The 72,089-nt window shown below is 39.2% G+C and overlaps 1 protein-coding gene and 1 long non-coding RNA gene across 2 annotated transcripts; both read right to left on the bottom strand.

The window, feature by feature from the left end:
- Positions 1-27,599: 27,599 nt before the first annotated feature.
- On the bottom strand, positions 27,600-58,723 carry LOC148155286 (uncharacterized). Its single transcript, XR_015765397.1, has 4 exons — positions 58,545-58,723; positions 30,569-30,718; positions 28,380-28,509; positions 27,600-27,976 (listed from the first exon to the last, which is right to left on the bottom strand). It is a non-coding gene; the product is annotated as an uncharacterized LOC148155286 (long non-coding RNA).
- Positions 58,724-61,272: 2,549 nt separating this feature from the next.
- On the bottom strand, positions 61,273-65,712 carry LOC106927146 (ETAA1 activator of ATR kinase). Its single transcript, XM_015002499.2, has 6 exons — positions 65,207-65,712; positions 64,828-64,956; positions 64,131-64,195; positions 63,934-64,043; positions 62,555-63,828; positions 61,273-61,990 (listed from the first exon to the last, which is right to left on the bottom strand). Exons 1-6 carry the CDS (start codon positions 65,352-65,354, stop codon positions 61,878-61,880), a joined length of 1,839 nt encoding a protein of 612 aa, XP_014857985.2. The 5' UTR covers positions 65,355-65,712; the 3' UTR covers positions 61,273-61,877.
- Positions 65,713-72,089: the final 6,377 nt, after the last annotated feature.

Here is a 72,089-nt window from a genome sequence, read left to right as displayed (position 1 = left end):
GGGTTGTGGCTCCTTATGTAATTTAGTCCGCCATCAGTCCTTCTGCTGTTTATCTCAAACATCCGTCCCACCTTCGTCTCCATCATGTCTTCCATCAAGTTTCATGGATCAAACCACTCAAGTTCTTTGTGCCTTCCAGCCGATGCCCCTCCTCCCACCTCAGTCATTAATGGTAATCCCACCTTGATTGTTCAGAGCATCATTGATGTCAGTCCTCGGAGTCCTCCACTTCTTGGTGGACTCGGCAGGTTATGGTTCTGAGGACCATTCTTGGGTTCCCTGTTTGTCCATTCGTCTATTCTTGACTCTGTTCTTATTTTTGATTGTTGGAGGGTGTGGTATTATTGCATCCACAGACTTGTCTGCTGTTTTGTTGGTGTTTGTTCTCTCATCTTCCTCTTCAAGATATGATTGGTGGGTGCAGCTTCCAGCTGATTCATCAGCCCTCATTAAGGATCAGTATTTATAGAAGAGTGGATTTCCTGATCCAGATTGTTAACTTACTGCTTGTGGTAACTGCCTAGTTCTTTAGTAGTGCTCTACAAAACCTCTTTTGTTACTCTTACCCCTTGAGTCTCTTCCTTCCTTGTAGGCGGTTCCTCTCCAAGGGATTCTCCGAGGTCCTCAGTGTTGTTTCCACACAGATTCTCCTGTTTAATGGATCCCTCCTGGTATCTCGGTCTCCTTGCTGCTCCTCGACTGGTCTTTCAGGGAGAACACCTACCTGTGGCTCCCACATAGTGCTCACTCGTCTCGTCTGTCCACCCTCCAATGCTCAATCTCACCCAGTAAAGAGACAAGCAGAACAAACCCGATCGACAAACGATCAGCCAACATTTTTTAACGTAACAAACTTTTTTCAAACAGGCAATGTGGACTTAATGAAAAGTGTTATTTTCAAAGGGCACTTTTAGTTTTACAAACGAGATTTGTTGAAAAGCATATTCTATTTTATTGAAGATCACTGTCAGATGAAAAGCATTTACATTCGTTGGATTATTGGTTTCAATAGGTTGAACAGCGAGTGTGCTGTTTTGTGAGATAAAGCCACTTAAAGTGATACAGACATTTTGTTTTTGCCTCTGTAAGTCTTAACATGAAGGGTTAGAGACCAGAAATTCCACTTCCTCCCCTCTCCTTACCAAACACCCATTTATCACCCACCATCTCTAGCTCTCCCTTAACTCCTTTTCCACCCCCACACCTTCTTTTCCCTCCTGCTCCTCCCTTACTTACTTGCCGCCCACCTCCAGTAATGGAATATACGTCTCTGCTCATCCACTCACCCGTTCTGTCCTGACCGAAAATGGTGATGGAGCCAAAGTTGAACTCCAGGACATGGTGGGAACGTCATCAAACTAAGAGGAAACTCTGGATATTGGGTTTCTGTGTTTTTAGCTCCAGATGTAATAGAGCGCATGGCTGCACACTGAGGCCTTTTATTGTCCTGTACATTTATTGCCGAGCGGGGTTGATGTACAAATATGGAACGGCTCTGTTGAGAAAGCCATTAAAGAAAAGTGTGAGGACGTGATGGGGTTCCAGAAGATCATCAATAAGTTCTTACTCGAGGAGGTTTATTTGTTATGAGCTCAAATCTATCCTGATTTTGGCTAAATTTAACTTAAGAATACATAAAAAAAAAAAAATTATCTTAGCTATTTGTAGCGTCAACAGTTTCCATGATTCAAGCATAAAATGCTTTTACTTTCAAGATAGTTTAAAGACTCGGTCCACAGATGTTTCAAGGTATGCTGCAAATTACAAAATAAGGAGTATGTAGACAGTTTTCTAGTTCAAAAAACAGTTGAAAATGTCCTCTTGCTTATTTTCCTAATGTCTGAAGAACACCCTGAGGTAGAGCCGAAAAGAAGCTAACGCTGAAAGAAGAACATTGAAAAACGACCAGAAAGACAAGAGAAATATTTTTCCAGGACACGTCTCGAAGATTATAGGAAAGCCTGGTTTCTTGGAAGCGAAATATGAAGAAATATTATTGGTGTCATCTTGCTTCAGTTTAGTTTACGTACAGTATACATCTGAATGTGCATAACAGTTCAGGGCCTTAATCCGTTATGAAATGCTTTTTTTTTTTCTTTTGCAGGTTGACCATTTCAACTTAACTGCTGTCCCCTGAAGAAAAGGGGGCAGCAATGACCCCAAAATAAAACCGTTCGAGTGGACTTTGCTGACATCGAGTAAACATTAGAGTTCCAAGTAAGGTCAGGTAATGTTTTCACTTTTCCCTGTCCTGTGACTGATTGCCACGCTGACTGTCTGTACTTGTCTGGGACAAAAGGATCTTGTTGGCTTCGCTCCGCCTTTGGCTTCAGCTCCTGTTCATGTCAAACTTGGAACAAGATGGAGGGGCAGATTTGTCGGGCGGCTGTAAAATGCTATTACAGCGGAGTGAGGACAGGGCTGAAAGCATAGCATAGCCGTAGCTCATCGACTAACATCTTAACTCCCCCTTTTTCATCCCTGTAAATCAGACTAGTCAGGGGCTTAAGTGCCTGACACAGCCAAGGGACACACCATTTAGACATTGTTGAAGAGGCGGAGAGGTGAAGGGTGGCGGTGGGGCAGGAGGAGCCGAGAAGACAGAGTTGTTCCATTGCACATAATACCAGCACTAAGCTAAGGACTGTGAAATATGAACTCTTTTTAATTTACGGATGGAACGGCACTGTTTTGCTTGAACATCATCAACAACGTGGCTGGAGTCCATAACATCCAAGAGTGAGCCTGCCGCACAGCTGATTTAATATATGTAAGTGAGAGCGGGCTGCCATTTATCTTAATATTGGAAACGAACTGTGGAAAACTCACATTTTTAATATAAAGGCAGGACATATTTTTGTTGTGGCCCGTTTCTTCTATTTTATGCCTATTTTCGTGCTACACTGACCCAGTTGTTGATAAAACATTCATTTTTATAGTTATTAAAGAGAGATGAAATTTACTTTATACCAATTGTAAATTATAAAACCTAATGAACATAATGATGTGGGGTTTCTCAAGGCTGTATTCTCTGTCCACTTTTAAAACACAAATTACTGGTTTTACTCCCCAAAATGTGCCACAACTAAACTAAATAAGGCCAAAAAGATGAAGCGTGCAACAGACTTAACTGTCACTATGAACACAGACAGTTTAACATCCTTATAATGTGGACAGCATCATAAAGACTTTGCTAGAATAAAGGGTTCCCTGTCAAAAAAGGACATGGAAAAACCGGGGCATGTTTTTCCTTTCAACTGATGTCTGAAAAAAAAATGTAACTCCAGTGCTTATCCCAAATTTCACTGCCAAAGTCCCGACCAGTGGCAGGACAATGGATCATATCACACTAGTAGTTAAATCTCTGCACTGGCTCTCTAGTTTTATGTTGCTGTCCATAAAGAAATGGGGAGATTTTAAAACTATAGGACACTAAATGGTCTTGGGCTTAAATACATTTCAGAGTTACTTGTCAGGTAAGAACCATGTGGATCCATCGGGTCATCAGCACTGAGAACTTTATTACTCACTACAGCTTACTCATACATGTCAGTGATCAGTCCATTTTTATCATGTCTTATTTGTTTTAAATGTAAACTTTGATATTTTTGTTCATATGTGATGCTTACATTTCACTCTAACTCTTGTAATGTATTTCTGCTCTCTGTAATTTGCCCTGCCTCCTCTCCTTCATTACATCAATTGATAAAATCATTTTTTTTACTGACACAGAGATGTGAGATTCAGGATGATTTGGTGGCTTTAGAAAACATTTTACTAAACAAACTACTTTAACCGGATTCCAACATGGATTCTGAAGCATTCTCAATCAGACAGACTTCTGACTGAAGCGTTTTAGTCGATCAAAGAGCTACGACGGACGCCAACACGGATGCCGAGACTCAAACAAGCAGCGACAAGGATGTTGGAGGATCTTGTTGTGTTCCATCATGCTGTTTTTCATCTGATTTATTTTCATGACTTTGCCGCTCATTAATGCAGTTTTGTGCTGCGGTTGCCTTAATTACTGTGACACGCCACTCCAGAAGTAATAAATCAGTCTCTTACACACATTAAGCATTTTTCAAAGTTCACAAGCAAGCAGGACCTAATTTTGCGGCTTCGTTCGCGACGACGAACCACACCTTTTGTACCGTGATTGGAAACATGTTATATTTGTTTTTAAAGCTTTTATTGGCTCTAGTGGCCTTTATTTGATTGTGAATTAACAGGAAAGTGGGTGATGAGAGAAGGAGGTAGACATGCAGCAAAGGCCGGGAATTGAACCTGCGGTGTCCGCGCTGAGGACTAAGGCCTCCATGATACATTAGCTTGAAACATTTTCAGTGTTATATATTTAAATGTGAGCAAAAGCCTTTGGAATTATTTCAAACATTTATGTGCTATTGTTTCCTGGGAGCCTCAAGTCTTATCTTGGTGTCTGCAGAAAAGATAATCACTTCTAATATTATTTTACTACGATAATCCCCCAAACACTGAAATCTTTTAGTCAGTCTATCAGTAAAATAACACTTCAACCTAAACAACACTGATAAATCTTGCATGACTTTTTTTCTCGCCAGGGAACAACACACTGCCTAAAATAATAACCCACCACACTTCAGCTGCTGATAAAAGGTTTCTACTGCTACATGTGATATTTTGACAGCCCATAAACAACAGGGGAGTTTCTTTTCTGGTTGCCGGTGTTAAGTCACAGAATCATAATTTAAAAACTCGAGAGGCAAGTTTCTTTCAGAGTCAGATTAAAAATAATTAATTTTAATTTAATTTCTTTTTTCCTCTGGATGGTGAGAGAACAAAATGTTCTTCGTGTGAGTTTGTGACTTGTATTAGTTTTTCTTTTTGAGCTCTGAATCCAGGCACATAACCTCACAGTAGAGTTAACATGCAAATTTTAGTTTAGCTAAACTGAAAATTAGCTAAACATGTTTAACTCCACCTCACTCTGCCTGCATTCATCTTGATGAAGGCTTCCTGTTTTTCTGCTTGGATTTAGTGAAACTCAACAAATTCTAACTTCAAACAGTCAGAAATCATCTGAAGTGCCAAACTTTCTTCAACGGCGAGCCACTAATGAGCTCAGAGTTGCCATGTTCACCTCCCATCCTCCACTATTTATTACCGGTGGGACATTTGAAATAATTAGCCGACTTGTGCAGTCCAGCTATCAGGTTTTTTTATTTTTATTTTTTTTATCATGGAGCTGTGCAAAGTTGCACCACCTGATTGTAGCATGTAGCGGTGTGTGCAGTGTGAGAAGCACACACCGCTGTGGAATCATTAAAAAACAAAGCCGGTGTTATTATTTTAGACTTGAGTGTTTTTAGATGTTCTCTGGTTGTGGTGGTGTGACTTATTCAAGTATTTCGCAAACAAGTCAAAGGCCAGAAGTAGCAAAAAAGTTGAAAAAGTATTTATAAAGATTGCATTGTTTCAACCATTTATCTGCAGCAAACATGTCATATTTGCAAAGCTGTGCTTTTGGTTTTATTTTTATGTTTTGGTGAGTAGTACTATCTGCTTCGCATTAAAAACATCTCCACCAAAATCTTCACCAAGTCCAGCAGATGTGAGCAGGTTTTCGCTCCAAGTTGTAGTCGTCTCCACTTTAGCCTAAAGCAAACAGGTGCAAAATCCCAGGCTTTGTGTTTGGAGTTTGTAAAACTAACAGGCCCAATTTAAATCACATTCAGGCAACATATCTGGTCGGAGAAATCCTTTAGTGAAAACATCAGGACGGATTTTACCACCTGTGACCCCCAGCGGCTATTCTGCAGGAAAAACTTTTATTAAAACGAATTGTCTAAGTTATCGCCAAGTTTGGGCATGTAGTGTTTGTTTCAAGTAATTTCTATGTAACAAGCAGCAGTTGTGATGCTGGTTGTTTGTTATTTACAGCAATATGGCAGATTCCCCCCCGCACCCCCCAAAAAAAACATGAATTTGCACAGACTGTGTAAAAATGACCATATATATATTTGATAAAAGTAACGGACGGACGGACGGATAGATATTTATTCATGGCAATACAAGGAGTGCTTAACAAGGACAGAAGCCTGGAGGAAGAAACTTTTGTTGGAGCTACAGTATAAAACTTTCTAAGCAACATTTGAAACGATCATCACATTGAAACCTAAACGAGTGCAATAAAATGCACAATAATGAAATGTGTTCGCCGACTCTGCTTTCCTTTGCAAAGGCGCTGAGCACCTTTATGAGGGAAAGACTCCCTTTCTCTCCTTCATTTCCCAGATTAACTGGCCCTGCATATTGAAGTCTTGGCTTGAAGTCAGTGACTCTTTAAAACAAATGAAATCAGCTTAATTGAGTCGGATTTGCAACATCTGTCCTCCACATAATGAGCCAATAAAAACTCCGGGGTAAATTTTGCATTCCAACAAATTTTTCAGGGCACTCTTTTAGATTAAGAGCCTGGATCTTGGAAATGCGCTTCAAGACCTTGAATATATTTGCATGTTTCATGGCAGGAAGCATTCGTCACTCCAACCTGCGGCACGTCGAGTTTAACCGGATCGCTCTGTGGGAAAAACCTGGATTTGCTGCTATTGTTTTCTGAATCAAATTTATCCTTCGAACAATAAAAACAAATTAAAAACCAAGACACTCATGCTTTGAATGTGTGTGTCAAATTTCAGCTCCTCAGTGGAGTGGATGGTGTTCTGTAACTTCTTTTTTTTTTTTTGTGGAGATTAGACAACATGTTAAACAGATTTTATCCTGCTTAAACAGATGGATGAGCTGCAGCAGCAAATGAGCTGTTGAAAGAAAAATCCTGCATTGCTTAGCCTGGAATCTGCTCCCAGTGCCTGATGATTTCTTAGGACTGAAATCTGTTTCTGTCCGTTGTAGTCTGTGGTGTTTCCTACGAAAAATCAACTCGAAAAAAGCAAAAGCAAAATAAATCGCACAACACATTATTACTGGGCACAAAGGCATATTCTCTGAGCTTCTTAAGTCGCATAAATGCATTCTTCACCTTTGAGCTTCAGTTGCTTTTAGTTCACGTTTTGTGCAATTAGTGAATGATTGAACTTTCATTTAATTTCCTATTTAATGGAAACACCACAATTGAAAGAAATTTCGTTTTTTTTCCAACATCAGCTGTATGTGGACAAAGATTTGCACACGTTTGCAGTGGAAACTCATCTACCGAGTGAAGGTTTCCTCTTGTGGTGAGCCTGGGCCTTGGTGGTTGGGTTCTTGGGTTGTCCATGAATGTCTGTTTAGGGTCTGATAAACCTGGTCTCAACTAATTGCTCCAACGGGACATTGATCCCAAAACGATGTAAAACCTGGACAAAAGCTGGCTAAGATGAACCTTCTGGAACGGTTGCCTCAGAATCCCAACCTTAATCTCAGTGGACTAACCTTGGTAACTGGGTCTGTAACAGGAAACCTACCAATTCTGCCAAGAATAGTGGCTAAATATGCCACTAGAAATACATCAGAAACATGTTGATGGCTACAAATGGCATGCAACTGTGGCAAAGGACAAGCCTTTGTCCATAAACATTAATTATGTGTGTTCAAATGTGGAAAGAGAAAATCCACAATGAATTGAAACCTTTGTACCGAGTACAAACATTGCTGCTTTAAATCATACAAACTAAAACTTCATGAAATCATACTTGTAAAGTCAATGACAGTCAAATAAGACAAAGACAACAAAAAGTTGCTGCATTCTGTCTTGGCAGAACAAAATTATACTTCAAAACATTCAAGTTTTGACAAAGACACAATGATCCTACCCAATGTCAAAGGCTCATGCACTCGATTTAACCCATGACAGGCAACTCTGTCCAAATTCTCTCCAGGTTTGGCTAATCACAGTCTGGTCTGTCACAACGGCCTCGGCAGCCTGAGCACAACGAGACTTGACTGGCCTAATGACATCGTATATGCTCTAAACTTATTCTTGGAACGCCGTCTTCCACTACAGGGAGCCGCGCTGAAAATTTCACACAACTTTTACAAGGCCCCGGGCTGTTGCCTTTTTCTTCAACTGTTTCTCTTGGGGTGAAAATTATATTGTATTTGCTGCATGATGTCACTTTAGTTTATACGGTTGATGCAATCAAACAATCCCCCCGAGGGGGGAGGGAAAATATGAAAATGGTAAGTAGAGGTTATGATACTTTTTTTTTTTCTGTACTTTGGTCCTGGAAGAACTTTCTGCAGCTGCCATAAGGATTAGGCAACTGCATACACTGGAACGGTATTTTCTTACGATCACTTAATAAAGAGAAATTTCGCCTGTTGCACACTTCCAGCACCGTCGTATCTGCAGTGATCCTAATGACGGAGAACATGAAAACTTCATGCAAAGAATCCGAGGAAGAGTGAAAGTGACAGAGGGAAAGAAAGGAGCGCACAGGAAAATTGACCCCCCAAATAGCTGCCATTGTAGATGATGGATTCCTCCCTAATCGAAACAGTTTGCCCAGTCGCCCAGCTGGGCTTCATGTGCTTTTGATTACTCTCCGCCATTTAGTTCCACAAAATTACATGCTGCCTAATGGCCTTTTAATGGTTATAGGTTTCTGTGCTCTTTAGTGAGCCTGCACCAGTTGGCTGCTAATGCCCTATGGAAATTTGGCAAGCATCCAGTGTGGTTAAGTATATTTCCCTCCAGTTTACAGTTTACTTTGTTGTGTGAAATCGCAAACAAGGAGGCTGATGTGGAAATGCAACTTTTTTTTCCCCCTCTTCCCGTTGGCTTGTTTTGATCTTCTGTGGAGCAGGGCCATAATTGTCCTATTAGGCATATGATTGTTCACACCATCGTGTTCCCTGGGTTTGTTTGTTGGGTTTTTTTTTCCCCGAGGTGATAATGTGGTAAATATTCCGTCAATGCAAACACGAGAACATGCTCAAAAACATGGGTATATGACATTGCAATTGTATTCAACTGCAAAACAAAAAAGTTGTTTTATCATAGGAAGGCCCTCGGGAATTGGGCAAACAGCGGGTTATGAAGGTGAGTTCACCCCCAGAACTGATCATCGACGCTCATTACTGTTCAGTCTGTGCGGCTTTATCTCTGCGACCCGTCTGTTTCAGTGTCCTCGTGCATCTAAGTGTGTGTTTGTGCCTTAATAGGGAGCGCAGCAGCTGCTTTTTGATGAGTGCCTGTTTACCGGACCTAATTAGGCAGAAAACGGCCGCAGATATCCTCTCCTAAAGCAGGGCCGCAAACAGATGGCCCGAGGACCCGAGAGGATGTCTGACACCTCGCTGGACCACCACTCAGCTGCCAGTCGGAAAAGGAAAAACAGACTCGCTCACGATGTTTCTGTCAACAGTTCTCTGAAACAAAGTTAATAACCAGGTTATTGTTTTGGTATATTTGCTCTCAATGCCTCAACGATACCCTTCATTAGATTTAATTTAAATGTATGCGATAGACCGACAAAAAGTGGTGCATGATGGGGGGGAAATGTACATAGTTTTCTTGAAATTATGTGAAAAATAGAGTCTGAAAGGCATTTGTGGTGAAGTACAGCAAACATGGCCCACATGACAAATCCAAATTGTGTTGGAGAACCAACATCATCCCTTTGGTGAAGCATGGTGGTGGATGCATCATACTATGTGGATAGTTCTCTTCAGTGGGGACAAGGAAGAGACTCAGAGGTTCTCCCTCCAACAGGAAAGTTGCGCTAAATATGCAGCCAGAGCAACAACAGAATGGGCTAAATATGAGCATATCTATGTTCCAGAATGGCCCAGTAAAATTCCAGACATAAATCCAATTGAGAATTTAAGATTAGAAAATGATTGCTCACAGAGGCTCTCCACAGTCTCCCTGAACTTGAGTTATTTAAAAAAAAAATCATCAATAGAAATTGTTTACATTCACACGTGGAAATGGCTGCAAACAGATGAGCAATTATATAACCGTACACCTTTGAAAAGCAGAAGTTGAGTCTCCCGCACAACCAACAAGATTGCAGCAAGTGGTTTCTAGATGGTAAATCGACGACAAAACACTTGCCATTGTACATAAAACCAACTGGCCAAATGTGCTGGAGCTCTGCTTGGGTTGCTATGTAATGGGCTGGGTTTCGCTGGGGTTGCTATGTGAGGGGCACTGCCTGCTGATTGGTTTTTAAAACAGTTCATTTTCCAGATACTGACACAAATGAACTTAAAAAAATGGTTGGGTGTTTTTTTTAAGAACTTGTTCTGTTTTTAGACCCAAATGGAAGCACAAAAACATGCCAAATGTGAATTTTTCATAAAAGGCCCCATTTAACAAATATACAGTAGTTACTGTTGGTTCACCATATAAATCCCAATAAAACACATTTTACTAAATGCACAAAGAGCATACTTTTCCCATGCCGTTCATATAATGGAAGACGGGCAGAAATTTCCACTAAACAAAGGAGCAAGGATGAACTTCTGATGTTTGTCATTCGGCTTCTGGGGTTTATCCATCTCCATAAGTCCATCTCCAGAATCTGACAGGTCTGGAGTGAAAACACAGTGCCTCCCTGATGGCCTCAAGGAGGAACCCTGCGAAACTGCTTGTGCTTTGTTATTCTTAATATTGCCTTACCTGTCTGAAGTCTGACAGAGGCTTACCTGAGGGAATGTGGAGGAGTTCTGCTGACACTAAACGGATCACAGGAGCAGCTCGCTACATGCCTTCCTGATGGAGACATCACCGCATAGCTATGCAGAGCGAGAGACCGCAGGCACCGTCATGTTTCAAGGACTTCCAGCCAGAACAATGGAGGAATATGGAGCTACTGCTAGACTTTCGTTAACCCCTCTGAGTACTTTGGTGAAAATACAACTAGCTCCAGCAAGTCTTCATCAGGTAACAGAGGATAGGGTCTACTGTACGAAATACATTCAGAGTTGTTTTTAAAAGTTACAATTTTCACCATAACCTGTTGTCGATCCGTGTTTCAGAGCAGTAAATCCAGAACATTCAACTAAATACGTGGTTCCACAGTGGCACCACTGGTGGTAACTGTGTTCTTACCTTCAGTGGTGCTCAACAGAAATATAGGTACTGATTATTTCTAGCGTAAAGTTGAACAAATAATTCTGGTGTAGAACTAATGAACGCAACCAGCACTTGTTCCTGGTTTGCTGCTTTGCTTCATACTGGGAGTTCTCAAACTATTCTCTGTGGAGTAGTTTTTCATGAAACAAAGATCAAGCTGTTTTAACGTCTTATCTACAAATACTGCTGCTGCTGCTGCTGCTGCTGCTTTATCTGTGAAGTCAGAACTTGGACATCAGAGTGAAATCACACCCACTTTATCGGTGTTCTAGTACCAAGTCTGCAATCTCAGTGGGGACATAAAGCTTTATAAAAATATATATGTTTAACCAAAATGCTATACAATACAGAGAGATAAAAGTGAAACAAACTAGTTTCGGTTTTAGTTTATAATGTTTTCATTTTACTCCAAAATAAAAACATTGTAAGCAGAATAAGTCGTACTAAAAAAAAACTACAGAATTATAAAACAGAAAACAACAAATCAACTCGCATTGTGTCAGAAGCCACAGCGAAGGCTAACTACAGCTAGCAAAGCAAGCTAATGCTGCATTTCTCTTTATTTGGCATCTTCAAAACCAAAAACATGTTTGCTAAGTGAGTGTGAATGACTAAACAAGAAATAAACTGTCAGAAATGTAAGTAATACATTTTTTTAATCTGTCACTACATTTTATAGTCAAGGCAGCCATTTTGGATTTTGAGAATATCAGATTCTTTGACTTTCCAACTCAGAATTCCAACATTTAAGGAATGTCTGAATAAAAACAAACCACAATAATTGCATAGCTTCAATCAGCCATGCAAAATACTTTTTTAAAATTATTATTTATTTATTTTTTTATGCATGTATCTACATATTTACCTACAAAAAGAGTGTCTTTTTGGTTCAGGATTCATTGATTTGTACTTAGAAAACATTAGCATTTTATGGCCTGGTTACAAAAGGTCTGCAAACTGCTGAACTAAATTAATTCATCAAGTTCTTAAGATCCTTTTTGGCAGCACAAACAGCCTATTAATGTTTTCATATTTATGAAGAAGCATTTGATGCATGGAAACAATTCCTTCATTTAGTGCAACAGGCAAAACTTTCACAATCTAAAGATAGAAAATGATCAAAATACCCCTCAGCACTATCAATATGATTTGTACATATGCCCTGCTACAACTCTTACTATTTTTACCAACCAGGACGGTCCTGCCAGTACACACACTTGCTAACGGCCCTCAGGGTGCACAGGTGCTGCAACTGTATTTAACCTAAAACACTATTTGAGTTTAATCTGATATAACTCAGTTTAAACTTGTTCCTTTAGAATTTTGGACATCTAAAATGTGGCGAGGAATGCACATTAATCTGTGTGTTGTAATACATGTGTGTGTGTGTGTGTGTGTGTGTGTGTGTGTGTGTATGGGTGGGAGGTAAAGTGGTACTCTAGAGGGCAGCAAGAGACCATGTTCAATAATGACCGCTCATATCAACTTTTGGCACCGAGTTCGTTCAAGGAACATTTGAGTGTTTCGCTACAGAGGCAACCTTTGGTGTGAATGACATTGTTTTTTGTTGTTGTTTCTTTTTTGTTTCATCTTACCATTTCATGCAGTTGTAGATAAAAACAGGATAGACAGAGGTAAATATGTTTTGATGGTTTTCCAGTCATGTTGAGCGTTTAACTTCAGAATTTGAGTATGTGCACAGCAAGAACCCCACAATTAAAGAATGTCCTTCACAGTAAGGGTTTCATGTGGTGTTGGTTGAATAAAATAAAAAATAAAAAACCTGTGATGGAGCATCTTATTAGCTATGTGCTTAAGAACAGATGCGTCAGTGAAGTGTTGCCTGTGTGAGAGACGAGGACTTTTGCTGCATGATTGCTGATTTTTGGAAGGTCTGATGATCTAGAAAAACATATTTCAGTTAGTTTGTAGAAAAGTGAGGAACGTCTCAGGATAGTGGAGGTAGATGTATCAACTTAAAGCAATTCACTCTAAAAATGGCTGCATTTATAGGGTATAACATTATACTAGCACATAATAAACATCTCTGCTTTTACAAGAGACTGTCGGACTGGTTGGTGTTAAATTTGTTGCTATGCTAACACTGAGGTGTTCTGCTCCTCTACAGCCAGTTTTGCCGTATTTACCCCTCGTTTCTGTGCGACTTACCTTGATTTCAGCTGTTTTCTGTTTGTTGATTGTCTCCTGCCTGTATTTTAGTTGGTGCTCTGTTAGGCCCTAGTGATTCCCTGCACGGTTTGATGTACAGCTGAATTCTTGCTTTCGCCTCACCTGCTCCAGCCTGGTTCTCTTCCCTTCTTTCACAAACCATTTCCTGACAAACACCGCATTAGCAGAGGCTGCCGGCTGCATCAGTCCGCCTCATCACCTATGATGGAGTCTGCTCAAGATCCACCGACCAGCTGTATTTGTGCAGTGACATCGCAGAAGCTTACATCCATCTGCTTTCCCAGTTCCCATAGCCGTTTGTGAATTATTGCAAAATTAAGATGGAGGAACCTGGTTGGCGGCCTCTGGAACGTGGCATCACACAGAATTAGCAGACAGACTTGTAGATGTTTAGTAAATTCTAACATTGTGTTGTATCCCACAGCTGTAAACATTTTCAGCTTGAGTTGTTTCAAATGGCTAAATTTAGATCGATTCTGGTTCTCAAGTTGCTAGTCTTCCAACAATTTTGAGGATTTCTTTCCTATTTTACAATCTCATTTGCCAGGAATTTTGTCCACAATACATTGGGAAGTACTACTGATAATAACAGTAATAACAGTATTAAATGCCTCTTAAACTGATTTAAGAGGCATTTAAGTGCCTCTTAAATCTATTCTTACCTTGTATTGATTTAATAATTATTCAATAATATATTACTATGAAGTCTCCATAATATCAGAATTGTTTTATAACTGTCAGGATTTCATTTTTATCCATTTTCACCTCCAATTTCTCCATTCATTTATATAGAATAGCGGCTCAATTGCTACATCAGATTTAACGTGTAGGTCAGCGTTCCAGGCTAGTCCGTGACCATCTCCTTCATACAGTTTTACAGCATGTTGATAATAAGAGCTGAACTCTATTATGGGATTGTCCGCTGTCATCACAGTCCCAGATCGGACCGCAGGCCGTTAGAAACCCGACTCTGTCGCTTAGGAGTCCGGGGATGAACAAGAAGGAATTAGTTCAGGAATGATAAGGCCGCAGAACATTGTGAACCTTCACAAACAGTGTTCGCGTCTGTATCCCCTGCCGACAGCATGATATGTTTTTTTTTTTTAACGTCATGTTCCTGTACTGTCATTAATCATTATAACAAAGCAACACCAGGCAATGCCACTTAGCTTCCTGTGGAAGTCTTGCAGAAATATTGAAACTCCTTAAACTTTAATGCATTTACAAAAAATGTCCTCAGAGAGTGACACATCATTTTATACTAAATATACACATTTGTAGAAATTAGAAAGAAAAACTGTCTACATTAAGCACATAAATGTTTTCCATGTCTGTATGACTCGTCTGTAGTGTACAGACAACATTCATTAATTTGGGTAACTTTAGACTCAGTTCAATTTGGGACGTAAATGTAACATTTGTTCAATTTTCAACTGCTGCGGTTTGATTTCACACGAACCAAACCAACCCTCACCTATGGTGGCGCTGCACCAAAAACCTCTGAAGGAAGCTGCATGAAAACCTCTGAAGAAGACACTGAGCGCAACGTGCTTCTTCAACGGAAACAAAAATGGTGTCAGATTTTAGTGGTCGTAGGATTTCTCTTTTGTCTTTGGTTAAAGATCCCACTAGTGTTAGACTCATGCATTTGTTTTTGCTATGTACATCCAACCCAATCGAGACCTAGGTTTTCAGGCAGACCAGAGTTACATTTTTTGGTCCGCATCAGAGTTTTATTGCACAATCACAGCTCCAAAAAGAAACCAGACTTTCTAGACAAACGAACCAGAGTTTGATTAAAGCGGACTGAACAGGACTCAAGTGTACTCTGACCTCCCCTTGTGTGAACTCTACAGCTTTTGGACCAAACTTCTCATGGGTTCAAACACAGCACAGCAGCAGAGAAAAATAAAGGTCAATAACACCTGGAGATTATAGCATGGCAAATGTTCCAGTCATAAGAGGAATGGGCAATGGGTAAATGTCACCAGTGTTGGAAGCTGCACAGAGCTTTTAATTTGTTTGCTGTTACTACCCATCAGACAGACAAGCTGTGCCGAGAAATCTGCTCCCCAAGTCCAAATGGTCTTTTGATCTTTTATGATACAACTTACATTTTTGGAAATCAAATACCTACAACCAAACTACTGCATTTATATCAGAAGCTTCTTAAATGTCTGCCATGTAAAGCAGTCAGTTCTATCAAAATATGATTTTGTGAACAAAGTAAAACCACTTCTGCATACATAACGATGTAAGTATTTAGATATAGATGGAAAATCTATTTTGTTCTGTTTTTTAATGGGTTTAGTGTCGTAAAATAGATGACTTGCTGCAATATAGTAATGAATGGAAGAAATATAATCAGAGTGAGAGAAGGAACAGTTCCTATCAGGAATCTAATGAAACTGAAGTTGTGTAACGTCACGATAATGTCTGATGATTCTGCCACCAACTTATTTGTTGTTAAAAAAATACGTATATTTATGGGTGTGTGCAATACTCATATTAACAATGTTTACTTGTTAGCATATGAATTGCAGCAAAAACAAAAAGAATTGAGATTCTTATTTTATTTAATTGTTAATAAGTTTAGACAGTAATGAGCTCAATAGCATAAAGTGCCTGTTGTAGATTTTCTGTAAAACTTGAGACCACAAAGCATCTTTCTGCTCATTTTGGTGGTTCATTAAATACACATAGGTTCCAATAAATGAAGCCTCACTGACTTTATTTGTAGATGGTTCTTTATAACTATGAAAGAAACTTTTTCCACCCAATATTGCATCATGATCTGTTGATGTCTTAAAGGGGCAGTTTTGTGTTTTCCAGGCACATAGTGCCTTTTTATAGCATGCTCAAATAATTATGTTATTAAAAAAGCTATATGTCAAATATAAAAGAAAGGAAATTGTCCCTTTAAAAACTCCTGCTCTTTTTGAAAATCCACCTTCAGGAAGTCATCACATCACTCCTCAATTAATCCTTTAACAATTTCTCATTTTACTGAGGAGCAGCTCGTTTAATGAGCTCAGCAGATGCGCCGCTCCACCAGGTGTCTGCTAATTTCTGCTGGCTAGTCTGAAGGAGCCGAGTGCTGTGTGTGGCGTAAGCTTGGAGGCTGGGAAGCTGCAGCTTGGAGGAGAAGCGGAGCTAGGTCCACCCGGGCGTTTTGCACAACTGATTGGTTACCATGGAGATTTAAAGGATTTCTCAAACATGCATGAAAGAATAAAGGCAACAACTCTAGGTATGTCTTTGATGAGGAAATAACATCACAACATGAAGTCAGTTTTACATACAGTACTACCCCTTTAATTGTTCTCTATGACCTGACAATTCAAAGTGTATGTTCAAACCAAAACTTTTATTAGTTCTTTGATACAAATCAGTGAGCACATGGAAGAGCCTGATTTCACTGCATGTGTTTAAATATCCACTTCTCATCGCAGAATTACCGTGTGTTGCTTTTCAGCAAAACGGTGATAGCAGCAGGTACACAAGGCTGAAAACTGAACTGTGAGTTTTAAAGTGCGACTTTTTTTAGCAGGATGCTTTGCTCAGAGGATTTATGGTCCGAACGTTGTCTGACTGAATCACCCTTTTTAGTCGGAAGGGCCATTAACAGCTAATCGTATCCAGTGCTAAACTGTTCAGAAGGTAATGAAACTTTAAGCCCGCAGCACTTATTTCCTTCTGCAGTTACAGCTGGAAGAAAGTTCTCAACCCAGCCGAGACGAAAGGAGGAAATTAAGACAGTGCGAAATACCCGTCTCCTTTAGCTGGAGGCAGCAGGTTTAAGCAAAATCTTGTATTTAACAGGTGATAAAGTAGGAGGCGAGGTGGTGAAATCGTGTCTGTGTGCCATCGAGGTATCGATACTGCTCGTGTCTGTTTGTTCCTTAGTTTGTGCAGCTGTAAAGCTGACAGGCTGACAATGATGTCAGAGTGTTTTAATAAAACGTTGCAGAGCATATAACTGGACCAGGGCAGGGGGTGTGCAAGAATAGCATTTTTATAACTGAAGTACAGACGTTGTGTCTGGTGTTGTGTCAAGGGCTAAACGGGGCCGCTCTGGACACAGCTGCTAAGTTACAAGTAATAATCCCAAATATTGTCTCTTCATTTCATATAAAACAGGAATATAAGACAAACAGAAACGCGCTTCCCTCTCGATATATCCCAGTCTTCCTTCAGATGGAAGAGATCAAACGGCACTGTGCAGCGCACCTGTCACAACTCCTCCAGAAGTGGGACATCTTGGTCAGCAATGTCTGCTCAGCAACCCGTGTTCGGTCTCCATAGTAACCAACAACTGTTTGGTAAACATCGGGGAACAGTCGGCAAACGAAAAGATTTAGTAGTTCCCAGTAAGGAATTACAAAAACACCAGAGGCTTTTAGGACTACATACCATGTACATGGGAAGTTTTGTGCACTAAAAAAAGGAAATACTCTTATTTGTTACAGCTAATTTATATTAGTTTTGCTTAAGGTGTAATCATGTTATAAAATTAGCTATAACAAATTAGACACATTTTTTAGGTTGGTTGAAAGAACCATGTTTTTTTTCAGTTGTAGGAAAAGCTGTGGCATTATTTAATTTGAATCAATTTGGGTTAAAAAATTCACAAAGCATCCATCATTATGATAAAAGCTTTATGCTGTAATAAAACAAACAGGATAATGTGTAGTTGTGCACTGACATTGGAACAAGCTGTAGCACCAACGTGGCAAAGTGAATATTTCCTGTTCTGTAGTTCCTCATCTAACCTGTGGGTGTTGCTGAAGAGCATAGCACCACTACAGAGCAGGAATTGTAGAAGATGAAGAGTCAAACAGGAAGTACATTCCTCTTGCACAAATACTAATTTGATACGTTTTTACTCAATTTTTATTAGCTTGTTTGACACTGACTTGTGTTTCTGTGGTAAAGTATTTCTGAATCATCTTCTTGGGAAAAAAAAACAGAAAAATAAAAATACACGTCGCAAAAAATGACTTTGGCCATTATTTTAGGAAGACGATTCCTAAAATAATCGTCTTCCTAAAAGACGATTATTTTAGGATAAATAATCGTCTTTATTTATCCTATCAGAAGATCGACCATCTTCTGAGCTGACCAGAAGATGGTCAGCTCATCTTCTGGTCAGCTCATCTTCTGACCAGAAGATGAGCTGACCAGATGGGTCAGCTCATCTTCTGACCCATCTGTGAGAATAAAGTGCATTAAGATGTTTTTAACCCTGAAACCCATAATGGGCACAAAATGAAACTGCTCTCCATTTTAAAATATTTGTGCCGATACTTTTTAAATTAATCCATCATAACGAATTAGTCAAATGAGTAAAACATTTGAGCTGGTGCTGATGGTGCAGAAACCTCTGCGCCCCATGCCTTATGCCTTATTTCTAATGTTTAATAAAAGCCCATGTGGTCATGATGCAACACGCTGTGCTCACAATTTGAGAGATTAAAACTGTAACTTTAAAAGCGGCTTCATTTCTGCATGGAGCTGCAGACTCAGCACTCGGAGCGGTCAGCGGAGGTGTTAAAGAGGCACGACAGATCAGTGCTGGTGAGAGTTACATGAGCTCTGGTACTTAGTGTGGCTGAGGATTTGGAAGTAAGCAGGAGCAAAATGATCCGGGGCCAGGGTGATGACTCAAAGTGGATTTGAGGAACAACAAACAGTTTAAGTTCTCTTGACCTGTTTGTTGAAGACTTAAGACACTTCAGAAAGAAATGTCTTTTATATATATATATATATATATATATATATATATACACATGTACACGTTTCTACATAATTTCGAAACATGGACATTTTTATGACTTTTTATGACTTTTTTCTCATATCATTATGTATTCTTGATCATTTCATCAAAAGACAGAAATGTTAATGCAATAACGTCTGCTACCAGTTCCGCTAACTGAATTAAAGTTGTTGTTAAAAAGATTTTAAATAGTATTTTAATTGAGTATCATAATTCTTGAATTTAGAAGGTCTGAGATGTTTGATGAAAAAGAAATGAACGTTACTCTATTTTACTGTTAATCTTTTTCTTTTGGTCAAATCACTGGTTTGAAATCAATTTGATTTCACCACACATTTTGAACAAACGTCCAGAAAACTGCAAAACTGCCGAAACACTGAGTTCCTTTAAATTAAGGCTAAAAGCCCACCTGATTAGAGCTCCTTTTGATTAGTAGTAAGTGGAACATTGATCAACATATTTGAAGTTTTTTTATTGTTTTTATATGATATAAAGTGTTTTGAACTGCTTTGTTGCTGAATTATGATTTACTAATAAACTTGGCTTGATGTATATTCAACTCAGTTTTTTCAGTATTAAACGTCACATATAATTAATACTTACAGTAGATAATGTTACAACCAGGTCATGTACTTCCAGTGACAACATGTAGTGCTTAATGTATCTTATTGAGCCTAATGGCACAACAGGCTCAGCAAACAGAAAATAACATTACAACAACAACGCTGGTCTAGAAACAAGAAACCTGTAAACTGTGTACATCTACTTCTTTTTCTTGGTTAAATATGTTTGTTTTTTCTTCATTAATTTACTCGTATTGAATAGAGTATCCAGAATTTCTACTCAAGTCAGAGACGCAATAATTCATAATAACATTACTCAAGATAAAGTAAAAAGTAAAACCACACATAAGTCTTTTTTCTTCCTAAAATATAATAGAGTATGTAACTACCACCTCTGCACTGAACCCTGCTTCTCAGTTAAACTAGCCTTTCTGTTCTCCTTCCTTAAAAACTTTAATTCTTGTGCTCAGTGCCTCTCTATGCCTTCATCTGTTTTGCCTAAAAACAAAAAATAAGCGAACCAAGCGTTGTTTGTCGTGTGCAGTCAAAACCAAAAGGAATATTGGAAAAACCAAAAGACCAAAAACAAACACAGTATCAGAATAATTGGAGCACAGAGTGTCAGTTTGGCACATCAGCTGCTTCAGTCGTTTTATTTTCACTGCATTTTTGGCACAAGCCAACTACAAGACAGGTGGCAGGAAGTTATTCCAGTAATTAGTAGTAATATCATCAGCTCTCTTTCCTGACACACACGCACACACACACACTTCTTCACAGCACCACATGCTGATCGCTGCTCACGGGGTGTCAGTGTATCCCAGCATGCAGTTAGGGTGTCTAAAATAGGCTGTGGCACAGCTGGGGCTGCAGGAATAGGAACAGGAGGAGGAGGAGGATTTTTCCAGCTAGTTCCTGTTTGCAGACGCTCATGCCGAGGCTGGCCGCTGCGGTTGTCACGCTTCGTGTTCTGTCTTGTTGGGCTGAATCATGCAGAACCGTGCTTCCAGTTCCCTGGCAGTGATGAAGGACAGTCGTTGGCCTCCAGATCAAGGCCAGGAGCTGGCCTTTGGAGGGCTGCTTAGGAACGCTGCAGCTGTCAGGCGGTTATGGGCAGAGCGTCCGTTTGATCTGCATTTGCTTTTGTTGCAAGTTGCTGACCAGCCACATTGTTATTTGCGCGGCTATAAATTCTCATCTGGAAAGAGGTCTTCAGGTCAAATGAAATATAAATCCATCCTCACTGTGAAACATGGTGGTGGAAGCATTATGCAGTGGGAATGGACGGGTGCTTTGCCCAGAATATTCCTTATTTATCTCAAAGGAAAGCTACAGAACTCATTTCATCCGAGTATCCTCAAAGTGTCGCCATGGATGATGGTGCCGTGGCCAGGAAGGACCTTCGGTAGCAGTCAGTCTTCCAACGAGTCAAAAGATGCCTCTGACTGAAGGTTGTTACTGTACTCATGATTGTCATGACATGCTAACAGGTTAGCAGAAACAGTTTTCTACAATATCATGTCCTGAATCACACAATCAGTTGACAAGCACTGCTAACCCGCCCCCTTTGCTTTTGCCGCTTCCCTTTAAAGCTGTGTTTAGTTAGGAAGGCGGGCAGAGAGCGATGCTAGAGTTGGGGATAAAATCTTTGCCCAATAATGTGACTATTGGAAGAGATGGTTTGAACTTCCTCCTTCCCTCTGTTTCATCTATTCTGGCCTTTGGGGTTGTAGTTCAAGAATTAGTTGAGCTTACACCTGCTCCCACAGGTGAAAACAAGACCTTGTTGCCACGGTAATGCGTCACAACAACTGGCCAAAAGTGAGAGGCAAAAAGTGCACAGCAACCTAAACCGGAGGGAGCGATTGTCCAAACATGGAACGCATCAACCTAAAACATTAAGCACAAAAGTACAGACTAAGCAGAAATAACGTAACAGAGCCATAACGCCTCTCCTCCTATTGGAGGTTTAATGTTCCCATATTCATATAAAACTCCAAATTATTCGTGGAAAAGTCACCATTCATGGATTTTTTTCGTGGAGCATGTCAAATATATTCAAAAGAAAACGCAGATTGGGAAGCTGAAGTACCTGAACTCTCTGCTTTACACACAGTTGGCTGACACACGCAAATCAGCCAATCCAGGAGCACCACGCATTTTCCTTGCCGCTGATTGGCTAAGAGCGGAAATAAGGAAGTCCATTGATATTAGCATCTGGAATGGTGTCCATTGTGCGTTTTAATGCATATTGAAGTATATTTGGTGTTTGAACTGGTTGTGAAGCACCAACTCTGTACTCAGTTGTTCTACGTTGTGTTGGTCCATCACACAAAATCCCAGTAAAAGGATTCAAATGGTACGTTAGTTATTGTGCTTATTTTGTGAGAAAGGCAACAATATAAGAGATTTTCAAGTTTTCTTTTCACTGTAGCTACAAAAATCTATCAGTTTCTTTTATTATTATTGTTTTTAATTATTTTTATTATATATGTAACTTTTGTTTGCTTCCCTCTGGGATTTCCCACATTCACACTTTGACTTGCTAGATGAGTTTTAAATCACAGAGCTCATCGCCGCATCACTTAATCACTCCAGCAAAAAGAAAGAGGGGTCAAAAAGGTTTTTTAACACTTTACATTCTCCACCCCAGATGTGGTATATTTTAGCCAGCAGCCTCAACAAAGCAGACACTCTGTTTGAATGTGAGAAACTTCAGCGGAACAATTAAAATAAATCTTGAGGGGAACCTCCATTAACCTCGGTCTGGTTCGGGTTTCACATCTCGCAGCCCTGAGGACAGAATCTCATCGTTGTGTTTATAACGCGCAGCCTAAATGAGTGAGGTGAAACTGACGTTTTACGTTCACTGTTGTTGTGATGGACTTTATTTCTTGTTTACATGACATTTCAGCAGAGCTGTCAATTTTCCAGCTGCAGATTAGCTCTATGGAAATGACGGTGAACGTTTTAGAGTTCTTTAAGGAACTTGTTGCAAGCGACTTGTTTTTACTGCGTTTTGCTCTGAATTAGTTTGCTTTTGTTCTAAAGGTAAATGCAGACACAATATTTCGCATTAGTGTGAAAAAATCCCCTCAAAACATCAAAAGAAGCAACAAATAATAAAAGTGGTCTAATAAAGCTCTTAAAAACAATAAATAGTCGACTGATTTTCAGAGCAGTAAGTTCAGATTAAAGGAAAACGATTCAGAAGTTGATTTTTATCAAGAATAATTTTGACATGAATGTCCCTCTGTTTAAAAAAAAAAAAAAGAAAAGGCAAAATGTCAAAAGGCCAAGTGTAGAGTGAAGTTCATCCACCATATTTTGCACGTCTGTATTAGCCGTGTTTACGTTTGGCTGTGATCAGAGCTCTGGCTTCTGTGATTGCCGTGTGTGCCGATGTAAACTCTGCTGTCCGGGTTCAGGTTTCAGCCCCGAAGTGGCCGGTATGTGTTGAAACACATAAACACTTGAGAAGGAAGACAAACAAAATGGAGGAGAGCATAAAAAGAGAGCTGAACGCATCACAAGCTGGTGAAAAGAAAACAGAAGAAAAAGTTTGTTGGTCGTATCATCAGAGTCCCTTGTTTCACTTTTTCGCCGGTTTAGTTTCGCGCATTTTGTCAAACTCTTGCACTGATGACGTCACATATGCAGTTCAGCCTGGTTGCACATTTGGAGTTTCGTTTTCCTGACCGCATGAAATACAGATGAGAAAATGTACATTAATATCATTGTGAGTTGGTTTTTGCTATTTCTTAAAAAGGAAAACTGAGCTCATGAAAACTTTACAGGAAGGGTTTAACCAATAATGATAAACTTTATTTATGTTATAACTTTCAAAACCAATATTCTTCGCAAACTGGAGAAACAAATGTGTGCCAGGAGAAAAAACTAAAAGAACAACATGAAACAAATACCAGTAGCTAAAAGGAAAGGGACTGAAAAAATGCAGTTTAATAAATAAGTAGGACAGGTAAGATGAGATTGTGGTTTTCCACAAAAGAACTGAAGACGTGAGGTTTTTGGCCTGGTGCATACGGTGTTAGAAAATGTTGAGATCATCACAATGCTAAAATAATGGCCCAAGTCATTTTTTTGCCAATAGTGATTTTGGCAAAAAAAAAAAAAAAAAAGAAGTTTTATTTTATTTTAGAGGTGACATAATTAAAAGCTTTTTCTGCTCTTTTCTCTTCACTTGAGGAAAATCCAAAAATATTAACTGTAAGCATGGTTCAAAATGTCAACATTTCAACCTGCTACCAAGTGTCAAAAATACAGTATTGAACCATAAACTATTTTTTTTAGTATTTTTTCTTAGTAATAAAACAAGTATTTTACACTCTGACATGGTTTTGCTTTATCTCTAGCTGAGTGATTAATGCGGCTGCCTCCATGTGTTTGATAGTGGAAATTTGCTTAAGGCAAAACTGAAAAAAGAAAAGCATTAAATGTTTGTGATTCTATTTACATAAGATCTTTTAGTGAAACTGGGTATTGCCAAATATTGTCTTACTGAGTCAGCTCTCATTATAAATGACTGATGTCTTGTGAATGATCTTCATGTTGTCGTGCTAACGTATAGCTGCGCCAACTTCTGACTAAACATGATTCCTCATTTCTTGTGGTCTTTATTTCTCACCTGTGTTTACATATTAAAACTTATTTAAACTACAGGAACATCATTCAGGCTTCATCTGATGCCACTTAAAGTTGTTCTTGGAAAATAAAAAGACTTGACATTTGAATTTGTGACACAAACTTGATTTATAATCAGTTGTTTTGTTTATTCCATCGTTTGACATTTTACAGGATCAACGTGAAATTTGCATAAACGATTACAGCTGTGAACATTGGCCATAAATATCCCCAGCAACGTTTCCAGATCAATCTGCTCAAATGTTGTTTTTTTTTATATTTTTTCCTTTTTAACTTATTAAGACCCAACTTTAACAGTACCCAATAATATTGGAATTATAAAAGCAATGTAATTATAATCTTAAAGTTTCAGAAATACAGAAATGCTAACTTTTACATTTGAGAGAAAAGAGAAATAAATACCCGACCCTAACTTTACATTGAAATGTGCTTTGATATGAATGTGCATCACTTGAGCTAACTTTACATTGACAATGTAACACTTCTTAAAATAATCTCTGAATTATTTTACTTTAGTGACAATTTTGCAATTTTGAAAAATGCTGTTGAACTGAAGCTAAATTCTCATCGTTCAACAAAATCACTTAATTTGTTCTTGAATTTTCAGTAAATGCTAAATATAGTGATAGTGACCAGCCAATGCTAACACTAGCCTATCCATGCTAGTGACCAGCAGAGGTGATAGGCAGTCCAGAGATTGACCATGCTAGTCGTTAGCTTGTCCAAAGCTAACGCAAGTGAGTGGTCGTCATTTGCCAGTACCGCCTGTTCAGCTACTAGTTCTTGTTACTCACTTTGAAATGAGTAGCTTGCTGAGCCATCCCTAGTATATAAAATTGTTAATTTTGGTGCTACTAAGTGCCATAAAGGATCATCTTTCAACAAAACAGTGACTCAAAACATGCCTCCAATGCAACAGTAGAATATTTTATATCCAAAATATTTGTGTTAGAATGTCCTTGGCCAAAAGTCAGACCTAAATCAAACTGGAAATCTTCTGCAAGATTTGAAAAATCCACAGAAACTCTCCAGAAATTTCACAATGAAGAATGGGCAACATTGTGAGGTTAGGGGTAAGGACGGCCACAGGAGCAAACCAGCTATAGATGGAGTGAAATGTGGTCCTGCAGGTATTGACTCAACGGAATATAAATTCACGCCACAGGTCTTTGATTTATATTTGTAAAATCCATTGAAAGCCATGTCTTATTTTTGTTTTACCTCACATTTAGGCAGTTATTGTGCCGTAAATACTCATTTCTCATCATCAAAACACTGCACTGCTAAGGATATTCAGCACACCAGCTGCCAACTAGAGGCCTGCAAGTTAGGAGCAGTAAATTTAACCTAAAAAAATTTCAAGAACTTCCAGTTCAGTGTTTTCTCTTTTTGTTGGTATGTGATTTCTTTCCGTCTGTTCGGACGATTGAAGCAAACGAAGCTCGTCGTGCTTTATCTTCGTATGTTAGTGATCCACATTTATTCCACGCAACAGATGTGTTCTCATTCAACTAAAGAAGAAAAAAAAAGGTCTGCATATGAATGCGAACGCATTTTTGCATATCATTCCATCTATTAAATTTACAGCTGAGGCTCTGCTATGCTGGTAATGTTTTTGGAAGGAAATAAGTGGTCAGAGAGCAGCGTGAAATTTAGTGACTCCAGTTTGGGTGCTTTCGCACTTATCCCTCATCCATCACAAGACAGTCTGCATAGAAACTGTCTTCTGCTGGCATTTAGCAACACAATTTACCCCTGCCTCTTTGCATGCAGAGTCTATTTGTCACTTTAATCTCTGTTCCGTGCATTTATCTCCCTTCAGTCAGTTTAATGCACACAGCGATGGACTGTGGCAGTCTGTCACCTCGTGGCTGCATTAGGGCTTTAACGAGACTTTGAGGTACATTTTTCACCAAGATACACGAGCGTGCCTTTGCAATTTGCATGAAGGGAGAAAAAAATAAATAAAACACAGACATATTGACCATTTCACACGTCTTTGCTCTCACAGGCATGCAAATGTATTTAGAAGGAAAGTCACAAATAATTAATCCTGTCTGAAGCCATCATGGTGGAAAAGGTCACCATGTCATGACCATTAGTTTAATCTCTGAGCAAAATGTGTTTATGTGCAGAGCAATCTGTTTGTTTCTCTGGTTGTTATGACTGCTCACAGTACGAGACATCAGTCATTTAGCCATTAAGGAAAACCTGCTGATTAATCAGAAGTTAAAAAACAGACAACTGACAGTGTATTTAATCATTATTAGACAGAACAATGAGCTAGTTTGTAGCTCTCTACATTTCGAAAACTTGTAGTTAGCTTGTAGCTGGGTCAATTTTACCAGCTTGTAGCTAGCTAAATTTCTCTACCTTGTAGTAGTGAAATTAGTTAGTGAATTTACCAACACATAAAATAAATCAATGCAACCTTTTTTTTTTGCATTTCATCATGTTGCAATCACAAACTTCAATACATTTTACTAGAGATGCACTGATTCGATATCAATATCTCTATCGGTTCCGACACTTAAAAAAATGTTCTAAATCGGATATTGTGACAATGTGCCAGATGAATAAAGGCAGATCTATTCAGTCTAATTCTACGCTTTGTGCTGTGAGCGACGACACGCTTTATTTATGTTACATCATATTTAGAATTCATAATTGCACTTTCTGAACCATTTGAGGATTTTGCATGTTTGACCAAGGCAGTCAAGCTATCGTTTTTGTCAGTTTCAGTCTGGCTGTTACACTCCTACTTGCACTGACAGAACAAATTAAAGTTATTTTTACATGTCTGACTAAGCTTGTGAAGCTATCGGTGTATTCCTGTGCTGTGCTGGTGCAGAGTTATCAGTTAAATTGGTAATTCAGTACATTTTAAGAAATGTTTTAAATCAAATCAGCATTGTTTTTCTGTGTTGGAAGTTTATTGGCAGATACTAAACCTCAGACATTGGCATTGGAAGTGAAAAAAGTGGCAGAACAGGGATACGGATTCTGTATCTCCAGAGCTGCATGTGGCTTTTCATAACTTTATAGAAAAAATAAGCAGTTACATTTATCAAGTTTTCCTTTGAAATATAAGTATTCCACTACACAATACCACTGATTATACAAGAAATTGTTATACTGTAAGACCCTCCACTTGGCTCTGATTGGTTGGTTTGGAGAGCTGCATTTCTAGATGGGGATAGTATCACTGGGAGAAGATGGAGGAGCTTGATTGTTTTCACAGATTATCTGTCTCATAGCAAACTGTCACTATACAGGGATAGTTTTAATAAATATGCATTTTTTTTTCTTCTTTGTAAAAGTTATATACTACAGCTTTAAGGGCTACTTTGTTTTGGTCCCTCACTAGCCAAGAAAATTCATTGACTTTTGAGGATGTAAAGTGACTTTCTTAAAAAAAGAAGTTCAGGAGATGCATATGTAGATTTTTACATAGCAATTTATACATTTTTCAAAATATTATTTGATGAAAAAAAATCTGACTTTATCTAAACCAGCTAGAGACACGCAAGCCCCTTAATGAATTACAAGGTATGACTTTTCCATCATTACACAGCGCTGTCGTGTAACCAGATCAATAAATTTCCCTGCAGCCATCCGTTGTGCTGATAGCGGCTTTCTGCATGGTTCCAGAAGGTTCTGAGCGGTCTGGATCCAGGTCAGGCCGCTCCGCTGATAAACGTCTCCCCCGCTTTGATTTCCTGTCTAAGGCAAGAAATCATTCATGAGTTTCATCAGCCTCTCGGCTGTATAAATCACAGCAGCGCCAGACAGCAGGGCTAGCATTAGACGAGCCCTGTCCGGAAAGTGCCAGGACTAGCACCAGCTCAGGAAAAAAAAAGTCATGTGACTAAAGGTTAAAGGACAACGCTGTTGGAGTAATGAATGTCTCGTCCTTCTTTGGTGAAACTTAAAAAAGAAGTTCAAAGCAAAAGGAAGGAAACTCGACGTGAGTGATGAGCGTTTTTCACATTAGCAAAACATGCTTGAACCAGAGGAATGCATGAAGAACTGAATCCTAAACCAGAAATCTTTGATTCAACGTTAACTCTATCAGTCAATCAGTGAATTGAAAGCATCAGTGAGATTTATTGGCATTAGCCTTCACCTAGGACCTTTCTGGGCAGGTGCAGCTGCAACGATATGAAGGGACGGGGGAGGAGACGGAAAGAGGTAGAGGCAAGGAGAGTGGGGGCTTCTTCTGAGCTGCTGCCATGTCATGTACATCTCCCATAAATCTGCCACGGACAAAGACAGAGAGAGAGAGAGAAAAAGAGAGAAAGAGAGAGCTAGTTAGCATTTGCATTTCGTCAGCGTGGCTTTTACTCCTCTTCACGCCCAACCCTGTCCCCTCAGTGATGTTTATTTTCAGCCCCCAACATACTCTGAAAGCCTGCGAAGTAATTATTTTATAAAGTTACACCTCTGCTGCCCACAGTTGGCCCACATTTGAAAAGCCAGAGCCAGTGATTAGCATTTTCAAGGCAGCGAGCCAGGAGAGGAATCAATCCGCTAACACAGGTTGGAGGGATCAGTGGATGGAAGGAATGATCCAACAAACCTTTGTTGCTTCAAATCAGGCTTAGAACTGTAATGTTTTAGGGTTTATGAGATGAGTTTCTGTTCCAAAAATGCAGTTAAAGTACCAGCTTTTGACCAGGATGTCTTCTTGTTCTGCATGTTTACTATGTCTCCAAAAACTGGTGGCAAAGGAGCTTCTGGTTTTCGTCAACGAAGGCATATTTCTGGTCACTTTACCATAAAGTCCGTATTTGTTGAATTCACAACTAATAGTCATTTTGTTGACCAGTTTTGTTTCCAGAGCTCATTATTACTTATATTAATCCTCTCCTCGCCCAAGGTCGTCACTTTAGCTTGCTATGGCTTCATATTTTTACAATAAGCACTGCTAAGCATGGAGCTAATTTTTGAGATATCTGAGCTGGATTATGTTTTTTTTTTCTAATTTTCTTTTTTGGAGGCCAGGATGAAGTCTGGTCTGTCTGTGTATATCCCTGTGTCCATTTGCATTCTGTTACTGCAAAACATTGTCAGACCATTAATCAAGTAAATATAACCAAAATTAAATCTAGAGCAACCGTGTTCTAGATTCAATTTTCTCCCTGACCTCTCTATTGTGTCCTTGAGCTTCTTTGGTGTTTCCTTCTGACTGAATATAATTGTACTATTTTGGGTTGCTTATTATTGTCACTACTGGTGCTCCATATTCAGTTCACTTCTTTGTTTTGAGTTTAGATGTTATTTTATAGTTCATCTTCTGTCTTTGGCCAGTCCATCCTGTCGTATTCCCACTCTGGTAATCTCTTTGTTAATCTCTCTCTTTCCCTCAGGTTCCCTGGTTCTTCACAGCTGTATTTTGATTTAGCCACACCTGGTTCCCAAGCCACTCATCAATCCTCTTCCCTTCAGTTCCTTCCCTCTTTGCCAGATATTTTTGTTCCTCTTTTTGTCAGTAAAAACTTTTTGTCAGTAAAAAAGAGGACCGAGCTCTTTGCTCGGTCCTCTCAGGTCACAGTTCCACCTCATCAACATGAGGCTACTATGTTCTATCCTACCAAAAGTTCAGAAGTTTGATGAGATGTCAAACTTACGTAAAAAGTATCGGAATTGGCAAAATGGGCCGGATCGATACCCGAATATGCAGTATCACACGCCTCTACTGAACACCGACTCAGCACTGAATCTAGGCATGTAAGACATGTTTTTAGATTAAATTTAAGACATTTTCAAATGAACCTCCACTTCTGTTGGAGATTGTCACGTATTCTTTCAATTTGTAATAAAAGCTCTTTTACAATATGTGTGGAAATTAAAATCAAAGATTACAGCTGGAGATAATTATGACAAAACTATTCTAATGTCAAATCTTTTATATATATATTCCATTGTTGCCAATACTGAGCTAATCTTCATGATTCTGCTGTGACAGAGAGAGAGAGAGAGCACAGACGAAACAAGGACAATGGGACTTTCTGATGCAAAAGGTTGTACATGTAATTCCTATGAAAACATCTGCATGAATGCAGGCGTGTATAACTGTACATATAACTCACACGCAAACTCGCAAATATCTGTCGGAGCTGCTTGCCGGGGCATGTTCACCCGAGCCGTAAAAGTGAAGACAGAGAAGGGCAGAGTGGAGCCCATCGCGATTTTCAGAAGTTATAAATAGAGGAAAAGCTAATAAACATTTATGGAGCAGCTGTAAATCGCAGCGAGTTCTGCTATCCTCACAATGTCATTTGAATGCCCTTTAGAGATGAGGCCATTACTCACCCAGGCTCCCACTGCGTTTTGAGCCGGTGGCTCCCATTGGCTGCAGCTCCGGGGGTCGTCCAATCAGAACCCCGATTGCGGCTGCCTGTGACATTCACCGGGTTCTGGGCGTCCTCACCATGACATCATGATGCTTGGCCATTAATTTCTCTGTGAGGTGTGAAATATAGGGTAAACTAAATGTTATTATCTCTTAAACATGTCAGTGTTATAAGAAAAAAAAAACATTGGTGTGTTTGTAGGAAATGGGATTTGTTGCCTTGCTGGATCTTATTGTAAGATCTAGTTTTAGAGTCTCAGCAAATTAATGTATGAGCTAAACGTATAAGAGAATGCAAGACGAATTATTTGGACTGTAAAAGCTGTTTCAAAAACAGGGTTCAATGACTTTGACCTAAATTTAAATATTTTCAATGATCCAGAAGTTAGAAAATGATTGAATGTCTGTTCAAACTGAGGGGAAAAAGCCTTATTGTAACCTTTCCTAATAGCAAAAAACTTAAATACATATTTTAAAAGCTGCCACTTTGACCTAAAATTAAAATATCTTCAATGATCAAGAAGTTGAAAAAGTGAAAGTCTGTTCAGACTGATGGAGAGAATTTGTTTTAGCCTTGCCAAACAACAAAAAAATGAAATATTTTTTTAAAGTCTTGTCACATTGCTTACGTAATGTTTCACACCTACAAGTATTACACTGTAAAAACAATGAGACTTGAAGACAATTTCTCACATAAAGTCTGATTTCTTCTGTGTCCGCAGACTGAAGCAAATGATGGCGGGATTGTTTTCTGGCTGCTGCAACGACTCCTGAGCAGTGATGGAGTGTGTTATGTTTTAAAAGCTAATTAGCGTCACCAGCAGTATCAGCAGCCATCAATCTCCGGCTCAGTAAATAACCAGAATGGACCAAATAACCAAGTTTGGCCAATGACTGGGGTTGCAATTCTTGTCGCTAATGGTGGTCATTAACCTCTCGATGGCTAAATAATAGCATCTTAATTAATTTGCTTCAAAGACAAAGTTTGCAATAGAATTTAATTATATTAATGGCTGGAAAGCCACAAGGTGGACGGCAACAAGATTGGGAAACAAATACTTAAACTCAGATGAAGTTATAATGTTTGTATTCAAATGAGAGCGTCATGCGCTAGTCGTTGTGTTGGGTTTAATTTGACTGACCTTCACAACAGGACAAAGGGCTTGTTTGTCAGACTGTTGGACTATTCTACAAAATGGTAATCAATGTTGTTGATGGTTTCCATGACTTATTACATATTAGTCAGATTAACAATGAATTGTGAAAATGTAATGACATTAGTTCATTTATTGGAATTTATCATGACAACAACAAATCTAAATTCTTGTCATGATAAGAAATTTATCACGATAAACGATACAATAAATGTCCATCCTAATCCCAAAGTCTTAGGAATGGCTTTGCAGACTGATAAGATGCCACTGGTGTTGCTTTTATTCTTGAATTTCTTTCTTAGAGATACTTTAGTCTATATAAATTACTTTATCAGTCTAGTTCTGTTCAAATTATTTCCTTATTAATTTAACCTTGCAATAATCTAACCTGTTTGTGGCTGGTAAAGTTGAACTCAACCTTCAAAAAACAAAAATAAATAGATCCACAGTTTATCGTTTAACACAGTTTAACTTTTGTAACTAGCTTTTCAGATGCATCCATCCATTTTCTTTACACCCTTGTCCTTTGGTGGGGTCAGGAGGGTTGCTGGTGCCCATCTCCAGCTAACGTTCCGGGCGAGGGGCGGGGTTCACCCTGGACAGGTCGCCAGTCTGTCGCAGGGCAACACAGAGACACACAGGACAAACAACCATGTACCCACACTCACACCTAGGGGCAGTTTGGAGAGGCCAATTAACCTGACAGTCATGTTTTTGGACTGTGGGAGGAAACTGGAGTACCTGGGGAAAACCCACGCATACACAGGGAGAACATGCAGGCTCCATGCAGAAGAGCCGGGGCTGGGAATTGAACCCAGAGCCTTTGCTGCAAGGCAACAGCTCTACCAACTGTGCCACTGTGCAGCCCCCTTTTTAGATGCAGTTTTACACAATTATTTTGTAAGACCGTAGGGCATTGAGCAACGTCATGATATCAAGTTAAACCATTTATATCTTCAAAATTTTACATTTGATTGATACATGTTTGCACCAAAACATTTCATCCTCTGTGGCTGCTTCTGAACAGCTGATGTAACAGCAGCGCCTCGTTCTTTTTGTTGAGGACGCATCGCGGTCCACATAACACCACACTCTACATTCCTTCAACCAAGGCACATGTTTTTACTTCCACTGGCGTTTTTTTTTTTTTTTTTTTTTTTAGCCGGTGCCTCCATTTGCAATGACTCTCGCTGACAGTCACAGCAGATTAAGGCTTATCTCAGAGCAGAAAATTTTATGAACAGCGCATGCTGTGGTTTACTATTCCCGTTGCTCTGCTGCTGACCAGATAAAGATGCCCTAATTCGGTGAATTCAGCCTCAGTCCACACGTATTAGGCCTCTGTACAACCTTATTAACGTTCAGATTCTGCTCTCCGTTCACTCTTCTTCTCCCTTATTCTGCACTCTGCCTCGCTTGCATTACTCCTCTTCTCCCTTTTAACCGCCCTCCCCTCTCTTTCTCCGGATATAAGTACAGCCAGATCTATTACTGGGCCCTGCGGATGTACCGAGACAAAATGAGAGACTTTGATTTTCTAATACCATTAGACTATATATAAGTGTGCGCGTGCGTATGTGTGTGGTTGGTGCGGGTGGGCGAGTGGGAGAGTGTGGAGATCTGATGGAGGACTCAATAAGAGAAGAAGAGCTGAGATTTATTAGTGGGACACAAGTCCAAAATCAATCAGGTGATTGAATCAGGATATTATTGGTCGTAAATTAGAGTTGTTTATGTCAGAGAAGGGAAGGAGCAGAGTAGAAGAAGACACTGAGTGCGCTACCGACAATGGCAAGGTAAGCTTGTTGGTGGGATTATTTGATTCTTTATGACATGACTAATACATGGCTGAGTAGTTAAGTCAGAGAAATGCCCTTTTCGACAACTCAAAGCATTTTTTATGTTGTGTAAGCGGCACAATATGCACTGTCCTTTCAAGGAACATGTAATGTTTTTTATTCTTCTTTGCCAGATAAACCCTTCAAAAAAGTAAATCTTCAGCCAGCAACCAAATAACATCAATGTTGATGGGCCACATGCATTAAATAATGTTTTAGTGAAAGCAACATGTACTACAAGTACACTGTTTCTAATGGTAGTTAATGTCATTTTTGCAAAAGTAATGGCACAGGCGAAGAAGAAAGAAAGAAAAAAATCCAAGTGTGTAGAGTGGTTGGCCTACCAAAATTACTCCAGGAGCAAATCAATAATTCATCCAGATAAGAACCATCTTCACATCACAGCGCAGAACATCTAACCACTGGAGGACCTCGATCGCCTTGTTCTGAGTGTAATCGTCCCAAAAGTTTTGGGATAATATGTGATGGATTAAGGAGACAAATAGGATCCTATTGGATTGTGTGTCTCCACAGGATTAAAACTTGGTCTTAACATTTGCTACATATAATGGTGGCACAAGGTATGAGAAGTTTTGCTTTTTCACTGAGGACCAGATTTAAAGACTTTAAAGTCCTTACATTGGCTCCTTGTAGCTCAGAGATTAGACTTTTATTAGTTTATAAATCACTGAACGCCTCAGCATTAAAATCCATTAAAGATATGTTGTTGTTGTTGTTGTTGTATCAACCTTCCAGGCTGCTCAGGTCTTTTTGTTCTGGTCTGCATCCCCAGAACCAAACAAGGAGAAGCAGCATTCAGCTTAAGCCTCGTCTTAAGGCTGACTACATTTTATTTAGTATCTCTTCATTTCAACTTAATTCTTAGCTTTCACTTTAATTCAGTTTTTATCTTTCTCACTCATCCTCATCTGGTGCCTCCTTTCAGATCCCATTACACCTTCAAATCCCAACTTTCTCTCTTTTCCCATCTTGTATCTATTCTTTCCCTGTTTTTCTAGGTTCCCCTTCAGTCCTCCTTAATTTCGTCTCCCCATCTGTAACCGGGTTTTATCAGTCATAGCAGGGCTGTTTGTCTATCAGTTACAAAGGCATGCCTCTGCCAAGAATGAGATAACAGAGGAGGAAACCATGCAATGGCTGCTGCTTTCTCATCTTCCACTCTCCTTTGTCTGTTCTTCCTCTTTATCTACCTTTGTTTCTTCCTCTCCCTTGATTTTTCTTGCTCTCTCTCTCTCTCACACACCCAAACTTATTTTTTTTCTACTGTTTCTTTGTTTCTTCTTGTTTGAATCCATTAATCCGCTGAATCAGACATGGATCAGAACGCTGCTCTGGCACAGGACCTGGCTGCAAAACACACACACACGTTTGCGTGACTATCTTTGTGGGGATTTTCCATTGACTTCCATTCATTTCTACAACCAAAACCTTATCCTAACCCTAACCATTACATACCTAGACCTAACCAAAACTCAATTCACATCTTAGTCCTAAACCTGATCCCTGACCCAAAAACAGGCTCCGGTCCCCACAAGGAGCAGTGGGTCCCCACAACGTAGTATGCATCAGGAAAATGGTCCCCACAAGGTATTACAAACAAATGCACACACACACAAAACCAACGTGTGCACAAAAATAGAGAAAAGTTGTCAGAACAAATACAAGTCCAAGAGCTGTACACATTAAGACATGCATACAAACACATAAACATGCTTGCAGTAATCAAACGCCCCTCCCAAACTCTCCGCCAGACACACAGACACACACACACACGCAGGCCTGCCATCCATCCATCTTAGCTCCTTGATTAGATTAGGCATTATTAATGGAGGGCCTGTGAGCCGAGCAGACAGTGGGGTCATGCTGAGTTTAATCCCATTCTCAGATAACTTCATTTGGCTTGATGCGATTGTTATTGCCCCAGTGCTAGATGTTTATAGGAAACAATAGCCCTCATAACACATCCAGACATCCTATTTAAAGAGGGTCAGCCAGGGGCGCTGGATGCAGCAGCTCCTCTTCTCGCCGCACGCAGTCCGGCGTTGTTGCTGATTTAAGGACCTGGCCGTTTCCCATGCCTCGACGAGAGGGATTAATGGGCATATTGAGAAGTATTACCTTTGCAGAGTAAGCACACATACACCATAAGCCCGCGCGTCTTACTGTTCGGGGATAGGCGAGCGAAAGCGAAGGGAGCTGTGCTGGAATTTTGTGATAATCCCGATCGTGGGTTCCAGTGAGCAGTAAATCGTCTTTTATTGGTTTGTCACAGGGAGTTCGCTTACAAAGAATAAACATTAAGCATGGATGGCTTAACTTTAAAATGGGTGGTAATCGACAAGGTGAATAAAGCTGTCTGAGGTGGTGTGATAGAGAGGAGAAGAGGAAACCGAATCGCACGCTGCATGACAAAGGAGAAAGCAATTAAACTGGAAGAGTGCACTATAAAGAGGAGGGTATCAGATATTCACCATTAAAATGATCCAAATTGCAACCACACACACAAGTTTCTAAATGTAATGTTAAATAATGATCAAACTTTAATACCAAAGTAAAGTTTTTGTCACAAATCAAGAATAGTATTTAGGTGAAGATGTTGAATCGGTTAGCTTCTATCTTCATTTGTTGTGTCCAGACAATGTCTGATCCAGTTACAGACAGTTTAAATGTGAGGCTGTTTATTATATGATATAATTAATGAATAAATCAGTAAGTAAGAGTCTTGGGAAGTTGAACAAAAACCTGTGGTAGAAAAGGTTTCTCTGCTGGAGGAGGAATGTAAGCTGCCATCCAAATGTAGCCACATTAGCAACAGAGCTAATGCTAACAGCAAGTTGAGCTTCTTAAGGCTGGTACTGTTATTGCTAGTGAATGACACGCCTCTGCAGTGGTGTATTCAATTATTAGGACAGACAGAAAGAACTTGTTCACTTTTTATCGAGGTGTTATGTCTCAATTATCTCAGTAATAATATTAATACCAAAGCCAACCTTGCTAGCAAACTCATCTTCTTAACCTTGAGACAGCTGATACTGTTTCAAGTATCAAAGTTGATGTTTCCACATGGTTTTATCTATAATTGCTCTGAAATTGACAGTTTTCTTAACCTGTAAATCTGCTGGTTTGGAAGTGATGGACGTAATTCAGACAAAGCATCACAGATTATAGAAATATTGTGGTTAACTGACAAGTACTCCCATGTAGTAAAGGAGATGATCGGACCATGAGCCGGGTTTCATGTTCCAACATTACAGACCATGTAGAGCTGCTCCTTAGTTTTTGCTTTGAGCTTTTTATGCCAAAGCAAAAAAAGTCTTATATAAATAACAGCACGTTAAAAGTTACACCTGCTGACATTTCAGTTAGCGCCTCATCAGAGTTGACGTAATGCCTTTCAGCCTGAAATCGGACGGTGGTAAAAAAAAAAAATCAAGGCAAAACAATGAAAGAAGGACTGGAATCAACCCAAGAGCTCTTAGGCGAAAGCTTATCTTGTATCATATTGCTGTTCTTGTTAGTGTTAGCATGCTGCTGACGGACCACTCTGTGCGGGTGGGTTGGTCATCGCCAAACCAGAAATGGAGGCCCCCGCAGATCCAGTTTCCTTGTGATGGATGGTTCTGGCTGGAAACTGGCAGCGGATCCCTGTTCATTATATGCATGCTTCATGGAGCGATGTTGTGGATCGAGACTACAGCTCAAACCTACTTTGTAGCTTCCCATGTAGATGCTAAACAAGCTAGGTCTTCCTTTAGTTTAGCCAAAGCGTAACCCTAATCTTGAAATGCAGTTATCTGAGAAGCACCTTAGAACTGAACAAACAATAAAACACAATCTCTTTCCTACGCTAAAGACAAGAGAACATGTAATTTGCAAAGTAAACAGGGGAGTAAACAAGAAAATAGCTAGCGGCCAAAACTTGCTTTTATGGTCAGATAAAAGAATTAAAAAGTCCAATATGGAAAATTATGCTGGATAAGTACATATCTATATAATTATATAATAAAAAAATTTAAATGAAAAAGGCTTATTGTTGGTAAACTGCAGCAAAATTATCAATGTGAAATCATGCTAATGTAATAAAATCTGACTTTATTTAGCAGGGTTCCAACAACTGTTGAACTGCAGCAATCAATTATTTAGGAAAGAAGTGTTTCACCTCTAAAAGCTCCTACACCTACATAATGTAGATAAGATATGTTTTATAATAATACTTTATATAAATAACAGCAAAATGTAACATTTTAGAACTTGACGTAAGCAAGTAGTTCCACATCTTTACGCCGTGGCTACAATCATTTTCTGCTTATGTCCTCATTTTTACAAGAGTCCCAACCCACCAGATAGACAAGTTTTACCTTCAGTACTGTCATAAACCAAGGAGTGTAACCATCAGCCCTCCTCTTGCCTCTTATGTTTTTAATGTCGATGTATAACAAAATGCTAAATTAGCTGAAATTCTGTAACAAGAAGGCATCTAGAGGAGAGACAAGAGTAATTTCTGTTCCTGTGACCTTGTACACAAGCCCACTTCACCTCGTTGTGCCTTTGTTCTTGGCGGTAATAAAGTGACCCTGGCTCTGATGTACATGCGGTGGTACAAGAGAGGGGGAGTTCTGGTTTCTCCTCACACACGGTGCTGCTTGCTAGCAGCAGTGTCCAACCCTTCGAACGCTGTAGGAGAGCAGACTCACCATGGACCGCGCAAGCTGTCAGGAAACCCTCGGCGGTCATAATGAGTTCATAGCGTAATGCATCATGCTGCCGGTGCTATTGGAAGTAACGGCGTGCTGGGCGCGTAGCAGACGCAAGGAAAGTTAATCACTGACTCACAGGCTAATCTCCAAAGTTTTTGTTCTCTTTGATAAAGGAGGAAAGGTTTGTAGCTGTGGAGACATGAGGTATTTTGTCAAAAATTCCTACAACGGCTTAGCCATTTGTTAGTCTTCACAGGTTGCTACATCTTTTTCTCAGCTCATGGACTGGAGCTGAGATGCAGTATGTCTCTGGAGACTTTTCTATGTACTTTAACATCTAGAAGGGAATATGAGGCATCAGGTTGAGGAACTAGGCCTGTCAAATAAACTTTGCTGAACGATAATTTGTCTCAGTAATTATTGCGATAAATGATAATGTTTTGAGACCACTTCCTTGGCAACGTGTTTTAGAAAAATATATACAGGAAACACTGTGCTGTTTTGATTTTGATGATGATTTATGTATAACATAGTGAAGGTATAATACACTTTTTTCTGTTTAGACTTTGTGTTCTCGCCACTGACAGGAATTTGAATATTGTTTATTTCTTATCTGACAAAGTGAAACACCAAAAACAATCAATAAAACGGAAATAAAAGCCACACACCGGCGAAACCAGATAGATTACGATGTCTCTATAAACAGAATTGCCCTTCAAAGTACATTAATCATCAGAATATAACTTATCGAGCTCAGTTTAATATATCATGTGATTAATTGGTAAATTGTTCATTGCAACACTTGTTTCTAACCATAAAGAAGTCCCATCAAACAAGCTGATGTTAGCATTTTCACGTTGGCAAAATCCAAACTGAGAACGCTTCATGATCTCAAACTACACGTTGCATTCAGGCGTTAACTTTTCCACCTAAATTTAATGCACAAGCTGTTCTGCAAAAGTTGCCTTGCCGTCCTGGCTGACTGCCAGCTTGATCGCAAGCGAATTTGATAACCGTCCTACTTTTACGTGCGGCGAGCTATAACTGATAGTTTTATACCGATCATCGGCCGTAAAGCTGTCATCGACAGTCCGGGGGCTGCCAGAGGTCGCTTCCTCATGTCTCCCTCGGCTCGGCCTGCGGTTTTGTGTGCAAAACAAACAGCTGATAACAACTTACCCGCTGATAAAGGAGCTGCGTTTTAAACTGAAAGGGAAGTCAATAATGACACTTTAGAGTGATACATTACAGTGTTTGCCCTGCTGGGAGTGGAGATGATCTCAACACGGCGCTGATTACAGTACAGAAAGAGGACCCTGTTTGGTTTCTGTGTGTGTGTGTGTGTGTGTGTGTGTCTTTGTGAACAAGACGAATGGCGCTTCGCTCCACGGGGAACTTTCTTCTAGTATCACTTGGCGATGCAATGCGTGTGGCGTTTTATTGTATTAATGTGTCTTATTGGTATTTATGTGGTGTATAAATATAAATGAAGTTTATTATGACGTTCCTGTGCACATACACAGCAAGTAATTGTGCGTTTTAGTGGCATATATGTGTGTTGGACCTGGAAGCCTGATGTGTGTGTATTCACAGGGCTGAAGAGGAGCATCAGCCTAAGTGGCAGGCTCAATAATGGAGCTGGGGTGAATAATTCATACCTGGATAGGAGCTCCAATGAGGATATCAAGCATCATGCATTAATTTGCTGCATGAGAAATGAGGCCTAAGTTATGCCAAAGTGCTTCATTGGCAGAATATTTCATGTGACTAAACTATGTTTGTTTCTGGAGAGAGTTTGGCTGAGAATTGTTTTGTTTTGTTTTTTGCCCCCATTTTGTCCTCCAGTATAACAGACAAAGTCCCGTTAATGTTGGTTTAATCAGCTGTTTGTCTGACCCGTCTCTTGCCTGCCACCAGGTAACTCGGCAACCAAGAAAATCGTAGACAATTGTGCTCATTTAAAATTAAAATGATCTATAGAAAGCGACACTGACCAAAGAAAACAGGTGATCCAACTTGAATGCATTGTGTTAATTGGTCAGGAGTAGTCAAGTGTTGTTTATCCTGCATTTATTATGTTTACACTGCAAAAACACAAAACCTTACCAAGGATTTTTGTCTAGTTTCTAGTGCAAATATTTTAGTATACTTGAAGGAAGACACCACTAACTTATGAGGAACTTTTCTGCAAGATATAGGAGCTTTTTTTAAGTCAATAACTCCTGAATATTGATTTAAAAAAAAACAAACTTTGAGTTCCACTGGCAGATTTATTTCACTTGTAACATGGGGAAATGTTATAAGTGAAAAAAACATGAATTATTTTGTGTTTGTAAGGTAGAAAATGTGAAAAAGTTCAAGGTGTTTGAATAATTTTGCAAGGGACTAAACAATGTGAGTTTAAGGGAGTCTTAGCACCTCATAAACCAGTAACATTTTATAATATTTTGTAACATTTTCACCTGGTGAGGTTGGTGCTGCACTAAAAAATACTGAAGGAAGTGACACGAAAACCTCTGAAGAACAAAATGTCAACAAATGGAATCACATCAGATTTTAGCAGTTGTAGGATTTCTCTTTCGTCGTTTGGATAAAAGCCACAAACCATTTCTCCGCTAGCAGAAGACTCGGGTTTTTTTTTGTTTGTTCGTTTTATTTACCCAGAATGCCCTACACTGTAGTCCGCTTCCTGCTTTTGGAGCGGCCATGCGTCCCAGACATAGGTTTCCAGGTGGACCGGAGTTAGTTATTTTGGAGTTTGACTGCGCGCGTTCACACCTCCTGCCAAATAAACTAGAGTTTGATTAAAACGAACTAAACAGGGCTGTTGTGAATGCAACCCAAGATAATTTGTCTGGTTGTTGCATTTTCCTCTCTGTCCTATATGTTTGGATAAAACAACTGAGCAACTACGCTTGTCTGCTCAGATCTCCCAACTTTTACATCTCACAAACATGTGAACACACAAATCCATTAATCATCTTCTTAATAAGGTGATCCATTGTTTGAAGAAAACCTCATCTAGATGTGGTTTACAAGTCTATATAGAGGCATGTTATGTGGAGATCTATTGTTGTGCAATGGAGGAAATGAGTAGACATGAATATTGCATTAGAGCTTTGTTATGCTCAGGCTCTGGACTCTCCTAATGGGGCACTTTACCAACTTGCTATATCCATTAAATGAGAGTACCATATGTGAGTGGATGTGCTCTGAGTGAGTCTGAGTGTGAGTGGGATGAACAACTGAGCCTTTATTTACGTTGATAAGTGATGTGTGGCTTCTTTTTCCCTTCTTCTTCTCCTTTCTGATCGAGTCTTTGTGTTTTGTGCGTGACGAAATCTGACCATGAAAATTCTGTGGGATTTATTAATAATCTAAACGAACGCTCTTAAAATAATGCCTTTTGGCTCGTGTGAAAAAAGAAAAATAAATGTGGAGGAGAAAATCATTTCCTTCACATCTCCACCTGTGGAGGAACGTCACATGGCGAACCGCGATCGTTCCCAGCGCTTATCTCCCCGAGATAACAGCGATGGCTGTTTGTTTAACGACTACAGTGACCTCTCAGTTGTTGCTTCTCTTTTTTTTTTTTTCTTTTCCTCCTCTCTTTAACTTTTCCCTTGTGATCAAGGTTGTGAAACTCGATACCCCCAGTGCACTCTGTTTTCACCTGGTCGTCACGGTAACACAAAAACACCGGGCGGTCGTGAATGAAATTCCTCCGTGTCATCAATCACTGGCCGACAAAGACGGGATTGTTGTGGCCTTCTGGAAGGAGAGGTGGGGGAGAAGGAGAAGGAGGGGGGTGGTGGGGGGCTGCTGGCTGAGGTTGAGGCAGGGTGCTTTGTGCGGTCTGGACCAGCAGACCCTTAGCTGAGACCTGGATGTTTGCACTGCTTCTCTGACCCTGGCACTGATTCAGTTTCTCAATTCAGAGAGAGAGAGAGAGAGAGGTAGAGAGAGAGAAAGAGGGAGAGAGACAGAGAGACTGTAGACTGAAGTGAGGAGTTGCACTTGAAATAAGTATTTGGGTTAGTTGAATTTGGGGCTACAATTTAACAATTAGACTGTGGAATAAGTCAAGAAATGCTGTTTTCTTTTATCACTCAAGGAAGAAATGAAAAACCATTTACAAGGAATGGGCCTTCCACTAATGCAGATGTTTTTTCAAGAACTAAAAGGAATGTATGATTTTTGCCAACCCTACCTGGAGTAGATACCCAGAGAAGTCTCCCCCAAATCCAGGCAATGCAAATACAAAAATCTCCATCATAGATCCTGCGGGGATCAGTTAGCATCCTAAATGGTGTATCCTCATTACAGAACAACAAAGATGAGATGCACCTGAAAGCCAAAACTCTTAATTGACCAATTTGTCTGTTAAATTGAGATGTGCGATCCCGGGTAGATTCGTTTAAGAGTGCATACACATTAGCTCTCTTTAATCAAACTAGTTTTTTTGCCTAGAAGGTCACGTTCAATTGAACTCTGATGCGAACAAAAAAAGCAAACTCCGGTCCATCTACAATCCTAGGTCTCGGTTCGGTTGAAGCGAACTCTGGTGTGGTTTGAATGCATATGTGAACGCCAAGCGGACCAGGGACCGCTCCAAAAGCAGGAAGCAGACTATCGTACAAGGCATTATGGGTAAATACAGCCAAAACAAATGTAACGGTCTAGAGCTAGCGGGAGAAATGCTTTGTGTTTTATAAAATCTATATTTTGTTTACATTTCATGAAAAATGAAGTTGTGCTGAATGTGTTCTTCAGAGGTTTTCAGGTCGCTTCCTTAAGTGGTTCTTGGTGCAGCGCCACCACAGGCAAGGAGGTGAAGAGATTTTTCAAATAGTTTGGTTTGTTTGACACAGTTCAGTGTGAAAGAAAACAGCAGCTGCTGGAAATGTAACAAACGTTGCAATTTTGGTCCGAAATCAGGTGTGAAACCTGAAACCAACCTAATATCTATAGCCAATTGGTAATGAAATACATTCTGCCTGTTGGAAATTCTCAAGACTCAAGAAAACACAAAAAAAAAAAAAAAAAAAAACGCCCAGAATGCAGTGCATGACTAGAGTGTTTTTCTTCTAGTTGCAACAATGACATTTCCTGTAGATGCACAGCCGGAGTTGTTTTTGTCTGCGGTCTATTCAACGCCTCCATTTGCTTTTCTTAATAACTCGACAAAGAATAAAAGTCGGCGTAACCCTGGTGTCTCTGCTGCTTTAGCTGAACTTTGACTCAAACACTGCAGAGGAAAGAAGCACAGAAACTGAATGATAAACACACAGGCTACTTTCCAGCACCAGCATCCAAATCCAGGAGCTGCTCTCCCTCTGATTTACAGAAGGCAATATGTTCATGCTTCCTTGTTTTCTCCAGCGGGACGTCTAGCCCCGACAGTAAATCTCTATCACCAATACTCTTCCATATGGCTGCATGAAAATTTCATTGCGGAGAGCCTGAGGCTTAGGAGCCTAGCTGGTGCAGAACAAGTGTGTATGTGAAGTTTCTCAGATGAAATCCCATCACGTTGGCTGGCTTTGTCACTGAAGTCGCTGGATTTGCATGAGCATGTCCCTCTGTGAGTCTCTGTTCTTTGTATGTTAATATGTATTAAAAGCTGGTTAACAGTAATTAGAGTTTTAGCTGCACATCATGAGGGAAATTTAGCATGGAGAATTAAGCAGCATGTTCTTTATTCCAGACAATAGCTGGGTTTAGACTTAAAATTGTACAAATTGACATTAAGAAAATAAATTCGCTAATGGAAAAAACGGCAATTAAAAAAAAAAAAAAACTCTCAATTTTCCATTTAAAGCTTTTGCGCTAGGATGAAGTGGTTTTTCAAAATTAGTGTATTTCACAAACACTTTTTTTTTTTTTGCATCACACTGTTAATGTGATCAATAGCCGGATGTTACTACTGGCAGAAATGACAAAGAAGATGACAGGAAGTGGAAGGAGGATGATGGCGCAGCATGTTTTCTTAATGACTTATCACGTGTGATTTTAACTGCATTTCTTTTTTTAATGGAAATGTTTTAAATTGCAAAATTGTGTTTGTTCAACTTAGTGGAAGTTTTATGCATGTTTATAATGGAAGACCAGCTCTTTAGGTTTTTATATGTGTGACCCAGTCAAGATTTTATTTAAAAAATTACCCTCTTGGAAGCTGTTCCTCCAAGTTGTGCGGAGAATGCATTCATATGTCTTTGCTGCAGGTTGATTAAAGATCTGAGTCTATTGTAGCTTTATGTTAAGTGAGAGAAATGCAGAACTCAGCACTAAAACAGCTGAACCGGGTTCTGTTGGTTTTATCTTTTTGTCAGTCTGTCCATTTGAAGAGATGATGTCCAGATTCATTTCTAAAGTACAGTGTGGTGAAGGACGGTGGAACTAAAATTTAGCAGCTATTTTCTCTATACAACTTGATTTAAATAATTGTAGGACAATAGACAACAGAACAGAGACTTTATAAATTTGTCTGACGGCAGGCAGTGATCCGATTTATTTGGAGCAAAAAAAAAATGGGTGACCAAACTTATAACAGTGTTGCTCCACTTGCTCCACTGTTTGTGTTTCTTTTAAAATTTCACAATTTTCTCAAAAAATATTATTTTAAATAATTTTCATCATTTCAAAAAGATTAAACCACAAAAAATAGTAAATATGACACCACTCTGCTTTTAAACAAGAAATACGATAAATTGTCCCAGAAGTAATCGCGATAAAAGATAATATTGTTGTTTTGAGACCATTTTCAAATAATATAATGCAGATCCACCACCATACTTAACCTCTGTGCACACTGTGCTTTTCCACACATTTATCCACTGTTTCATACCAAATCCACCAGGAGGTTTCACTACAGGAAAGCTTCATTTTACTAGAGTCAGAATACAAACATGGCAAATTCAAATTTATAAGTTTTTCCCTTTAATTATTATTAGAACAAACGCCTCATTTTCTGGGAAAATAGGAGGAAGTTTTGGAAGAAGGTCTGATGACTCATGACTGTTTCCAACATGACATCCATTTCATGTGTGCCTGTGTCGACTGCTGCACTTTCAAAGTTTTGAAGGATGAATGAAAGAAACATGAATCATAATCATCGGTGAAGACCGTCTGACTTAAACAAAACCACCTCCACCTCCAAAACACACCCTGTGCAAACAAAGTTTCCCTTTCTCACCCAGAGCAGCAACATGTTCCTTAAAACAGCCAGGAGCTAAACCAGCGTGCGTTAAAGCAGCTTCCATGTTCGGCTGCTGCAGCTTTTCAGGAAAGCAGCCACACTAGGGGTCACTGTTGTAGTTCGAGAGGACTCCGCTGATGAGCAGAGGCTCAACCGCAAGCATTCATTTCATTTGCCCTTTTACAAAAACTTCATATACAAACCACTAATTGATGCCATAAATTACCCAGAAGCTGCCAACAGGCACTTGAACAATCTTACTTTGGAGAAAACCTTTAGCTGACTTTTTACATAAGGTTTAAAATGTCATAAAGAGATAACTGTCTTTACTTTACTCACTATTCCCCAGAAAAAAAAATGTCTGTTTTATTTATGATGTTTCTTAGTTTTCTTCCTTTCTTCATGTGTTTTTTTTTCCCCAACACAGTTGCAGTTGAAGCAGTTTTACATTTGGGGTTAAAACGAACATTGTTCCATTTTTACACGCATACTTCTTAGAAAACAAAGGAAGTATAAATATACCAACGTTGCGTTACTCACTATGGAGCTGCGGCTGCTTCGCTGTGAAATCCATCACCTGTGATCAATCATTTATGCGCTCCATCTGCGTCCGGGGCATTTTCAGTTAACAGCAACACACCGCAGGCTTCTGCAACACCGTTTACGTCAACAGAGGAGCAACTTCTCAGATGGAAACCGGGGAATTTTGTCCCAAGACTTGAACTGCTTCATTCTGAAATGATTTCAAACTGATATGTATTTCACCATGTGATTATTCCATCAGTGGCAGAAGAGTCCGGTTAGATTTATCCAAGTGAAAAATATCTATTTGAACAAATGGCATTTATTTTTGGGCAGCCAAAAATATAAGATCAAGTGAGTTTAGTCCAAATAATCTGACCGTGTTGACTGTGTGCACAGGGTTGGGCTTTAGTACTCCAGGTCAAATGCTGGCATCACACAGCGAATGAAGACAATAACTCATCAGATTATGGGCAGAAGAAGAAGAAGGAACCCTGATAATATGCCGTAAATAAATGCGGTGAGGAAAGATCTGCTGTGTTTCTGAGTGTTGCTCATTTCAGTAACAGGACCAACAAGGATTCAGAAACTGATTATCTTCTTTTTCTCTTCTCCTTCCCTCACTAGACGGTGTATGAACCGGCTCGTTATCGCCTCCTATGAAAACTAAATATGTCTGACTGGAACGTTTGAGCAGGAACTCGACTTTGAACTGCGTACCGTTTGCTCCAGTCAGATTTTAGGATCTATTTGTTGAGACACAGCAACAGTTTGAACCGATTCCTGCTCCTCTGCAGAAAGAAAATACTGGAATAATTCTAGATGATTTTTAAGATGCATAAATTCAAAATGGTAACACTATTTCCCCCCCATTTAATTATTATCCATATTTAATAAATAATAGCACAAATACATCATTACTGATAAATGTAGTTATTTAATTACTGTTTAGTTTATTTGTACAGCACATTTCAGCATCAAGGCAGTTCAAAGTGCTTTACACTATACAAACATAAAACGCTAATTATGAAACAAGCAATAAACATATTTTGTCAAATGTCATTATCAAAATGTACATTGAATATGTTAATCAATATTCCACTTACTACTAATCAAAGGCAACTCTGAACAAGTGAGTTTTTAGTTTTAATTTAAAGGAACTCAGTGTTTCAGCAGTTTAGTTTTGTTCCAGATTTGTGGTGCATAGAAGCTGAATGCTGCTTTATAATTTCTGCTTTGCAACACATTAACTATGAAATAATAATTATCTATATATCTATATTGTCTATAAATATTTATTCATGTAACTAATGGATTGGATTGTGACACTGGTTACAAATCAGCAGGACTGAAACCTTTTCCTAACATAAAAAACAAGATTCTGATGAAGAAATCTTTACATTAGACCATTGTGAAAAGAAGTGAACTGTACAAGACGGTCATTATATTTGCACTTTTTCCTCCACTCCAATCAGTCAGTGCAATACATCACTGAGTGATTGTATTGCAGCTAGAAAAAAAACAAATCCTTTCCATGTTGATAATGCAGAAACAATTACTTTGACACTCTGATTCAACACTGATATTTGTTTACTCATATAAAGATGCCAAACCACACAACTGTGTTTTTTTTTTGTCCAATAATATTTGTCCAATTATAAGCACAAGTGGCTATAATGAAAAAAAGTATAATTTTTTTGCCAACATTACCAGGAAACTTTTATAAACGATAACCCAGCCTCTGACTATTTTTGTAAAGTATGATCCTCTGATCTGGAATTGATTTATGTCCAAACTAATTTTTCAGAAAGGTGCAGGGATACGAACAGATGGACACTAGATGGTGCTGGAGCACATCTAGCATGTCTATCCTTTTTCCTCTGGACAAAAATCGTGCCCTTCTAAAATCTTTTTTTTTCTTCTTCTTCTTTTTGCACAGTGCAGTTTGAGTCAGTATCATAAACCTGCTCTGGTTCAAAGGCCAAATGAAGCATTAGGTCACTATTATTTTTTAATTTACCAATTTAATTTGTGCACAAAGTATGTGATTTTAGAATTTCAAGTGTTATAAAAAAATAACGCTGATCTATTTCAATTCAAGCACTTAAATGAAAGTATGTGACACTCTCAAATTTAGACAATTTCAGTACTTTGTGTAATTATCATTATAGCCCGAATGCTATATAGGCAGTTAAGGTTCTCCATGTTGTTAAAAACTCCAGTAAAAAAAAAAAAAATGAAGTTTTAGTCTGGAAGCGTGCGTAATCCTGAAATTAAAAACGAGTAAGAAACCTCGATATTAGTTCAGTATGAATCCCCATGTGCAAAATCAAACATTAACAAAGATGTTTGCACACATACAAACATGGTCACAACTGAATAAGCAAACATACACACTGAGCTGGATTTTTCCTGCTTCATTGTCCCTCCATCCGTCATTTTACCAAGTAGTAATTGAAAACACATCTCCCTGAGCCCCTGGCACCCACTACAAATACGGCTCACTGGGCCTTTTTTTCCCTCGCAAAATAAAGCACAATAACAAATAGAGTCGAAACAACCAAAAACAGAGGATGCACGCTGTAGTTTTTGGCACAAGATGAAGAGAATGTGTTCCAGGTTCTTGGTGGAGAGCCAAATCCATTATGCCAGATTGGGGGGGAGGAATGGAAGAAATATACATTTCCCTGACAAATGGATGAAGCACTTGTCCCTGACCGAATAATAAATCGTTAAGAGTCTGAGTTGAAGTCTAAAAGTCTATTTGTTCAGCATGTCCAATACTCTGGTTTCAATGACTTTTTCAAAGCGAAGTGCACAGACAGACCAAATGGAAATGGGAAACAACAATAGACAGACAGATTGTGGATTTCCTGAAATGACTTTAACAGAAAAAACACACAGAATTTCGCTCAAAGTATTCACTCATCTGCCTTCGCTCACAAATTGACGTCGGATAGTTCTGGTAAGTCTTTCCACTAAATTTAGAAGTTTGTTCCAGGAAATTTAGGCCATTCTTCCAGAAGTGAGGTCAGACACTAATGCTGGACAAGAAGGTCTGGATTAACGTCTCTGCTGCTGTTAATTGAATTGAGGTCAGAACTCAATTTAAGTTCTTCAACACTAAACTCACTCATTCATATAATAATGGACCACACCAATTGAGCTTTTGTGGAGTCATATTGGGAAAGAAAAACTGTTCCCAGAAGGCCGACAGCATGAAATAGTCCATAACGTCTTGGTATGTAGAAGGATTAAAGGGGGAACTTATGTAAAATCAACTTTTGAGTTTTACATCATGTTATAATGTTATCCCCACAATCAAAAACACACCTGGAGTGTTGCCTTGATTCTTTCATGTGTGTTTGGAAAATCCATTAATCTCCCGTGGCAACTGCTCAACTGTGCAAGATGCCTGGTTGGGCCTAGCTCCGCCTTCCTCCACATCTCCTCCTCCTATTAAATGCTTATTTACATATACATATTTTCAGGACAGTAAAACAAAATTTGTAGTCATTGGCTAATTTTCTAAAAATATTTTTTCATTACATCACTCAGAGTGTCTAAATTTCAAATAAATCTGTCTGAATCAAAATTGTTTATAATTCTTGCATCAGTGTTCAGTCATGTGGTGCCATTTTGTGACAAATTTACTTCCATATAAAAACCCACATTAACTAAATCAGAGGTGTGACAAGATGCTCAGCTCAGGAGATGAAACAGGCCTTGATATTCACAAGAACGCTAAAAAAAATTAGATTTCATCAATATTTTTGCAAAAACCAAGAACAAATTTATCTCACGTTTTTACCAATAAAAGTTTTATACTGCAAAGTGTGTATTAATTGATGTTCAATGCAGGGGTGTCCAGAGTGTGGCCCGAATGCAGGGTTGCATTGACCCTGCACTCATTTTTACAAGGGTTTTTTGTGTGTGTGGTTTTGGGAACTGACGGTCTGACGGGACAACCACTGTCTGACTGTGACATCTACCGTGCTCCTCCTGAACGTCATGCTAAACAGCGGGAGGGAAGGTTAATCACTAAGCTTTTTGAATTGCCTATTCTTTCATAGACAAAATATAATTTTTACTCAAAGACGACTTTGGTTCACAGTTTTTATTCTGGAGACCACATCAATAATTTAAGGAAAACACCAACTAGACATCTCTCCAGGAGGTACACATTACATTGATAAGAACTATAGTGACGAAATCTCATTACATCTCTACCCAAACTCCACCTTAACCTCATAATGCTTGCTAATATAGATAAACATGTGAAGGAAGTCAGCCACAGCTCAACAAAAGCTTTTATCAAATTTGTGAACTGAATTCAATTACACAGACATCCTTTTTCTAACGCCTATCACAGGTAAAGAGGTATTACGACGCACGGTGTTGTACATTGACATGGAGGTACGACAACAAGAGACACTTATTTAATTGGCAGATGAGAACGATAACACCTACAAACTACCCACGTCTTGTCTATGTGGTAAGACTGCATTCCCCAGATCCGTGCACGCACACACATGCACGCACACAATTGAAAACAAAGACTGATCAGTGAAGCAGAAAGAAAGGGAGAGAAGGTGGAGGAAGAAGGTGGGGGTGAAAAAGCAAGGCCTGACAGGCAATGATTGATGTTCACCCATCAAGCGAGGCCTGACACTCATCTCTCTCCCACCCTCCATTTGCAACAAAGTCACCAGCATACGTGTGTGTGCGTGTGTGTGTGTGTGTGTGGATGGATGGGTATTTTCCAAAGTGTGTGTTGGAAAGTAAAGCCCATTCAATCAATAAAGCACGGCTCTCCGAATCGCGGGGCATTGGCCGGATTGCTGACTCAGCGGACGAGGAGGCGTAGGGGAGCGCATTTCACATGTAGATTAAAATCCCAGCATGGTAACCTTTAGCGTGGGCTGCGTGTGGGCGGCTAAACAGAGGCGCGGAGGAGTCTTAGCAGCACGTAAACAAGTCTTATATGTCAAAGTGGCACGGGTGACACAGGACAGACATGTACCAGCGTTACTGACACATATCTGCGACGTGGAGGTCGCCCAGAAGGTGAAATGCACTGAATGTTTGTACAAGTACGTCCTGGATCTTGGAATGTAAAACATATGAAGAACAAGAAAAATCTCTCTGATGCAATTTTAGACTCAACAGTTTGGTTTTGGTAATCTTAGTTAATTTATTGAAAAATCAGACACATAGAAAGCTACATTATGTAACTTTTTACAAAAATATGTTGTTGTTTTTTTAAATATTAAAGGTTTTATGTCTCGACAGTGTAATACAAGACAGATAATCTGAAAAAAAAAAAAATCAAGTCAAACAACCAAGGTTGACCTTGCAGAAGAACAATGACCTTGAACATACAATCAGAGCTTCAAGGCAGAGTTTTAGATCAAAACTCAATGACCCAGTCAAGTCCAAAATTTAATCCAATTGAGAATCAGTGTGAAAACAGAGTCCAGATGTGTTATTTTGAAAACATTTTGAAAATGTATTATTTTCTTACAATATTTTCTTGGTGTGTCACAGGTCTGCAGCTTTTATCCAATTCAATGTTACATGACATTTTGAAAAAAAGACAACTTATAACTTATAATTTTTTGATAAATATCTATTATATGTGGGTCTTTTAAGGAACCACGGCCTTATTTTAGTTTACTATTTTTTTTATAAAAAGACATCAAACTTTAGTAAAAAGAAAGAAAGAAAGAAAAAGAGAAGAAATAAACAGAATGGAAGCATTTTCTATGTTTGTGAAAATTATGTAAACAAAAAAGCAAAGTTTTCAACTTAATGAATAGAAAAATAGATCTAAAAACCACCAATTATAATTTCATTCACTGGATTTGTGGTTTCAACCTGTGAAAATGTTGAAGTTTGAGGAGCGTAAAAACTTTTGTAATTAAAAATGACAAAATCAGCATCACAGAGGACACATTTAATGGTTCCCCTAGCAGGTCGGGTTTGACTGGGCACAAGCTACTTGGCAGAGAAAATTGGCAAAAATGTTCAGTCTCTAGATGTTTAAAATCAAGAGAGACTTGCAGCTTATACTGCAGGAAAATGTTTTTCTATAAAGTATGGAATCAGATGGGTTGAACACATGCCACTTTTCCTGTTTTGATTTGATTTGATAAAATAAAATTGTTTCAGATTTATACGTGACAAAATGTGGGGGGAAACTCAAAGGGTATGAATACTTTTGCAAGGCATTCTGCCTTGCATATAAAAACTACAGTTTCACCGACTACATGCATTTCAGTGCAGTTGAAAGAGTCTCAGCCCTCTGTAAAATATCAGACGTCTTGAAACAAAAAAAAAAAAATACAAACGAGTGTCTCGCTCTCGGAGGGAAAAACTCAGGGGCTAAATGTTGATGGAAATGTTTAATTTCCTTCCCTCCCAACAGATGCCAAAACGGGCCGCCAAGATTTCTTGATTTGCATCTTTAGTTGCTTTGTTGATCTTTACACCACATATTTGCATTCGGAAACAGCCCGAGTAATTTGACTGGGGACTCCCAGTCTGCCTTTGATGAGAAATCTACGCTTCAGACATTGCCATACTTTTCTTTTCAAAGTAGTTAAAATGTGAGAAGGAAAAAGTGTCTAAACTATCTTTTGCAGGATAGTTTTAGCACATTTTATTGATAGCAACTGAGGAAAAAAAATACAATACTGTCCTTGTTTTGGTTTAGCATCAGAATTGGAGTTAGCATTCACATTTAGCTGACTGTTAATGCTGCAGTTTTTGTAGGAGTGTGTATAACACAGCTGTAAGCTTCTTGAATCCTTTCAGAGCAGAAATGTTCACTCCACTAAGAAGGGTGAAACTTTAAATTAAAAATCAATTATCTGAATAAAATGAGAGGCTACTTGGCAGATAGGATGTACAGAAAAAGAAGCATTTGTCTAAATGGCCGAATTTAGCCTGTCCCTTAATGACCTTCAGAGATTGAAAGGGGAAACGGATTAAAAATGCAATAGAAGTGTGAACACACGTTTTCATAATAAAACCTCTTGTCAGACGTTATCAAACCGACCAATGGAGGAAAGGGAAGCCTGTTTTGTGTGACGTCACTTCTGAAATTCAGATATAATTTCAGAAGCTCAGTTGGTGCTACACCTCTGCACCAACTGAACAATGAAGCTAAAGTCAACATTCAAGAAAATTTTAACTATAAAAAGGTCAAGCTATGACTCAGACAACCTTTATTTCTAAACGCGCTTTGCTTTGTCATTATTTTAATGCATACTTTTAATTCTATTTTTATTCTCATTTAAATTATATGCTACGGTATTTAGCACAAAAGTAAAACAATAATAGCAGTTCAGATTTCCTTCAAAGAGCGAAAAATAAAGGTTTTTAGTCACAGGCTACGTAACATTCAGAATCACTTTCATTCATAAATCCCAACTCATAAACACATGATCTTAAAACTCCTTCCTCTCCGTCCTAAACGAGAGCCAGATGACACAGCAGCAAAGGGCCGAACATCGTTAGCAGCTCGACGTTCAGCCGCAGTCAGATCCCAGCATGACCCCACAGGGGTCACCAGCAACCACTGTGTGCACGTCTGTGTGCAGTAGGTGGGAGAATTTGTAGGACCGGGGACCCCTGAGACCTCTGTCCAGCCGGAGACGCTCAGCTGGCAGGTGCGTTTGTGCCTTAGCGTACAGTTGATCTGCTTTGCACATTGCTAATGGAACCCCTTGGCCTCAGCAGTTTCTGCTTTCCTTTGCATTTTCCACGGAGTGTTTCTGCTCCGCATCTGTGTGTGAACGCGTGTTAGTCCAGCAGCTGGAGTTCCACTCAGCCCGGCCTCTCTCTCTTTATGCAGTCCTGCTGCAAATAATGAACTGTGTCTCTGCACAGTGGGAACCATTTTAACTCCAGAGCAACGCAACGCGCAACAGGAGCTATCGCCACTTAACGGGATTTTTTTTTTGCACCCAGTTTACATGTCGAGGCCGCCGATTTACGAAAACTAACGGCGAAGCCTTCCAAACGGCGTAGCTCCGAGCGCTTGAAAAGGCAGCCAAAATCACGTGAAAGCCCCGATGTAAAATGTTTATCTGCCAATAAAGGAGCGCGCCGCAGGAAGATGGCTCGCTTCTCTGCTTCTGCTCCTCGCCGTTTCTTTTTTCCTTCTTCTTCTTTTTCCTGAGGGGGAGATTTGGCACCTCACTGTACAGCTCGGCAACAAAATTACCTCAGCCTAAACCTGTCAACAGACCATTACAGCCCATGCTGACTATTACAGGCTGGGGAGAAAAAGGCCACAGCCGCTGTAGCGAAAAGGTGTTGGCAGATATAGGCCGGAGGAATGCGGCAGCGCGGATGTTCGCTGGCCGTGTGGAGGAGAGTCTCACTTCTCCAAACACAGTTGGGTCTGTAAACCCTTATCAGCACGCTTAATGAAGCGTGCTGATCTGAGATATCAATACGGGTTGGTTGGGATTTAAAAAGAAAAAAAAAAAAAAAAAACTAGAGAGAGAGAAAACATTACAATAATCCAGGCTTGAAAAGTGTACAATGCGAGAATCAAAAGTTTTGTTTATTGCCTAACTTTCAGCGGAGTGATTAATCTCTCCAGAGATGTGTTTTTTTTTCTATTACTCCCTCCATTCCAGAGGAATGAGTTAGTCTGCAATAACAACGACTCGTTTCTAGACACCTCCATACTCCTTATCTTTGCCACGTCTGGGTAATTTTGACCTCTCCCTGACTTATTTCATCAGAAATTTATTTTAACTGTCATGCTTACTGTAAGTTAGTGGGACGTGATCTAGTGCAACATGAGTTAAGTGAGCGATAAAATCAGGAGGATCTTGCCTTAACACTAAATACTATTAAAGGAAGTTCAATTATTAAGGCCATACATCTTGTGAACACACAAACAGGCCCGTTTGGGAGTCAGTGGTACCAGCTGTAGCATCTTAAAACTCTCATTTCTTCTCAACTCCCTACAGTTTTCATAAAAGCCCATATTTTCAAAAGCAAAATATGTTTGCAGATAAAAACTGGCGACTAAAAATTTTCTTAAAATGCGGCGGCTTTAGAAAGTATCCTTATCCCTTGAACTTCTACACATTATGTCTCGCTACAACCACAATCTATCTATTATAGATCTAGCTGACTTTCTCTAGCAAACCGTGTATGGTGGCCCAGAAGGGTCAATCAAATTCCTAACCCACAACACATCTGTTGTGATGTGACTTGCTGTTCCGTTGCGGCCTTTACATTTTGTTGACCCTTCTGGGCCGCCGTAGCTGTGAAACCTTCATGGGACAGATGTATTTATATCCATAAACTATACACAAGAGGACAATTTTTACTAAGTAATTTACTTCAGAGGGCAACCTGGTTGCATTGCACCTTATTTAGGAGTATTAAATGAAGTAAACTAAATATAGGTACACATCACACTTTTCAGACTTTTCTTTGTAAAAAAATAAAAATAAAAAAAAAAGACCAAAGAATGCATCATTTACTTACACTTGACAGTTTGAACATCTTTCAGGATTTTGGGGGTATCTGATTGCACAGGGACGCAATCAAATATGTCCCTGTGTAGGGGTGTCAGTGTAAAAGATGTTCAGTACGAATGCATGGTACCCCTGTCAGATTAAAGTAAATAAATAAATGATGTAATATTTGCCTTCCACTTCATTTTTAAAAGTCCATAAAAAAATACTAGAATGTCCAGGGCCGGATTTAGAAGAATAAGGAAGAATAAGAGCTGGAGTCAATTTGGGTGTCCTGCCTCAGAAAAAAAATTAAATAAAAAAATATTTTACTCAAAGTACAGATCGTAACAGGTAGACCTACAGATTTGCAGGTATGAATTGATGGCTGGTTGGTTTAAAACATCTGGCAGATGGTTTACTGTTGGTACCACAAAGATGATGCTTCTCAAATATTTGAGTGCAGTTCAAATTAATAGAAATGCAAGAAAAATTAAAAAATAAATAAATAAAAAAACCACACCACATGTAAAATGAGCCAATGACTTTGAGTAATGTTTGTAAAACAATACAGAATAAACAGTTCTTTGGGGGGGATGGTGGGGGCACCTCAAAACTCGTGGCCCTGGGCAACTGCTCTGTAAGCCCTTTATAAAGTCTGGCTCAGAGGTCGTCCCTAATAAAAAAGTCTTCCTTCTCTAAACAGGCTCAGTTCTCCACTCACAGGCCTTCGCTTAGTCGCTTCTGTGGAAATTTAGACCCCTCCCCCTGCTCTCTAGCCCCGTGAGGAAGGCAGTCATACCTGGGGGCCCATGAATGAAGCCCTCAGGTAAAGCGCTGTTGAAACAAATCTAAAGCTGCCTAATGACACGCACCGTGAAACTCTTCACAGGTCATTTACGCTGCTGACAGGCTGCTGCCATAGTTGTGCAAAAACCTCCTGCGCTCAACCTGTTTGTGTGTGTGTGTCTGCACATGTGTGTGTGTAGGTGTGTAGGTGTGTGTGTGTGTGTGCGTGCGTGCGTGTGTGTGTGCGTGCGTGTGTGTCAGAGGCAGAAATGGGGCAGATAGACACACTGATAAGGGAGCCAAAGTTAGAGAGCAAGGAAGAGTGAAAAAAAAAACTCATGCTGATATATTTGTGATATGTGTGTGTGTGTGTGTGTGTGTGTGTTAGTTGTATTCTGGGAAGGTAATCTTGTTGCTCTGTAAAGCTGTGGTTAGTCCTTCAGCGTGGTCTCTCTGCATGGGAAAGCTATTAGAGGAGTTGTCTCTACTGGCTGGTCAGTGCTTTAAACATGCTTTAGTTTTGCTTTGATTTCCTTTAGTGAAACAGCAGATGTCTCTGGAAACTTCCGCGTCATATTGATCTCCAAAATGTTCACATAATCCAACACAGTAGTTTGTGACTGTCTCTGTACTCGGCTCTGCAAAAGGAATCTCATGCTGGGGATGGATACACATAAACTTCTGATTAAATACATTGAAGCATGGTATTTAATTATAACAAAATGTACACAAATGTGTCAAGAAGGAATAATTTTGGAATAATTAGCACTGCTCTTCAAACAGTGCTAATTAACAAATAGCCATTAACTCCTTCTCAGCTATATTTTTAAGCTAACATGCGTTAGCTTTAGCCAAGGATCTTATACATTACGCGTTTAGACAGTCACTCCTAAAAATTAAACCTTTAGTCTATGTTTTTCCAAGTCTACTGTTTACTATTTCTCAATAACATTAAGTAGTGAGGAGGTCAGAATTTTGTGCCTTTGATGAAACAAGATTCCAACAAACACAATTTCAAATTTTGGAATATTTTTAAGTCAATATTTTCACAATGGACGTCGAGGAAAAGAATATTTTTGTTTGCCGAGCAGTGCTGATTTCCAAATAACCATCAGCTCCTTCTTACTCAGCCATATTTTTAAACCACATTTCCGTATATTTATTGTACTCGCTGAAAAGACCGCTTCCATCGTTCGCATTTAAGAAAATATTCCACGTTGTTTTCTTTGCATATCAGATGACACAACACTAATCTGCCCATCACACGCTCCCATTTATCCCGAAATTGCTCCCAGACCTCTCTCCGAGGGCCCCCGTTCCCGACGCCGTTTAATGTCTCTGCATATAAAGTTCAAGCTTGCAAACTCTGCTCTGCTGGAAAACGAAAACATCCACACAAGAATAGACAGTTTAAACAGGTGCTATGGTAACATAATTGTAACTGCGGCAATTACTGCCGAATGCCCAACTAACAGTCATAAATCATTCTTTTTCCGACAAAGGGGAACGTTGTGGCGCTCTGCTCCTATCCGGTAATCAGAAATTGCTCCGTGTAACGTGTGACGGCAGGGCACTGAAACGAGCCTTTCTTCTGCTCGCCGCCTGATATTTCGCTCCGAGTGCAGCGACATCACAGGGATCCTTCAGCGACCGTGATATTGTACCTGCTCAACACCTGTTAGCTTTAGCCAGGGGTTTCATCAAATAGTTGAAATAAATACACTAGTCATCATCATAACCATAATCATAGTCATAAAAAGGAAAAAAAAAAAAACAGGGGGCCTTTATACTGTTGCCAAATTGCCCTGCCATGTGATTTACAATCAGACTGAGGTTGGAGAGGGGGAAACCGATAGGGGCAGAGGAGGAATAAATAATCAAACACACACACCTGCGGACCACCCGTCTCTCTCTCTCTCCCTCTGACACACACCTGGGAGCTCTAACAGGCGTGTAACGGGGTGGGAATGGCTCTGAGGGAGGAACACTGACAAATTATCCCGGGATCACAAAGACCAACTTTGTCCTCCCTTCCTTGGAACACAGCAGCGCAGCAGGTGAGTGTAATGATAAGACAAATTATCCCTCATATTAAAATAATCCCTCCTGTCCAATAACAATAATATTCTCCACGCTGAGGCGGCGCCTGATGTCCACAATAAGTTTCGAACAGCAACCTGTTGAAAACAGATTTGAGTGTTTTGTGAAATAAGGCCATGATGACTACTTGACCTGTCAGCAGCTCCGCAATACGCAGAGGTTGGGATGAAGGGAGCCAACAAGCGCCATGAGGGAGCGCTTCTGTAATGACTCCAGATCCTGAGCAGCTGGTGTGATCCGGGCAGGAGAGTCACCGACGCAGCCTGAAAATGTGGACAACATCAAAACAGCTGAAACTACACCTGGGAAAGACTAGCTTTTACTCACCAAATTACGTCCTCGACTTTTCAGTCGGAAGGAAAATAGTATGATACAAATGTGAGATGTCTCTCATGTCTGCCAAGGGTCTAGGCTTGTTTTTAAGCTTTTAACATGGTTTTGATAAATTCTGACTAAAATGAATGTTATTTGGGGGGTGTTTCTTAGGTGCGCTCTCACCAATCCTGTTTAGTCTGCTTTAATCAAACTTTAATTTGTTTGTCTAGAAAGTCTGGTTCATTTGGGGGAGGTGTGAATCCAACTCTGATGCAGACCAAAAACTCAAATTCTAGTCTGCCTAAAAACCCTGGTCTCTGTTCGGTTCAAGTGAACCAAATTGAACGGATGTAAATGCCAAGTGTACCACAGAGCGCTCCAAAAGCAGGAAGTGGGCTACAGAGCAGGGAATTCTGGGTAAATGCAGCCAAAACAAACACGGCAGTCTAGTGCTAGAGGGATTCATGGCTGGTGGTCTTTTACCAAATACAAGAGAAATCCTACAACTGTTAAAGTCAGACAATATTTTGTGTTGCATTGTGTGAAGAACGAAATTGCGCTCAGTGTCTTCTTCAGAGGTCATCATGTTTCCTTCAGTGGTTCTTAAGTGTTTTTCAAATAGTTTGATTTGTTTGACAGTGCAGTATGAAAGCAAACTGCAGCAGCTGAAAATGTAACAAATGTTGCAATCTTGATCCCCAATCAAAACAAGTCTACAGGAGCATTAGGTGTGAAAACACCCTGACTTTGCCAAACAACACAACTCAAAATATGGAGGGAATCAATGTGATGTCTACTGAGAACAGATGAGGTGATGTTCCAATTTAAAATGGGATTTTTATGTTATTCTGTTAGCCTAGCCAAGCCTAGCAACAGAGTTGGGAAATTAGTTTTACTATTGTCAAACGCCTAGCAGGGATCATAATTATTTTTCCACTCCCAAACTGAAATACTAATGAGAACCTGATAATATTACAATATTTATCAGTACAAACAGGCAGCAGCAATTCCATCACCTCATTATCAAAAATTATTAATAAAATTAGCTGCCAAAAATTACATTTTAAGTTGTTGCAGCTAACTGTATTTACATCGAACAGTTTTAAGGTTCAGTTAATTATCTCCACTTGTAATATTTAATCAAGATTACTCAGCCTGTGATTCTCAAGAGAAAAACTGAAAATAATTAACTGATATGTGCATCTTTATACTTAACTCTGTAAACAGCTTCTTCCTTCTAAAATGTATGTAAGTTTTTAACATTTTTGTGTAAAATTTGAAACAATACCGTTTGGCTTTTAAAAAAGGCAGATAAAACAAAAAACATTTTGCATTCTCATAAACCCATTGGTTATGTAGGCTTTGTCGTATTTCCTGGAGCTACAGTAAAAACAACTTGGGCTAAAATGAGGAATGTTGAGCCTCTCGTTAAGATACACTTATTTGGTTTAACAGATAGAAAAAATATAAATCTTTTAACACATTACCATCAAATTATTACTTGCCTCTGTCACCGTTTTTCTTTTCACTATTAAAAACTTCTCCAGCTGTACCCCTCCGTCAGCTGTCGTCCGGTGTTTGGGTAGTCTTCTTCTTCTACTGGGTTTAACAAGCTGACAAATTTGAGCACTGCTGCCACCCAGTGACTGGAGGATTGTTCATCGGTCAACCGGGAAAAGACAAAGTCCTCCTGCGTCTTGTCCAAGGACACCAATGGAGACAAAGAAGGGGTTCAAACCAGCAACCCACCAGTCACAATACAAATTAATTATCAACTCCTGAATCAGCACTTTATACTGATATATTTAAAATTTAGAAATAAACATGAATGAACCTGTGCTGTGTGACTTTAAACTCAGAAGCTAATAAAAGTTTCATGCTAAAACTTTGTGTCTTGTGTATTTTGCTTTTATTCCAAATGTTTCATCTTAAAGCAGGGGTCCCCAAGATGCGGCCCGCGGGCAGGATCAGGCCCGCCTCCTCATTTGGTCTGGCCCCCTGAACAATACCAGAGAGCATTCAGTGTTTTTTTCATATATATGTGGATTTTTCTCCAACCACCAGGGGGCTCTTGAGCAGATATGAAACTTAGTTTCCCTCAATGGAATATATACTAGTCAGTACCAGTCACCGTTTCGCTCACGGTTTTTTTCCATTTGCATTCTGGGTAAAAATCTATCGAATATGTCGTCGGCAGTAATCCAACCCCCCCACCAACAAAAGTTTTCTAAGGTTTCTTTCTCGAAAAAAAACTAAGACCGGCCCCCGAACAGAAAAGGGAACAGTTATGTGGCCCTCGCACAAAAAAGTTTGGGGACCCCTGTCTTAAAGGATATTTTAATCACTTTAAACGTGTGACTTAACACATGACCATGAATTTAAAATGTGGAATATAGGGAAATTACTGCCTGAAACTGAAATTAAGTGCACAAAATGTCAGAGCACAGTGCCTTGCAAAAGTAAGGAATTGAACTACATGCACAAATATCAATATATTTCACCGAGACTGTATGTGATGAATAGAAAAAAAAAGCCCAACAATAAATAACTCAGAATCTGTTTATTGTTTGCTGTTGATTGTGAAAAAAACTTTCAAGTGAGTGCAGTGTTTTAAAAAAATCTGATTCAGCTGTCTGTACACATTTTGCACAATAATTGGTTAAGATCAGTGTAAAAAAAAAAAGAGGGAAAAAAGTGTCACGTCAAGATTTATTCAAAAATGTTCTTATGGCATTCAGTCTCATCAGCATAAACTTACTTCAAGGTTCAAAATAGACCAGACATTTGCTGCAGCTTTTCTGCAAGCATCTGCTACAGTAATGTTCAAAACTCTGATTCTGCTAAAGTCAGAATCAACTTATAAAAAATTGACCAGAACAGTTTCAGTCACTCAGACAATAGAAAACATCCACAAATTTTTAACTATACAGCATAAACCAAGTGAAGAATATCATTATCTTAACACTGCATTTTTTAATTAAACTATTCTTCAAGTCACTGTCAAATCATTTTGTATGTGCAGGAACTATTTTAGGTGAAAGAAAGTAAGGCCACTGCTGGTTTGAAATGATAAACTGATTATCGGCAATAAACTGATTGCTCGCAGGCAGTTTATCACAAGACGTTTTTGTCCGTCAGGATGGAGCTCCTCTAAGGTTTTGAACTATTTTGCATTCTCAGCCGCCTCCGGGCCAAAGCTTCCTGCTTCTTCCTCTCGATCTCCTCTGCAGAGCACTTCCCTGCAGTCTTGCTGGTGACAAAAACTGGAACAACCGAAGAACAGAAGGACACATTCAGGTGAAAAAAAAGAAAGACCAAGACATATGTAATGAAAATTGGCATGACTGATTTGTGATCTCACAGTGCTTTGCTAAAGTATTTTACCTTATTTTCATGTAACGACTACAAGGATTAATGTGCGTCATTGAGGTTTTCTGAGACAATCCAACACAAAGTTCAGAATAATTGTAACGCGGAAGGAAAATAATGGCTTCTAGAAAAACAAAAAAATCTAAAAAGCGTGACTTGCATCAAGGGTTTGTATACTTTTCCCATGGTGAAATTCAAGCACTTTTCAAACATTTTCAGTTTTAGTTTTAAAGTTTTCCAGCACCACACTTTGGAGATTAAAAAACAAGTTAGAATTAACCCAATTATTTTATGAGACATTAAATTTGTTATATTTTAGTTTACCTTGTCTCTGCTGTAGAAAGTTGACTGCTATCACAAGATATTACTAATAACAGTAATACATGATACATAATAGTGAATAGAAACTGTCTTCTTTAATTAATTTGTGCAGTTCTCATTATATTGTACCATCTTACCTTTGTTGTTTGTGATGGCTGAGTCAGACACATTCCTCTTGAATGCTGCATGCTGGGTCATGGAGTTCTGGACGACTCTGGTCGTCGCTGGATGAGGCTTCATAGCCATGTTGCCATGGGAGAAATCTCCACCCGGACCAACTTGGCTACCTGGGAAGCTTTGAGAAATCCCTGATTTGTTGTTGCCGCCTTTCAGAGGAATGTTCCATCCTTGGTAGTTTCCGGTTTCACAGGAAGTCAAGAGCAGCGAGTAGGAACGAACGAAAGAACCCGATGATCGTCTGTTCGCACCAACACCAGAACTCCCAGAGGATTCGGCGTTGACATCACAATCTCTCATGTTCTGCCGTCTGTCTACAGGCCCTTTCGATTTTTGTCCCTCACAGATTTTTGGAGCCGCTTCATCTGGCTGGCTGTTGGAAACCCTCTCCACGCTGTCGCACACCTGGTAGAGGAGGGCGTCGTCATCGCCGTTGTCCCATAAACTGTCCGAAACGTCTTTAACCAAAGAGGATTGCTGAAAAATCTTCACTCCATTAGTCACTTTTTCGCATTGTGGATTGGAGTCCGTCTTTATGGTAGCAGGTTGCTGCTCTGTGCTCTTCGATTTGGGTTGTACAGCAGTAGAACCAGACTTTGCAGCTTCCTTATCCAGCATAGTCTGAAAGTGAGGATTGGATTCCAACTTAAAAGTGCTACGAGTTCTAGTTTTTGGTTTTGGACACAGGTCCTGCAGCAAACCGAAACTCGTTTTACAAGGCTTCTCCGGCTTCTTATTCATAGTTGACTGAAGAGCAGAAGCTAACTCTGTAGTGTTTGTGTGAGACTTTGGTAAGGTCTTAGGAGGATTGCTTGGATCTTGCGTCAGTGCCAGGATCAAGGAGTCATTGAGTAGGTCGTCATTGTCCCAGTCATCCTCAAAGTCAACCAAGTTATTTGTAGAGTGCTTTTCTGCTGGTTTGGGTTCTGACTGTCTCTGGTCAACGAAGGCAAGAGTCTCTGCTAGGTCCTGTCTGTCTTGCGAAGAGACCGAGCCTTCGCTCAACCTGCCGCTGATTCCCTGCGTGGATGAGTCAAATAGAGCCCGAAGCTCTGCCTCTGCCTGTTCCGACAAAGATGGACACCTTGGTTCTTTGACGACGTTTTCAGAGACGTCCGCAGTGTCACGAAGTCTACCGGTGATGGTGTTCTGTTGGGCAGAAGTCTCCTCATCTTGCTGCATGTTTTTATCAAACTGCTTGGCAAGTTTCATGAGATCCTCCACACTGCTCTGTCTGTTTGGGATGAAACAATTATCAAGAGGTAAGAAGAATTAGCTTCTACAGGTGAAAATAGTGTGTGAGACTTTGAGACTTGAGAGTGCTATTGTGATTTCACACCTGGAAGACCTTTTCCGGATTCGTTGCTTCGGAACGTCAGGGGTGCATGGGATCGCGCCATCGTCGATCCAGTGCAGCAATGAGGATTCGGTCACTTTGCGTTTTATATTCTTTAAAAGATGCAAATTGAAGAAAAACAAAACATCTCAGAAGTTTTTAAGATTGAAGATGAATGCAGTGAGGATAAAACGACTGACCTTCGGAACAATACGGTTCACAATATCAGAGATTTTCACAGCTCTGGTGTTCTTGTATCCTTGACCTAAAGGGACAAGAGAAAGGTAGAAGCAATGCGGTCATATCTGATTAACATAAACAGTGCACCTCCATCCCAATAGCGTTGGGCATTTATCATGTCGTTTAACATTTATTGTGAAAAAGTTCTTAGAAGAATTTTGATCTATTATTTCAAAAATGTTAAATTAATGATGTTGAAAAAGCAAAACAGACCATATTGTCAGAAATGTTATTTTTTTAACTAGTTTTCTCAATTGTTTGTTCCATTTAAACATAAAGAAATATCAGTAAATCCAAAAATGTAACTTAATGCAGTTACTGGGTGGAGTTTATTGATTTAAATCACACTTCTTCAAGTCAGTCCCTCCAGCAAGTTACGATGTTGTGCTTGCAGCTATTAAGGCAAGAGCAATATTTGAGTTTGAGGCATTATTAATACAGTGCCACATAGTCACAGTCATAGAGTCACCTAAAAAAAGAAGTAATAAATTGTTTTTTATGGTCATTTTTAACATTAACACAATAGTACCAAAATAAAGTCACTTCTCTCCCCCCCAAATTTCTAACAAAATTGCTATTACTACACTTGACAATATATCCTGACAATATATTTCACACATGATCAGAGCATCCAGTCAAACAGCATGGATTCGTTACCAGTGTGAGTTGGGGATGTGCCATCCCAGAAAATGTCCTGTGAAGCCTCAACATCTCCTGGAGACTCTGTCACGTTAGAGCCAAGGAATCGGCTGCTGCTGCTGCCTCGGAGCCGAGGACTCTGCAAATCTGTGCGAACAGGAGTCAAGTGTTAGTCACAGGCTGTCCTGAAACATAAACATTGGAATCAGAATAAAAACAATTTGACAAAAAAAAAGCATCATTACAGCTTATTTATATATAGGAGAATGTACAGATAAAGCGACTATTACTGAGGCTATTTTTGTGGAAGTATTGAGGATTAAACTTAGGACGTTTCCGAAACTTCAACATGTCTGATTTAACCTGAACAAACCAGAACTACTTTCCTCATCCTCACCGTTACATCCAGGAGAAGTTGCTGTGGCTGGCACCTGCTGTCCGCCTCTCCTGGCCTGTCTTTTGCCGCGGTCAACTTCAGAGATCTTCCTCCACAGCTCGGAGAACTCAGGGCTGCCAGCAGCAGCTTCTGCCCCCGGCTCCGACATGGCTCACGGTAACAGCAACAGTTCCAGTTACCATTATTCTGTTAACTGTTTCAAAGGAATACTGGAGGGCCGAAAACAGCGCGACTCGCGACCTGCTGGGTGTAGAAAAATCTCTGTTTTGGGTCTTTGCATTCAATCGAAGTGAGCCGCCATGTTGTTATCCTGTGACGTCGGTAACCTACGGATGCCGAATAGGTTTTGAGTCTGAGCTGGGATAAACGTCGAGCTCATTTGACGCGTGAAGTGAAAGGGTAATGTTTTTTTTATGTTTTTTTATTCATTATGCTTGTTAATTATTTATTTAAAAAAGCAGTGAGTATTGCATAGAAGCCCTTTTCCGCCATGAAAGAAAAAAAAGCTCAACAGGAAGTCATAATTACAACTTTCAAAGTAATAAATTTGACTTTAAACGTCCTAATTATAAGATACAAAGTCATAATTCAAACTTATAAGTCATAATTATGATTGAATTGTGATTCAATCATAATTATGAGATCCAGGAGCAAGACTCCTTTGAGAAACAGTATCCATCTCATAATTATAATTTTGAAAGTCAAAGTTATGACTGTGTCTCATAAAAGTCAAAATTATTACTTTGAAATTCAAAATTATGACTTTTATTCTCATAAACATAACTTTAAAACTCGTAGTTATGACTTCCTGTTAAGCTTTTATTTTTTATTTCATGGCGGAAATGGCCTTCATAGATTTAAGCTATGATCATAAGAAAATGTCTAAGTAATCGGTTTTCTTACCGTATTGTAAAACTATTTAACTTCAAGTACCGAAAACACACTATAGATTACATCGTGTCAGCTTTTATCAAATAACAGGAAAAAGTGCATAAAATTAAGTACGTCCTTTGAAAACCCTCGAAATGCATAGTGGCTTTTTAAAGTCCACACAATTCTATTGAAAGTAAAATTGCGCTGTTGCCATTGCCTAAAGTGTGCCTAATCCTTAGTTGAATCACCTTTCCATATTCTTTCGGCATCTCATTTTCTTTATGGTACATTACACACTTGAAAAATATCTAATACTTGATGTAGATCCATGCTTTCTCTTATTATCAATGTCTGTCTTTATTGTACCAAAGTATATAAAAATAGTGTCTATTTTTGTTCCCATCTCCTGACTCATACCTTTTATACAAAAATGTGAGATTATTTTTAGTATTTAAACTTCTCTGGAGATGGTGGTTTTAGTTAAAAATGCAAATGAGATTAAAAGAAAATTCTGAATAAAGTATGTTTTGAAAATAACCTTTGAGCAGGTAATAAATATTCTTTTCTTTTACTATTGTGCAAATGTAATATTCTGAATATTGTTGTTCAGATGTAATATTCTAATGTTCAGTGTGTTTTCATCAGCTACAGGCAGATAATCATCATGATGAATGGCTAAAAAAACAAACGATAAAGCCTATGAAACATTGATCTGCTTGCAATTAATCTACATAATATTATGCCACTACTGAAATAAACAAACATCAATAATTTGCTAATTTATTGAATGGGACTATATATTTTAGGGTTGTTACACGTATACTAAACTCCTGACTGAGTATGTCTCAGTTTTAAAGTCATGGTTGTTTATGATGCGCTTCAATGAAGACAAACAAATAACTGTTTTCCACTTGAACTTTCTTGACCCTGAATGCACCTTAAGCGTTCAGCCGTTAGGGATGTCCCTTCTCTGTTTAAAGCAGTCGGGGAACAATCCACATTAATCTTCTCTTGGATCTTACAGATAATATTTACCAAGTTAGGTCTTGGATTTTATTCAAAGAAGTACTTATTTTTATCTTTTATTTACTTTTTGTTGGCATAAAAATAGTTCAGTTGAGCATGATAGCGCCAAATGAAAAATGACTTTTGTGCTGACAAGGTCTCAACAGAGCGGTTGCTAATAAGCTGTTGTTGCAACATGTCTGTGTTCTTACAGATGGCATCATCTTCTTCTTATCTCTGAAAACTGAGTTTTGCAGTGAAGCTAACTGTGTTGTTTATTTAATGATGTCATGACAATTCACCTTTATGATTTCAGTGAAATAATACCCAAAATATTTTGTTCATAAGGAAGTGAAAAGCTCTTTTTCTGGTGGTTCTGTGACAGAACTAGCATTCTAGATTTATACTAATTGGTATTTATTGGTTTCATGTAATGTTTTTTTCATTATGCAAATAATTTAAGCAGTTTAAAATGTAAAAGATTCTTGTAAAGTACTGCACGTTTTCACCATGATTTTTATTTAGCTTTTTCTCAAATTTGCAAATTTCACAATTTTTTAAATAAATAATAATAATAATAATTGTTATTATTATTATTATTATTATTATTATTATTATTATTATTATTATTATTAAAACTAATAAAATGAATAATTTCAGTTCAACATCTGACTTTCTGCAGAGTAATTTCCTGAAAAAATCACTAGATGGTGCTTGCAGCCCTTTTTGATATTCTCCATACTGTACATGTTTCTGTGTCTGTGCATGAGAGGATACAGTAAGGAACACTCAATGAAAACTGGATGCAGATTTTGTAAATAAATAAATAAATAAATTTCCATTGAAATTCTGCGCTGCAGTGAAACTATTTTGGAATAGGCGACACTGGCCCACGTGCGCACTCAAGCTGCGGCAAATTACTGGCCTTGATTATACTTGATTCTGCTTTGATTGTTTTCATTTGGAAGCAGTTTATCAGTACGAAGAAACCGAGACACCAATCAACCGTGCCGCTTTGATAGAACGCCAGCAACTGTTACGAACAGATGACCTGGTGTTCGAGCCTCGACTTCCACAGTTAGAGCATAATTCTTATTTTATCAAAACAGCAGCGGATACTTAGGACCATGTGTTGATAAAATTCACAAGAGCTGAAAGGAAAGGAAAAGTATGTCATTGTTGAGGTATGTCCCAGTTGCACTACAAAGGGTGGGCTGGGGGGTCCCATGGCCCTTCCTAAATAGGTTATAGATCCCTGGCCCGCAGTCTTAAATGTTTTTTTTTAACCACACATATAAGAAATGAAGTTTAATTTACTCTTTTGTTTTAATATTATTATGCATTGTTTTTGTGCTGTTAGCACAGACCAGCCCTTTCAAAATTTCAAATTTAGGAGAATTCAAGAGAGAAAATCATGAACAGTAAACATTTTTGAATCTATAACAAGCATGTTGGAATATATACTGGATCTGATTATTGCTTTGAAACCGCTTGAAAACATGCAACCACCAAATAAAAAAAAGATAAAATCACCTTCCTCCTCTTTTTGGGAAAAAATGTGATTTTTAATTTTATTATCAAATCATACACAAATAAAACTCTTTAAACCACACCCCTCCCTCTTTGGCCCCCAATTGGATGCAGTTTTCTACTGGTGATCTGAAAGGGTTTTTACTACCAAAAAAATCCAAAGTATTTACAGTCATGTAGAGTTGATTAGCTAAGTAAATAGGGGACTAGAAATAATGTGATTCTAATATTCTTATACTTACTCAATTAAAAGGCAAATTAAACACTGAACATGTACAGTAAATCACCAATGAATTATAGAAATGTATTTTTAACCAGCACACATGTAAGTTATAAATGCCATGACTAAAATCAACTTCCTTCTGTAAAACACTCAGCTGCCAAACATCTAGCACATTTTAGATCTGCTGTTTTATTTATTACTTTTATGGAATTTGTTCTGTTTCTTCTTTTCCCATTTTGGATTTACAAAAAAAAACATAAATATCTTAGCACTGCTGCCATCATATAAGTTAAACTCAGATTCAGTGTTAGATCTGTAAATCAAATTTTTACAAAGTACCTGAGATAAATAAGACAAAAAAAGTTGTGTATGCTCTCATTTAGGATTTATAAGTAAAATATGCCATGTAGATATGAAATAGAAATCCATGGGAGTTCTAAAATGTTAAAGTTTAATTCATCAGTGTTTGATATGTCAGACATATCAAACACTGATGAATGTGAAAAATACCAAAATAAAATATTTAATTTCAAAATCAACACTTTGTGTTTCATTTAAGATCTCAGAATGTATTCGTATTTTCACCAGTGTGACTAAAATGCATAAAATACAATATAATAAATATTTTTATTAACTAATTAGGTTTTGCGCTCTCACCTTTTTAAGGGAAAATTTGGAGCGTTTTTTCCTTCTTAAAAACACGGCCATTGTGATACTGCGGAGACCAAACGGCACATTTCTGCCTAGAGGCCATTGTCATGTTAGCGGCGTAGCTGCTGTCAATGTTAAAGAGGTTAACTGGAACCGCCAGAATGGATGTAACAGTGATTTAATCAACAGTTAGCCACGTTTTTATGCCTCCCCTTAATGCATTCAGCTAATCTTGGGGGTATCCCCATTGCTCCGTGAAGCGAGCTGTGTCATATCACGTCGCAGCAAAAAAATAAAAATAAAATCCACACCCGGGGGGCAGCGTCTCCTGCCCCCCGAAAAGTCACAGTAACACCCTCTGTCACACTGAATGTTAGCATTTCTCAGAAGTGATAGTTAGACCACAGCATAAAGGGCATGGATATGTCAGTTTGAATCTGAATATGAGCCATCAGCCTGCCTTGTGTTTTTTTTTCCCTCTCTTCCTCCTCTCCTCTGTGAGCTTTCCACAACTGTGTTGAAGCTGAAAAAAAGGGGAGGGGGAGGGCAAGGAAACAAAAACTCCGCCATAGGCTGCGCAGGGTCGACGGAGAAATAAGGCTTTTATGTATACTTTCCAAGCTGGTATGTTTCATTCCCATAAGTCTGTCTTTTCACCCCTAACTGCCTACCCCCTTCTTCTATTTATTGGTTACGCCTGGGTTGTTTAGAGGCAATTAAGGAGCTAATTGTGGGGATTTCTGAGGACTGGGTATTATAGTAAAAAGTAAAGAGCTAATGGCTAATTGCCCAAGCAGCTGCTAGTGTTTATGAAGGAGGAGCGAACATGCCAAGGGATATACCGGGCGTAGACAGCAGTGAGAGCGAGTGTGTGTGTGTGTGTGTGTGTGTGTGTGTGCGTGTGTGTGTGTGTGTGTGTGTGTGTGTGTGTGTGTGTGTCCGTGTACGCTCTGAGGTAGCGGAGGCTCATCATTGCTGTGGATCCAAGGGACGATTCACTGGGCAGCTGCCAGTTGTGCGAGGATAAAAGCTAAACTCACAAAAGTGTCGGCATAAATAATAATCACCCCTGATGGTCTCTGATGATACATCTCCAGTGTTTGTATGTAAAGGGTGCATCCCAATGTTTATAACAACACCCCCCTCCCCCTCCCCACGTCGCCACCCCCAAACACACCCATCCTGTCAGACCCCCTCTGGGCTAGCGATGCCTCGCGGATGACAGTAAGCATGTGGCGGAGCTCTCTGAAGTGGAAGGCTTCCAGGATCCCGGGTTACTGTGCCAAGCTTCGCCAAGCTGGGACTTCGCCCATTTCACAGTATTCTGCCAAGGCCCGGGACTGTGAGCGAAAGCGTTTGAAACAATGTGTAACTCTGCATTGTCAGAGCTGTTGGCTTCGGCTGCAGTGTTTGGACGCAGCCTGAGGAGGTTTGGCGTCTTCCTGAAAAGAATCCAAGAAAACGTTTCTGGTCACATGAGGCACAAAAATAAAAAAAAATAAAAATAAAAAAAAGAAGCGCTAAAGGGCATTCAACTGTGTTCTACTTAAACAGTAGAGGGGTGAGATTCCAACAGGGAAGGAGCAAAGTGATCACAGAGTTAGGAGGATTCCCAGTTCATCCAACACACCTACCTATTAGCCATTGATGGGGGAGTCACAAATGCTTTTGTGGTGTAGGAGGAGGGCGAAGTGGTGGGTCCTTGAAATGAGAGATTTTTTTTTTTTTTTTAAGGAAGAACTTAAAATGAAGGATTGGCGTCACAAAAAAGAACTGCATCTTATTTCACACCTTTGTGTTGCAATTTTTTTGCAGCCTACTTAAAATTGTACCTCCACGCAAACAATTTCACAGTCACACCAAACCATTGCATTTCTGTTCATTTCTCTTGGTGGATAAGTATTTTTATTGAATTAGAGTAAAAAGTATAAATTCCTAAATTTATTGAATTAATTATTTAATTTAATTTAAAAAACAAACAAACAAACAAAAAAAACAAATGTATTGCAACCTATTTTATATATTATGATTCAGATTCTATATTGGGGGAGATGTTTTTTTTTTTTTAATAAAATTTCTGATATTTTGAAACCCGATCAAACCGAAAAAAAAAAACCCTCTTCTTCGGGTAGATATTTCATTTGAGCCACATAACAAAATGTCCTTCCATCCATCCATCCATCCATCCATCCATCCATCCATCCATCCATCCATCCATCCATCCATCCATCCATCCATCCATCCATTTTCTTTACACCCTTGTCCCTCAGTGGGGTCGGGAGGGTTGCTGGGGCCTATCTCCAGCTAACGTTCCGGGCAAGAGGCAGGGTACACCCTGGACAGGTCGCCAGTCTGTTGCAGCAAAATGTCCTTCCAATATGCTATAAGAAGATGGTGGAAAATTCACCAAAGTGTGTTTGAGTTGACTCCTCAGATGTGTGATCTGATATATGGTCTGTAAGATGTGGCCCACTGGAAGACGACTCCTTTTCAAACCAGTAAAAGTTGGATATGAAGGCAGAAACACTGCAAAAGTAGAAAATGGCCAAGAACAAAAAGTGGACATCAATCAGATATTTTCTGTTACATATCATTTTTACG

Source organism: Poecilia mexicana, unplaced genomic scaffold, assembly GCF_051168715.1.
Source record: "Poecilia mexicana isolate PSO_F unplaced genomic scaffold, ASM5116871v1 scaffold_15, whole genome shotgun sequence".
Classification (NCBI taxonomy): Eukaryota; Metazoa; Chordata; class Actinopteri; order Cyprinodontiformes; family Poeciliidae; genus Poecilia; species Poecilia mexicana.
Note: the sequence above shows the minus strand (reverse complement) of the source record. Positions and strands in the feature narration are given on the sequence as shown.

What these genes read in the sequence shown, in the direction of transcription:
- LOC106927146 (XM_015002499.2), bottom strand. Translation starts at nt 65,354, where the DNA reads ATGTCGGAGCCGGGGGCAGAAGCTGCTGCTGGCAGCCCTGAGTTCTCC. An exon ending in AACTTCTCCTGGATGTAACG is followed by an intron (nt 64,957 to 65,206) that starts GTGAGGATGAGG and finishes CTGTTCGCACAG; the next exon opens with ATTTGCAGAGTCCTCGGCTC. An exon ending in TGAACCGTATTGTTCCGAAG is followed by an intron (nt 64,044 to 64,130) that starts GTCAGTCGTTTT and finishes CATCTTTTAAAG; the next exon opens with AATATAAAACGCAAAGTGAC.